This window comes from Plecotus auritus, assembly GCF_963455305.1.
Source record: "Plecotus auritus genome assembly, chromosome: 2".
NCBI classification, from domain to species: domain Eukaryota; kingdom Metazoa; phylum Chordata; class Mammalia; order Chiroptera; family Vespertilionidae; genus Plecotus; species Plecotus auritus.
The window spans coordinates 15,357,662-15,409,286 of record NC_137771.1 but is presented as its reverse complement, the minus strand read 5'-3'; the positions used below and the strand labels follow the sequence as shown (position 1 = coordinate 15,409,286).

The following is a 51,625-nucleotide window of genomic DNA, read 5'->3' as shown; positions in this document are numbered from 1 at the left end:
TGACAGAAGTACAGACTAGGTCTTCGACCCAACTTATCTCTACACAAGTCTGTTCTGCACTAAAACAATTTGCAAGCTCTAACCGTAGTAGAGTCACTTCCCACCCATCTAGATCTCCACTGGGTGTTCATTTCCTACAGGACTGGATTATGGGGACAAACGGGCTCTAGCACGAGCCTGTAAAGTCGGGGTCCTCAGGACCAACTACAGTGAGGTAATCTTCCCCACCCGCAGGTGACGGGCGCGGAGCCCGGGGAGAACCCCGCTAAGAGGAACCTTTTCCAGCGGACTTCCAGAGTAAAACAAACCCGGGAAGGGAGCGAGCGGGAAGATCCACCCCACGCCCTTGCTTCCCTCCACAAGCGCGCGCACTTTTTTGTTGTACCCTCCGGCCTCGAGAGTCTCCGATTCAAACATTCTAACGGCATATTATCTTTAGTTCCCCTCCCTGAAGGGATATCAAATTGGGCGGGGGCTCCCGCGAACTCTGACCCGGCGCTTTCGAGAAGGGTTAGGAACGGGGAGGGGGGGGTCGCTTTCTCCATTGAAGACGCTCAGCGCGGTTTCCTGTCCTCTCTAAACACGCTCTCTGGGGGCGATACCCCAAAACACTCCTCTCCAGGATCCTCCGCCGCCAGTCACCTCGGGGCTTCCCTCCGGCCTCCCCTTAGGAACTTCCTCCTCGCGGCTCCGCTAGGCCCCAGAACCCGGCGGCGCGCAAGGACTAGCCTGCAGGCCCCGCCAGGTAGACAGGCGGGCGGCGAGGTACCGGTCGGGCCAATTACCGCCGCCATTTTCCGGCGACCGTCGCGGCCGCGTAGGGGGGACGATCCCGAAGGAGGAGACTGCGCAGGGGCGCACCGGTCCCCGCCGCAAGGAAGGGGGTACCATCCGCTAGCACCGAGGATCTACAGAATCTTCGATGCCTCCCCTCGGTGGCCACCCCGCCCCAAATTTAGGCCTCTTGCCAGGCCTTCGCGATAAGGCCCTCAGCTCACCACAGATCCCCGCGCTTCTACTTACGCGGAAGAATCCCGCGTCCATCTTGCTGCCTCGCTCGGAGATCGCTCCCTATCCCAAGATGCACCGCGCCGCCGCGACGGAGGGCGGGACTGGCTGGGAGTGCGGAGCGCCGGGACGCAGAGCGCGCTGCTCCACTCACCCCTCCAGTGGACACGAGGCCGCGCTTGCTCAGTGCGGGGAGCTCCCGCCTAACGTGCGCACGCGCACAGGGGGCGAGCTGCTGCCTGGCTTCGCGGCTCCCCAGCATCCAATCGAGGATGAGAGCCTCGCGACCACAACCAATGGCAGCAAGAGAAAGTCGTCGGATCGCCCCGCCCTACAAATCCTTTTGTGGCGCGTGATCAGCCTTGTTCGCGCAGTGTGATTTGACTCCTCCTTCGACCCGTAGTGCGGGAGGCCTCCTGCCCCGGGGGTTCCAGGGAGTAATTGAAGAGAAAGGCTGTTACCTCAGAGTGACGCTAGGAAGAGGCGGCGCGTACGCAGAAGAGGAGCCTGCGGCCTCTGTCATTATAAAAGTTGTCATTGTACTGCTTTTACGAGTTAACCAGTTTTTAAGATCGGCTCTAAAAAACTAGTCGAGCTCTGTAGTACAATGAAACCTGCGTTCCAACCCAGTTTCATGGGCTTTCCCCTATCTCCACACAACTCTGGTTTTTTGGAAGAAGCTGGAAATGCCCTTTAGATGAGTTTCGGTTTTGATTGCCGGGGAACCAAGCTAACGGGCAGGAAGTTGATGAGAGCCTTGGCCCTCAGGCTGCGAGTTGGGCCGGGCATGCAGGTCGGCCAGCTTGCCCCGTTCGGCCTCCTCAGTGCCCCTCTCCGGCTGTGAGGGCCTGAAGCATTGGATGCATTTTGCCAGAATTCCAATAAGTGCTTTCTTTTTTTCTGGGGGAAAGCACGTGTCCCTTCTCTGGCCATCTTTTTTTCACGGATCACACCCCTCACCCTCCCACACAAACACTCGACTCCCTTTCCTGCCTTTTTCTCACCGCACTTAACACACCTGAAACTGTATTTGCTCACACTCGTGGCTTTAAAGACCAACCGTATGCTGACGACTTCCATTAATCTCCAGCTCTGACTTCTCTCCTGAACTTCAAATTCGTATAGGCAACTTCCTGCTTGGTATTTCCACTTGGAAAGATTATCACGAACATGCCAAAACCGGTTTGGCTCAGTGGATAGAACGTCAGCCTGCGGACTGAAAGGTCCCAGGTTCGATTCCGGTTGGGGGCACGTAGCTTGGTTGCAGGCACATCCCCAGTAGGAGGTGTGCAAGAGGCAGCTGATCGATGTTTCTCTCTCATCGATGTTTCTAACTCTCTATCCCTCTTCCTTTCCTTCTTCTCTGTAAAAAATCAATAAAATATATTAAAAAAAAAAGATTATCACGAACATGACCAGGAACTGAACCCCTGATTCCTCCGCCTCTCTCCCAACCCCGTCCCACCCCACCCCACCCCACCTGCTCCTCCCGAAGTCTTTCCTGCCTCAGAGGCAGCAGTCTCTTTCCTTTTCTTCTGGACACAGCCTTGGTGTTACTAGTATTCCTGCCTCCTCTGTCTCTTAGATCCCACTTCCAAACCATCAGAAAACCCACTCTGCTATTCAGGGCACTATCTTGTGCCTGCATTTCTGCACTGGCCTCTATCTGTTCTGTGTGGGTTTTTTGTTTGTTTTGTTTTGTTTTTAAATATGTTTTCATTGATTTTTAGAGAGAGGGGGGGGAAAGGAGAGGGAGAAACATCAGATGATAGAGAAATATCCATCAGCTGCCTCCTGCATGCCCCCTACTAGGAATCAAACCTGAAACCTGGGCATGGGCCCTGATCAGGAATCGAGCCCAAGATCTCTTGGTGCATGGGACCACACTTGCGAGGGCAACATCTATTTTTAATGCAGCAGTCAGAGTGATCCTATTAGAAAACCTTAGACATGTCATGCTTAAGCTCAAAACCTCCTAATAGCTCCTCATTTTCTCAGCTGAAGTCAAAATACGACCCGATACACCCCTTCTCACATGTCTTCTTTGATTTCATCTCTAGGTACCCTGACACTATTCACTGAACTTCCTACGCTTGCTTCTTCCTCAAAACCTTTGTGCTGGTCATAACTTCTACCTAGAATGCGCTACCCCTCGGTATCTGCTTGGCAAATTTCAAGTTTTTACTCAGATGTCACCTACTCAATGAGGCCTACCCTGGCTGCCCCATTGGGAAATGCTCACACACCCTCTCTATACCCCTGATGCCTCTCAATCTACTCTGTTTTTTTCCATAGCATTATCGCCTAATATTTGTTTACCTACTTTTGTTTGTTTGTTTACCTGTTTTTAATGTTTGTTTACTGTCTGTTCTCCACACTACAATGTAAGCTCCCTAAAGTCAGGGCTTTTTGTCTTTTTCGTTCTCTGATGTGTCCCTAGCACCTACAAGAGTGTCTGGTACATAGCACAGACCCAATAAAATGTGCTGACTGAATGAAAACTTTGTCAGCAGGTCAAAGCTGGGGAAGTGACTGGCTTCCACAGAACAAGCCACTTGACCAGATGGAATTATGAAATCACCCTTCCCCCTCATCTCTCTGTTCTCTGTGGTTCTGATCGATCATTTTGTGTCCTGCCTTCCCTCTCTATTCTTTTGCTGCCAGTGCTGTAGGTGCTGGTTTTCCTTGCTGGTTCTATAATTGACTCTTTTCTGTTTTCCCTTGACAAAGGTGATTTGCCTATTCTCTCTTGGTTTCACCTACTATTTCAACTCCCAAACCTGTATCTCTCAAGCATAGGTCTGCCCCAGAGCTATATTTTAACTTCCTGCTGACACTCACTTGGATGTCCTCCTGTAGGCACCTGAAACTCAACGTGTCCCAAAACCAGTGTAACTTTCTCCACTTGCCTCAACCCTGTTTCTCAATGAATGAGCCCACCTTTCTCCCTGTCGTTATTCTTTTCTCTTCCTCAAAATCTACAGCCACCAAATCTTGCCTTTTTGCCTCTCTTAATACTTGATACTTTGTAAATATGTCAACTTCCTTCTAGCCCTATTACCTCTAATCTAGACAAAATAGATTATTGTCTGAGTCAATGCATTTTCCCTGCTTTCTGGGTAGATGTCTCCACCCTATATCCAGAGTGATTATCTAAAATAATCCTGATCCTTTCACTTCCCAGTTTAAAATCCTTCAGTTTAAATTCCCCATTGTTATTCATAGGAAGCCCAAACCAGTGCAGCCATTATGGAAAACTATGAAGTTTTCTCAAAATAGAACTGCCATTTGACCCAGTGATCCCACTTCTAGGAAAATATCCTAAGAATCCCGAAACACCAATCAGAAAGAATATATGCATTCCTATGTTCCTAGCAGCGCTATTTACAATAGTTAAGGTCTAGAAACAGCCCAAGTGCCCATCAGTAGATGAGTGGATAAAAAAAAGATGTGGTGTGTTTACACAAGAGAATACTATGTAACTGTGAAAAAGAGGAAATATCTTACCCCTTTTAATTTTTTTACATATTTTTATTGACTTAGGATAGGAGAGGGAGAGAGAGAGAGAAACATTAATGAGAGAGAATCATCGATCGGCTGCCTCCTGCCCGCTCCACACCAGGGATCCGGCCCACAACCCCAGGCATGAGCCCTGACCAGGAATTGAACTGTGACCTCCTGGTTCATAGGTCAACCCTCAACCACTGAGCCATGCCAGCTAGGCTCTCTTACCCTTTGATACAGCATGGAGGGACTTGGAGAGTATTATGATAAGCAAAGTAAGCCAGTTAGAGAAAGACAAACATCACATTATCTCATTTGTATGTGGAATCTAATGAACAAAATAGATCCAGAGACACAGAAGCATGGAATAGACTGACAAATATTAGAGGAAAGGGGGGTGGGGCAGGGAGAGATGAACTAAATTTATATGCATATATGCATAACCCATGGACACAGACAATAGTGCAGTGAAGGCAGGGTGGGGGGATAGGGGAGGGGGGGCCTGGGGTGTGTGTGCAGGGCGAAGAGGATCAATGGGGAAAAAGAGGGACATATGTAATACTTGTCAACAATGAAGATTTAGCCCTAGCTGGTTTGGCTCAGTGGACAGATCATCAGCCTGCAGACCAAAGGGTCCTGGGTTCAATTCTGGTCAAGGGCACATGGCCAGGTTGTGGGCTTGATCCCCAGTAGGGGACATGCAGGAGGCAGCGGATCAATGATTCTCTGTCATCATTGATGTTTCTATATCTCTTTCCCTCTCCCTTTCTCTCTGAAACAAATAAAAATATATTTTAAAAAATAAAGATTAAAAAAAATTTGTTGAATAAATGTCTGAGTAAGAGTTTAGGCTCAGTCACCAAAGGCAATCCTACCAGTGAGTGAGTCTATTCTTTGAAGAGTTATAACCACTGATTCTATCAAGAAGAGTCCACATTGAAAAATCTGCCGAGGCAGCTACTTTCCCCTCCCCCGCTATACACACACAAATTCAAGTCTCTTCCCTGCCCCTCCTGAGGAGATGGAAGTCCGAGGAGGACCTGCAGCAAACAGTGCAAGCACCTCATCTGGGTCTTTATGACTTTAATGTAGTGAGAAAGTGAATCAGGAGATTCACTGCTTTTTAAGAGTCATTTCTAATGTTTCTTGTTCCCAAGTTGAGTAAAAGCCTACTACTTCTCCTATTTTTTTCTTGCCCTAATTGATTGATGGATTGATTTCACTCATTCAATTATTCACATTCGCACTTATGTGACAGTGATCATCTAAAATGTATTCATCGCCCTGACCGGTTTGGCTCAGTGGATGGATCATCGGCCTGCGGACTGAAGGGTCCCGGGTTCGATTCCGGTCAAGGGCATGTACCTGGGTTGCGGGCACATCCCCAGTAGGGGGCGTGCAGGAGGCGGCTGATCGATGTCTCTCATCGATGTTTCTAACTTTCTATCCCTCTCTCTTCCTCTCTGTAAAAAATCAATAAAAAATATATTTAAAAAAAATAATAAAATGTATTCATCATGCATTTATTGTAGTTTGATGCATAGCACCATGTCCTCTTCTGCTCCTAGCCCTCCCTTGACTTCTCATTTTACCCAGAGTAAAAACCCAAGGCCTGTCTGTAGCCAACTTCTGGTTCTACGTGATCTGTTCATCAATCCCCGACATCTCTGACCTCATCTCCAACTTTTCTCCCTGTCATTCACTCTACTCCAGCCACACTGGCCTTGCTGTCAGGAACTCTACTGCCTGCACCTCTCTTACCTCTGATACCCACCTGGCCCTCCCTCCCTTCCTTCAGTTCTTTTCTTTTTTAAAAAAATATATTTTTATTAATTTCAGAGAGGAAGGGAGAGGGAGATAGAAATATCAATGATGAGAGATCAATCATTGCTCAGCTGTCTCCTGCTTGCACTCCCCTGGGAATCAAGCTGGCAACCCAGGCATGTGCCCTTTGACCGGAATCAAACCCAGGACCCTTTCGTCTGTGGGCCGGCACGTTATCCACTGAACCAAACCAGCTAGGGCCCTTCCTTCAGTTCTTTATGCAAATGTGATTATCTCAGTGAAGTCTTTTCTGGCCACCCTATCTAAAATTGTAAGACCTGTATGCCCAACTTGTATTCCTGGCTTTATTTTTCTTCCTGAATCTTGCCACCAGCTAATATACTGTATTCGAAGTTTCTTATTTAGTCTATCTCCCCTCACTAGGACGTAACCTCAAAGAGGAAAGGAATTTTTGTCTGTTTGGTTCACTGTTGTGTTCTCAGAGTCTAGAACAGTGCCTGCTATAAAGGAATGCAGAACCATTTGCTGGATGAGTTAATAAATTAGTAATCACTCTAGGTGAGCATCAAGGACATCCATTCATCTTCCAGCTACCTTTCCCAGAGGCTTTGGGGTCTCTGTTTCATAGAGTAAGAGTTTAACTTTCAGAGAGCCATTATATAAAGACTAGTAGCCCTGCGCACGAATCTGTACACCAGTAGGTCGCTGCCACCCTCCTGTAGCTCTCTGCCGCCCACTTGTAGTTCACTGCCCCACACTCCTGCAGATCCTTGAGCTGGTCGTTTGGAGGTAGGTCATTACACCTCAGGGTGTAACGGATAATTAGCATATTTCTCTCTTATTATATAGGATTTGGGGACTCCTAGAGGCACCATTCCTCACTTTTTAAATATTTATTAATTAAATTGATTGGGGTGACATTGGTCAACATGAACATATAGATTTCAGGTGTGGGTTTCTATGTTACAACATCTGTAACCATGTGCTTACCACCCAAAGTCAAATCTCCTTGTCACCTTATATTAGGACCCCCTTTTCCCCATATCCCCTTCCCTCTGGCAATCACCACACGGCTGTTCGTGTTTGCGAGTTTCAGTTTTATATCCCACACATGAGTGAAATCAGACAGTTCTTAGCTTTTTCTGACTGACTTATTTCACAGCATAATGTTCTCAGGATCCATCCAAGTTGTTGCAAATGGTGCTATTTGATCCTTTCTTATGGCTGAGTAGTATTCCATTGTGTATACCAGTGGTCAGCAAACTCATTAGTCAACAGAGCCAAATATCAACAGTACAACGATTGAAATTTCTTTTGAGAGCCAAAAACTGACTTCTGCGCATGGGCCACGAAGTTTCAATCGCACTGTACATGCGCATCCGCACATGGTATTTTGTGGAAGAGCCACACTCAAGTGGCCAAAGAGCTGCATGTGGCTCGCAAGCCGCAGTTTGCCGACCACTGGTGTATACCATTCCCCTTAATAGAACATTTTTCAAGAAAATTGCCTTATCTGCAGAGAGACTATTAAGATCTCTTCAAAAAGAAAGTTAACAAACCAAATCTAGCTTTATCTACAGTCAACCCTTTCTTTGGTTAATGGGAATCTCTTTTAGCCATGGTTTATTTATTTATCATGCATTTATTATAGTTTGATGCAAAGCACTACTGAAATAAGTGTGTTTCCTAGTTTAAAAAGAAAAAGAAAAAGAAAAAGAAAAATCTGCCGCCAGGGCCGGTTTGGCTCAGTGGATAGAGCGTCGGCCTGCAGACTGAAGGGTCCCAGGTTCGATTCCGGTCAAGGGCATGTGGCTTGGTTGTGGGCACATCCCCAGTGGGAGGTGTGCAGGAGGCAGCTGATCGATGTTTCTCTCTCATCGATGTTTCTGACTATCCCTCTTCCTTCCTCTCTGTAAAAAAATCAATAAAATATATTAAAAAAAAAAAAAAATCTGCCAAGGCAGATAAGCCTGCTCCCTGCAGGTGCAGTGGGGAACGCCTTGGCTGTGAAGTGTGCCTGCAGACACCATGCCCTGCTTACTGTGATGCTGTGCAGATCAAAATAGGTCTTAAAGCCCGGAGCAATCCCCAGTGAGCTACTGGTGGCTCTTTGCTGGGTCTGATCTTTAAGTCCTCAAACTCTGAGCTTCTATGATAGGCACACAACCTTGGTGCTGAGCCTCTAGGCCACAGGTGAGGAACCTTTATTCCGCCAAGGGCCCTGTGGATATTTATAACATCATTTTGGGGTCATACAACATTATCAACTTAAAAATTAGCCTGCTATATTTGGTCAAACATTTAATTAACTCACCCCTAATGCTTGGCAGGACCAGAGCAAATGATTTTGAAGGCATCATATGACCCGCAGGCCGGATGTTCCCCAGCCCTGCAGTCTAGGCACAGACTCAAAGATTTCTTCATTTCGCCAACTATTTGTCCCCATTGCTTGTTGATTGCTGGTGATGGTATAAGTGTTTTACCTGTTGCCTGCTCCCTGTGTCCTTCAGAATCACCCTTACTGAAAATATAACATCCCATAGGCAGGTACAGTTTTTGTAATTTTCTCATCACTTTCAGGTTTTGCTGTCATCTCCACTTTTGATTCTATCATTTGCCTCATCCTTTTAGCTCTTCTTTTGTGCTTCCTAGATAAAATGGAATTAACAACCTTTGTAAAATACCTCAAAAACTAAAGCACAAATGTCCCAAACAAGCTATGGACTAAAATAGTCCGATACTTGAGAAAAAGCTGATTCATTTTACTCTGCAAGGTGTCTTTGAGCACATCAGAGAATATCTTCATTATCTATTGCTTAACAACAAATTACTTCTGCCTGGCTGGTATGGCTCAGTGTTTGAGCATAGACCCCTGACCAGGAGGTCACTGGTTCAATTCCTGGTTAGGGCACATGCCCAGGTTTCAGGCTCAATCCCCAGTGGGGGGCGTGCAGGAGGCAGCCGATTGATGTTTCTCTCTCATCAATGTTTCTATCTCTCTATCTTTCTCCCTTCCTCTCTCTCTCAAATCAATAAAAACATGTTAAAAAAAAAAAACTCCAAAAGTTAGCAACTTAAAATAATAAACATCTGTTATCTCATACCGCTTCTGTGCAGTAAGAATCTAGAGTGGCTTACTTGGGTGGTTCAGATTCAACGTCTCTCAAGAGGATGTAGTCAAGACGTTGGCCTAGACCCGTGGTCGACAAACTGCGGCTAGCGAGCCACATGCGGCTCTTTGGCCCCTTGAGAGTAGCTCTTCCACAAAATACCACGGCCTGGGTGAGTCTATTTTGTTTTTGTTTTTGTTTTTTTAAAATATATTTTATTGATATTTTACAGAGAGGAAGGGAGAGGGATAGAGAGTTAGAAACATCGATGAGAGAGAAACATCGATCAGCACCTCCTGCACACCTCCTACTGGGGATGTGCCCGCAACCAAGGTACATGCCCTTGACCGGAATCGAACCTGCTCTATCCATTGAGCCAAACCGTTTCCGGTCTATTTTGGAGAAGTGGCGTTAGAAGAAGTTTAAGTTTAAAAAATTTGGCTCTCAAAAGAAATTTCAATTGTTGTACTGTTGATATTTGGCTCTATTGACTAATGAGTTTGCCGACCACTGGCCTAGACTGCAGTCAACTGCAAATGGGAGATCTGTTTCTGAGAGGCTCACTCACATGGCTCTTGGCAAGAGGTCTCAGCTCCTTGTCAGGCTGACCTCTCCATAGGTTCTGCTTGGGTGTCATCATGACATGGCATCTGGCTTCCTCCAGACCCAACGATCTAAAAGAGAACAAGACAGAAGCCACAGTGTCTTTTATGACCTGACCTCAGAAGTCGGGCACCATCGTTTCCATACTATCCTGTTGGTTACACAGGTGAGCCCTATTCCGTGTTGGAGGGGACTACGCAATTGCTCGAACACAAAGAGCTGAGGGTCATTGGGGGCCATCGTGGAGGCTGGCTACCACAGTATTTGTAACTGAAAGCGTGTAGGTATAGGAGCTTGAATGCTTCCAGATTTAGCAGGGACTGTGTTCTTTCTCCACTGTTTCCTCCCTCCGAGCTCTTCCTTTGCCCATTCCACCTTGCCTCTCTACCCTTGACCCTTGAACTGGCCAGCGCTGATTCTTCCTTTAGGACTGAGTTTAGATGTGACCTCTTCCAGGAAACATTTCTGGTTAGTGGGACTCAGTATTGGCCATCTGATTATCTTTTAGGCAGTCATTGAGTCCCAAAAACCTGAGGCCCTGACCTCCCAAAACAGGAGCCCCATATTCCACTTATACTTTCATAGTGTGTTTTTCACTATATTGTAATCACAGATATAATCCTAATCCTGTCCCCCACAAGAAAAATTCTTCGAAGATAGGAATTATGTATTTCTCCTCTATTTATACTCAGTATCCAAACCAGAGTTTGGCAAATAGGTTCCAAGTGGATGTGCAGAAAATACACATTTTGGCCAAATTCACAATACTTCAGTGTTAAAAACAATATTCTGCCAAAGCTGAAGATTTCCGTCATAGAATAAACTTTTGGGATACAAGAATAAACTCTTATCAAGAACATATGAAATTTTAATAACAGGCATGCGTATAACTACAATTATATTATTTAAAGTTTTAGTAGTCGCCCTAGCAGGTTTGGCTCAGTGGATAGAGCATTGGCCTGTGGACTGAAGGGTCCCAGGTTTAATTCTGGTCAAGGGCACATGCCCAGGTTGTGGGCTCAATTCCCAGTAGGGGGCATGCAAGAGGTAGCCGACCAATGATTGTCATCATTGGTGTTTCTATTTCTCTCTCCCTCTCCCTTCCTCTCTAAAATCAATAAAAACATATTTTAAAAAAAGTTTTAGTAGTTAATTTAAGTCTGGCATTATAGTACAGGAATAATCGTTTCTCGGCATTAGGGAAGATTCCTAAAGCCAGAATCTTCTGCTTTAGATTCTGAAGATAGTTTGTGTTCCTTTACTGGTTTCCCCTGGTGAACCTCTCAGGGTTTTCACAGTCACCATTTTCTTCCACATTTTTAGTAATAAATAAATGCTTTATGACTCCTCAATTCCCCATAACTTTTTCTATACTTATTCCATTGTTGATTATAATTTCAGGACACTTTTATTTACTATCTTCCTATTCTATAAATAATCAGATTCACTATGAAATTAACTATATAAAGGCCAGAAATCTCTTGGCGATAAAGGAATATAATAGCTTAGTTGAATGTATCATTAATATACCAATCTGTCAAACTATAAGATTTCTAGTTGTTTTTGTATTTATAAATATCAAATATATAAGACAAGTGGCAATCTGGGATTTTCTGGATCTCAGACTTTCCTATTCTAATAATACATCACTAGATGGCGCTCTACCCTCTGCATACCTCTTTGGTCAGGACTTACTACTGTACTAGAAATAAGTAACCCATCACTAATTGCTTATAGCCAATCATATCTAGCAAAAGTGTCACACCACCCCTGGGGAAGCCATTGACAAAATGAGAGCCTCCCCTTTTTTAATACTACAGAGTATAAGAAGGCTGAGCTTTCTTCTTTAAAAAAAAATATATTTTTATTGATTTCAGAGAGGAAGGGAGAGGAAGAGAGAGATAGAAACATTAATGATGAGAGAACCATTGATTGGCTGCCTCCTGCAAGTCCCACACTGGGGATTGAGCCTGCAACCTGGGTATGTGCCCTGACTGGGAATCGAACTGTGACCTTCTGGTTCATAGGTCAACGCTCAAGCACTGAGCCACGCTGGCTGGACAGAAGGCTGAGCTTTCATAGCGCCATGACACCAGCTCCACAGCAGAGAGCCTGTCATTCCTCCACTCTCCGAAAACCCAGGCAGCATCTGGAAAAAGAGTGAAGAGCTTCCATACCTACAAGGCAACTAATGGGCCATCACAGGCATCCACTTAGAGGTTAAGATACTGTGGCCTTTAACCCTATCCCAAAAAAGTATGTGTAAAACAAGTATACATTAATAGGAGTGTTAGCCTAGAATTGGTAGATTAGGTATTTTATAGTGGATAGTCTTTTATTGGGTTAAATAATCTTATAATTAAAAATATAAATGTTTATATATATTTTAAAAAATGGAAAACACTAAAACTGATAGATAAAATAAAACAAGAACCAAAAAAATGTAAAAGAAAACAAAAAAACAAAGTAAAAAAATACATACATTTTTTTAAAGGCTACCTCAAGTCTGTTCCATTTCTTATGTTGAAGCCATCAAGTTGATGTGTATATCTTAGACACTCTGTAGCTTTGATACCCAGAAATTGTCAGTTTTCCCTAAAGGCTGACTTTTCATTTCCCCTGAATATTTAATATACTTTCAAATGTAGAACTTATGTCAAGCCCTTGCCCACAATCTCACACATATACCTGGGAGGTTCTTCCTGCTTCACCCTAAGTTCCTCAAGAAGGTGAGTCTGCAAGCCAGATTTTTAAAATGCAGACTCTTACCCCACCCTCCCGTCCCCCCCCCCTTCCAGAATTCTGATCTCTGTAGAATGCAGGAATCTGCAATTTTTTAAAAAATATATATTTTATTGATTTTTTACAGAGAGGAAGGGAGAGAGATAGAGATTAGAAACATCAATGAGAGGAATATTGATCAGCTGCCTCCTGCACGCCCCCTACTGGGGATGTGCCCGCAACCAAGGTACATGGCCTTGACTGGAATCGAACCTGGGACCCTTCAGTCCGCAGGCCAGCGCTCTATCCACTGAGCCAAACCGATTAGGGCAGGAATCTGCAATTTTAATAAGAAGCCTCAGGAAATTCTAATAGGGAACCTCACTCTTGGGAACTCTGTTTTGATTTTTCACTAAGACCTTGAGAAATGATTCCTAAGGCCAGAATCTTCTGCTTTAGCTTCTGAAGATAGTTTGTGTTCCTTTACTGGTTTCCCCTGGTAAACCTTTGCAGACCTCCACAATGAAAGGCCAATGTTTATCATGTCCTCCAGAGGCTCCTTCTCCATATAGTCCACCCCCCTCCGCCCCGCTTCCTCTTAGAGTTGACTGCCAAGCTGAGCCATCAGAGACCCCTCTCAAATCTTGGAGTTAAGAATGGGGGCCTTGCCCTATCTGGTTTGGCTCAGTGGATAGAGCGTCGACCTGTGGACTGAAGGGTCTTGGATTCGATTCCAGTCAAGGGCACGTGCCTGGGTTGTGGGCTCGATCTCCAGTGGGGGGCATGCAGGAGGCAGCTGATCAATGATTCTCTCTCATCATTGATGTTTCTCTCACTTCCTCTCCCTTCCTCTCTGAAATCAATAAAAATATATTAAAAAAAAAAGAATGGGGGCCTTGCCCTTGAGCCTGCAACCCGGCCATATACCCTGACCAGGAATCAAAGCAGCACCCCCTTGGTACATGGGATGATGCCCAACCAACTGAGCTACACAGGCCAGGGCTTCTTCTTTCTTTCTCTTTTAAAGATATCTCTGCGATGATTTAAAAATATATATATATATTTTTTATTGATTTCAGAGAGGAAGGGAGAGGAAAAGAGAGATGGAAACATCAATGATGAGAGAAATCATTGATCAGCTTCCTCCTGTACACCCCCTACTGGGGATCGAGCCCTCAACCTGAGCACGTGCCCTTGATTGGAATAGAACCCGGGACCCTTCAGTCCGAAGGCTGACGTTCTATCCACTGAACTAAAGTGGCTAGGGCTGGGATGATTTTTTAAAATTGATTTTTGAGAGAGAGGAAGGGCGGAAGAGAGAGAGAGAGAAACATAAACTTGTTGTTCCACTTATTTATGCATTCATTTGTTGATTCTTGTATGTGCCCTGTATCAAACCCAAAACCTTGGCATATTGGGACGATGCTCTACCCAGCCAGGACTCCTAAAATTTTCTGTGTCTTCAGCCATTATGTACATCTTCTTCTGTAGATCATAATGTAGGTGTTTAACATATTTATCCATGTTGTCTTTTTAAATTCTTTGCTAATCCCAATGTTTGGGTCATTTGCAGGTCTCTTTCTATCGACTGATCTTTCTCTTCATTACAGGTCACAGTTTCTTGTTTTGTTGAGGTCTAATAATTTTATTATACCTTGGATATTGTATATGATATGTCATAGAAACTGGATCCTGTTCTCTTCCTCTGAAGAATGTTGAGTTTTATTCTTCTTGTGCCCTCCATCCATTTCTATGAGCCCTTCCCACATTCCATTCTGTCTCCACCCACATTGTTCCCAAGCCTTCCAGCCAGCACTTTTAAAGAATTTTATTATGAAGAAAAGTAGAGAGGTAGGCAGTGCCTGAAGAGGGCTGTGTGGTCCATAAAAAGATTTTGTTTGTTTGTTTTTAATATGAGACAAATTACATAAATTAAATGGAGTATCTCTAGTGGAGAAGAAAATTAGGAGTGGGGAATCCAGGGTGAAGTGGAAAAAATCATTAAGCAAGAAGGGGTCCATATGGTCAAAGATGAAGTGTGCCATGAATTGAAGAGACGGAGAACTGCTGGGGGCAATAACCAAGACCCTCTTCTCCCCTTCCGTTCCTTATTATGCAGAGCAAATTGCCCCGTTCACAGGTTCTTCCATTTAAGGTTGTGGATACTCATACCTTAGTATTTTTTTCTCTCTTTTACTCCCAACTGCCTCCCAAGGCAAGAACTGGAAAGCTGGAAATAATGAATAAGTTGGTTGTTATGTTTCTCTGAGTCAACAAAGGCATTACAGCATTCTTTAAGAGCACCAGGGTCCCACGTACAATTTATTCAAGAGATTGAGTGTGAGCCGGGAAGGGACCCTCTCTGCTAATACCTGGCTGCAGTTGGACAGAGGGTTTCAAGTCACTAGAGACTTGAAGGTCAGTCTGTTTACTACCTGCTTCTCCAAAATGTGGGCAGACAGTCAGAGTCTGGGACAGTAGTATCTGCTGAACCACAGCAGTCTGCTTCTTTGCCAGGAAAGTTTTTGTGCAGGGCATGGGTGTCCTGGGACAAAGGGCTACAGAGCTGAGACAATGATCCTGCTGTGTGGCCCCAGCCAGTGGGCCCGAGACGATTCCTGGAGACATTTTTGTTGGGTTACTGCACACCCACAAATAGTTGCTTTAAAAGGGAAAAGAACAAAACTTGACAACTAGAGGGTTATTTAGAAAAGGCATTTTAAAACCAACAGATACACAGATGCGCCTGTTCCCTCTTGCAATAGACTCCAAATTGTTCTCCTAGGCTCCAGTCTCGCCCACACCAATCCATTCTGCATGTTGTAGCAGGATAGCTCTCCTTAAAGCACAGGTTTTATCTTGTTGTTTCAATGCTCAAGTACCTTCAATGGCTTCCTGTTGCCTTTAAAATAGCCAAGCAGCCCGGCCGGCGTGGCTCAGTAGTTGAGTGCTGACCTATGAACCAGAAGGTCAGGGTTTGGTTCCCAGTCAGGGCACATGTCCGGGGTGTGGGCTTGATCCCCAGTGTGGGGCATGCAAAAGGCAACCGATCAGTGATTCTCTCTCACTATTGATGTTTCTGTCTCTCCTCTCCCTTCCTCTTTGACATCAATAAAAATATATATTAAATAAAAATAAAAAAATAAAATAGCCAAGCATTGAAGATCCTTCATAGTGGAGCTTCTCTTCTCTTCCCACCCCATCTCCCACTGCTCCCTGGGACATCTGCTGCACTGACTCTCTCTCCAGCAGGGCTTCCTTCTTTATCTCTTCCTCTGCTCCCACTCGTCCCTGAATCACTTCTACTCAATTTTTATCACTCTTAGTTTAGAAGTTATTTCTTTTGGGGGCCTTCTTTCCTACCACCAACATCTGGGCTGCGCTTGGTGCGCCAGCAAGAGGCTTACATGATACCCTCCTATTACATGATTTTCCTATTTCAAAAATAATGGTTGTTCAATTGTTTCTCTTTCCTGCTACACAACAAATTCTGTAAGATCAGGAAGAAGACAAAGATGTCTGTTCCTACCACTTCTATTCAAAATAGTACTGGAAGTTCTAGCCAAAGTCATTAGGCAAATTTATTTATTTATTTATTTTATTTTTTTATTTCCAAATAATTTTTATTTTTTTTAATAAATCTTTATTCAGATTATTACAATTGTTTCTCCTTTTTCCCCCCATAGCTCCCCTCCACCCAGTTCCCACCCCACCTTCTGCCCTTACCTCCCCCCTACTGTCCTCATCCATAGGTGTATGATTTTTGTCCAGTCTCTTCATGAACCCCCCATACCCCTTTCCCCCTGAGAATTATCAGTCCACTCCCTTTCTATGCCCCTGATTCTATTATATTCACCAGTCCATTCTGTTCCTCAGGTTTTTAGTTCACTTGATTTTTAGGTTCACTTGTTGATAGATATGTATTTGTTGTTCATAATTTTTATCTTTACTTTTTTCTTCTTCCTCTTCTTTAAGAATACCTTTCAGCATTTCATATAATACTGGTTTGGTGGTGATGAACTCCTTTAGCTTTTTCTTATCTGTGAAGCTCTTTATCTGCCCTTCAATTCTGAATGATAGCTTTGCTGGGTAGAGTAATCTTGGTTGTAGGTTCTTGCTATTCATCACTTGGAAAATTTCTTGCCACTCCCGTCTGGCCTGCATAGTTTCTGTTGAGAAATCAGCTGACAGTCGTATGGGTGCTCCCTTGTAGGTAACTAACTGTTTTTCTCTTGCTGCTTTTAATATTCTCTCTTTGTCTTTTGCCCTTGGCATTTTAATTATGATGTGTCTTGGTGTGGTCCTCTTTGGATTCCTTTTGTTTGGGGTTCTCTGTGCTTCCTGGACTTGTAAGTCTATTTCTTTCACCAGGTGGGGGAAGTTTTCGGTCATTATTTCTTCAAATAGGTTTTCAGTATCTTTTTTTTTTTTTTTTTTTAAATATATTTTATTGATATTTCACAGAGAGGAAGGGAGAGGGATAGAGAGCTAGAAACATCGATGAGAGAGAAACATCGATCAGCTGCCTCCTGCACACCTCCCACTGGGGATGTGCCCGCAACCAAGGTACATGCCCTTGACCGGAATCGAACCTGGGACCTTTCAGTCCGCAGGCCGATGCTCTATCCACTGAGCCAAACCGGTTTCGGCGGTTTTCAGTATCTTGCTCTCTCTCTTCTTCTGGCACCCCCATAATTCTGATGTTGGTATGCTTGAAGTTGTCCCAGAGTCTTCTTACACTATCTTCAACTTTTTGGATTTTTTTTTTTTTCGCTTTTTCGGTTGAGTGTTTTTTGCTTCTTTGTATTTCAATTCTTTGACTTGATTTTTGTGTTCCTCTAGTCTGTTTTTGGGTCTCTGTATAATATTTTTAATTTCAGTCAGTGTATGTTTAATTTCTAGTTGGTCCTTTTTCATATCTTCGAGGGTCTCGTTATATTTATCGGCCTTTTCTAAGATATTCTTGAAAAGCCTTATAACCGTGGTTTTGAATTCTATATCCAGTCGTTTGTTTTCCTCCATTTCTTTCGTTTGTGATCTGATTCTTTGACACCGCATTTTCACTGCTTCCCTGAGTTGGTAAGGTAGATTTGTGTGCTAGGTTTCCAATATGGCCCAGTGGGTCTGCCTCCCCAGTTAACCTGAGGTGGACACTCTTGGTGCACCCCTTTGTGGACTGTGTGTACAGCCTTGTTGTAATTAAGTCTTGATTGTTGTTGGTATCACTGGGAAGAATTGACCTCCAGGCCAGTTGGCTGTAAGGATCAGCTGTGTCTATGCTGGGAGAAGTTCGGTGCTGGAGACAGCCTTATAGGATTAGACTTGCCAAATTGCAATAGCCTCTGTGCTCAGCTTGGATGGGGTGGAGTCTCAGTCTTGGCTTCCTGTCAGCCTTGCCCTTGCGTGCATGTGCGCGCCTTCAGACCTCTGCCTTCCCCTGCTCCCGAGTCTCCGCCCAAGAGTCCAGACTCCCCCCACAAGAGTGTGGGTCCCCAGGGGCTCGCCTGGAACCAGGGTTCAGTGCAGTCAGAACTGGGGCCCAGTGCAGTCAGGAGCCTCCGACTCCCTTCCACTAGGGAAAGCCTGTGGCAACCTCCGCAGCCTTTGTGCGCACTGGCACGCACGCGCCTTTAGTCCTCCGCCTTCCCCAGCTCCCGAGTCTCCGCCCGAGAGTCCAGATTCCCCCCACAAGAGCGTGGGTCCTCAGGGGCTCGCCTGGAACTGGGGTCCAGTGCAGTCAGAACTGGGGCTCAGTGCAGTCAGGAGCCTCCGACTCCCTTCCACTAGGGAAAGCCTGTGGCAACCTCCGCAGCCTTTGTGCGCACTGGCATGCGCGCGCCTTCAGACTTCTGCCTTCCCCAGCTCCCAAGTCTCCGCCCGAGAGTCCAGACTCCCCCCGTAAGAGCGTGGGTCCCCAGGGGCTCGCCCGGAACTGGGGTTCAGTGCAGTCAGAACTGGGGTTCAGTGCGGTCAGGGGCTTCCTTCCCCCTTCCGCCAGAGAAAGTCAGCCAGGCTCTAAGCTGCCCTTCCTCTCTGCACGCACAAAGACCCTTTGCCGTACCTCCAATTCTCTGTGAGCTTTTCTCTTTCCTTCTAGTTGTAGAATTTTCACTCAGCCAGCTTTCCTGTGGTTCTGGATGGTGTCCGTTCTGTCTTTTAGTTGTAGTTTTGAAATTGTTGTGCGAGGCAGCAGTTTAGGTGCTTACCTATGCCGCCATCTTGGTTTCTCTCCCATTAGGCAAATTTAAAGGAAAAACTAAAATGATCTCTATTTATAGATGGCACGCAAGAAGCAACCAATGAATGCATGAATCGGTGGAGCAACAGTTTGATGCTTCTCTCTCGCTCTAAAGTCAATGTATAAAATAAAATAAAAAAGACTTTACAGAAAAAAAAAGTAGAGATAATAAACAATTCAGCAAAGTTGTAGGTTGCAAAATCAATATGTAAAAATCACTAAGAAGAAATGAATAGAAAAAAATAAAACAAAAAAGTAAAACCACGAACTGAAACAGGTTACTGGGTGTCCAAAAAGAAGGCTCAAATCTGTCAGAGGGAAGTCAAATACCTAGGTTTCCAAATTATCCAAGGGACATGGGGCACTCGCAACTGGCGCCTTCAATGTGGGACCTCTGGAGGGGACGGTTTCGCCTAGAGCGAAGAAAGGAAGATTTCACCAAGTAGGTGAGGAAAATTCACCGCATGCAAAGCCCATGATCAGCTGCAGAAGTCTCAATCTCAGAATTTTAAGGAGGATCCAAGATGGCGGCATAGGTAAGCACCTAAACTGCTGCCTCGCACAACAATTTCAAAACTACAACTAAAAGACAAAACGTCTATCACCCAGAACCACAGGAAAGCTGGCTGAGTGGGAGTTCTACAACTAGAAGGAAAGAGAAAAGAGCAGTGAGACATGCACAAGTGCTGAAAAACTGAGGTACGGAGGCGCGCTTATCGGGCTGGCGGCGGGCGACTGGGAGTGCTGCTTTTTTCATCCCGATTACTCCGAACTCCAGTTTCTGGGGAGATGCGGGGGACCCAAACTCCTACGGGGAGAAGCTGGACTGTCTGCCATTGGGTCTGAAAGTGAGAGTGGCTTGCTTGCAGGGCTGTGCGCAGGATTAATTGTTCACTGTGCTGGGGCTCGGGATGCTGTCAGAGACACAGAGCCGGCTAACTGGCAGCCATCACTGTTTGCCACGCCCTAGCCTAGTGACGCCCTGAGACCCCACTCTGTACAATCTACAAACCCACCCAAGCTCCAAGCAGCGGCTTTAGCATATGAATGGCCTGCCCTATCGCAGCTTAACCTAGCAAACTTGCAGCCCTGGTCAGACAGCTCCAAAACCTCCAAACCCCAAGCAAAGAGGAGAAAACTGTAGTTCTCGCTGTAGCTCCTGCTGGGTGGCCTCAGACAGTAGCTGACCTGCACCCCATTGGAGATCCAGAAGCCAGTGTACCTCGTGGTCAGTGTGAGACACCAGATTTCAACTCCTCACATCCATAAGTGACACATTCAAGAGGCAGACTCAGTGAGCACCAAAGCCCCACTGAAACAAGTCCTGCACCATAAGCATGTCTCCAGCGCAGCAGTTTTTCCATTATAGACACAGCAGGTCCTCACAGCCAATTGGCCTGGAGGTCAATTCCTCCCAGTGTACCAACAGCAATCAAGGCTTAACTACACCAAGACTTTGCACTCAGCCCACAAGGGGGTGTACCAAGAGCGTCCTCCTCAGGTGATTGGGGAGGCTGAGCTACTGGCCCCTATAGGTCACCTACCACACAAAGCCACTCCATCAACACAGGGAAGCAGCCAAAATGAGGAGACAAAGAAACATGTCACGAATGAAAGAAATGGAGGAAAGCAAACTACTGGACGACATAGAGTTCAGAACCACATTATAAGGTTACTCAAGAATCTTCTAAAAACCGCTGAGGAACTTAGTGAGACCTTTAAGGATCTTAATGAGAATGCCAGAAAAATGGAAAAGGACCAGTCAGAAATTAAGCATACACTGTCTGAAATAAAGAATATACAGAAATTCAACTGTAGATCAAAGGACCCCAAGAATCAAACCAAAGATCTGAAATATGAGGAAACAAAAAACACCCAACCAGAAAAACAAAAAGAAAAAAGAATCCAAAAATATGAAGATAGTGTAAGGAGCCTCTGGGACAACTTTAAGCGTACCAACATCCGAATTTTTGGGGTACCAGAAGAAGAGAGAGAGCAAAATATTGAAAACCTATTAGAAGAAATAATGACAGAAAACTTTCCCTACCTGGTGAAAGAAATAGACTTACAAGTCCAGGAAGCGCACAGAACCCCATACAAGAGGAATGCAAAGAGGACCACACAAGACACATTATAATTAAAATGCCAAGGGCAAAAGACAAAGAGAGAATATTAAAAGCAGCAAGAGAAAAACGGTTAGTTACCTACAAGGGAGCACCCATACGACTGTCAGCTGATTTCTCGGCAGAAACTATGCAGGCCAGACGGGAGTGGCAAGAAATATTCAAAGTGATGAACAGCAAGAACCTACAACCAAGATTGCTCTACCCAGCAAAGCTATCATTCAGAGTTGAAGGTCAGATAAAGAGCTTCACAGACAAGAAAAAGCTAAAGGAGTTCATCAGCACCAAACCAGGATTACATGAAATGCTGAAGGGTATTCTTTAAGAAGAGGAGGAAGAAGAAAAAGGTAAAGATAAAAATTATGAACAACAAAATGACATCAAATACATACCTACCAACAAGTGAATCTAAAAATCAAGGTGAATAAAAAATCTGAAGAACAGAATGGACTGGTGAATATAATAGAATCAGGGACATAGAAAGGGAGTGGACTGACAATTCTCAGGGGGAAGGGGGTGTGAGGGGTGGGGGAAGAGATTGGACAAAAATCTTACACCTATGGATGAAGACAGTGGAGGGGGGAAAGGGCATGGGGTGGGGTGGGGAATCAGGTGGAGGGGAGCTATGGGGAAAAAAAAGAGGAACACCTGTAATAATCTGAACAATAAAGATTTATTTTTAAAAAAAGCCAAAAAAAAAATTTTTAAGACAGAATTTTAAAGACAAAAAAAAAAAAAAGTAAAACCACAACAAAAATCACTAGCAATGAACAACTTATAAGGAAATTAAAAAACAATTATATTTCTAATAGTTTCAAAATGAATAAAATATTAGGAATAAATTTAACAAAAAAAATGCAGGACTTATACAATGCAAACTACAAAATTTCATTGAAAAAAATTAAAGAAGAATGTGTTCATGGATCAGAAGACTGAATACTATTATGATGGCAATACTCCCAAAATGATCTATAGGTTCGATACAATCCCTATCAAAATCTCAGCTCCTTTTTTTGGTGAAAATTGACAAGCTAATCCTGAAATTCATGTGGCGATGTAAGGGACCCAGAATAGCTAAAATATTTTGCAAAAGAAAAATAAGAAAGATGGAGGACTGAATATAGTTGGAGGACTTACACTTCCAGATTTTAAAACTTACTACATATCAAGACAGTGTGGTATTAGCATAAGAACAGAAATATAGATTAATAAAATAGAATTCAGAGTCCAGAAATAAGTCCTTATATTTATAAGGATACCAAGAAAATTCAATTCAATTTAGCACTATTGACTAAGACTGAATTTACACATATGCCTGGCACAGTGTAGGCACTTAGTTAATGATAAATGTCATTATTGGTTATTTTGGTTCCATTCTAATGTCTCTTATACTTCCCTGGGTCCCCAAACTTTGGCATCTCGGCACCTCTGGTGGTTAACAGCAGGCCTTCAAATGGTATTGCTTTTGTCACGTTTAATCAAGTTAACATGTTTCCAAACTCCCAGAACCACCCTTTCCATCATTCTTTCACAGTGAGGATGAGGTGTTTGAAAAGGCTCGGCCTTCCCTCAGGACACTACTTACATTTTTCAGGAAAAGGAAGTTTTTAGAAAAGGTCTTTGCCAGCTCTAAAATTAATTGAAATCAACTCAACAAACATTTGATTTAAATTTTTTTTATTTTTAGACATTGTCCTTTAAGCATTTAATATCTTTTATTGATTCAGTGGCCAACTAAGGCAGCATCTGCTCAGTTAGGAAAGGCACCTGTCAGAAACAAAATGCACAAATGTACTGCAAGATCCCTGTCACAGGAGGCCCTGAGAGCAGGGACTGTGACTTCATGTATATAGTAGCACCTCAACTTGCACACAGGAGCCCTAACAGGACTTTTATCAGTTAAAACAAAACACTCAAACCCTTTTACTTCCTCCCCCTCACTTCTCTACTTCTCCTCTTTCCTCCATTTCCAAGCTTTCATTTAGCAAAAGAAACAGATACTAGAAGATAACTCCTCGAGTAATTCCAGGACCAGGCTACTGTGGGCAGAAGAGTCTGGTTTTAGAGCTGGAACTTTAAAAAAAAAAAATTGTTTTTAAAGCAGAATACATTTAGGTAACATATCTATTTGGAGCTTGAGTCCTTAAAGAAATGGCTTTGCCCTGGTTCCACACCTTGCTCCCTGGGCCTAAGTAGGGGGAGGGGGGAGGGGGGAGGGGGAGGGGGGGATGAAGCAGGAATCATTAGAGCTCTGGTGGGTTTAGAAAGGGCTCCTCTCGCTACAATCGGGGAAGCTCAAAGGAAGTTACCAACTGGCTTTGCCCTGGCTTTCCGGTTTGGAAGCCAGACCGCTGACCTCCACTCGGACTCATGGACAAGTCTGTCCTCTTGTTCAGTCCACAAAGGAATCCATGTTCTTTGAGCCAGGATGGTGAAGAGTGTGATACAACAAAAAGATGGACTTTGGAGTCAAAGAGACCTGGGTTTGAGTCTTTGCAACCTACTAGCTGTGTGACTTTGGACAAGTACTTTTTCTCTTTGAGTTTGAGATTCTCATCTGCAAATGGAAAAAGAATACGCCCTAGGTTACTGGGAAAAATAAATCCTATAAGATAACTCATATGAAAGCACCTTGCAACGTGCCTGGTACGTGGTGCATATTTAAACACAGTACAATAAAAGGTGTCTGGGGAGGAAGAATTTGCCAGGGTTTCTCCAGACACATTTAAGTGAGCATTTTTATAGTGGGATGGCATGAGCAGTGTGACCTAGGTGTCAGTCCTCTTACCTCCCTGACCCTCAATTTCTCCTCAAAAGGGATTCTAATCCCATGAGGGACAGATTCCTAGAATTGAAGTTAAATGTCAGAGTGTGTCACTTTCTGTAACAGAATAAGGCACCTTGTTTTCAAGATGCCTTCCATTCTAAGATGCACAATTGATTTTAAAAACAGCTGAGAGAGAGAGAGAGAGAGAGAGAGAGAGAGGGAGAGAACAACCACATTAAGGGACCCATCAATTTTAAGACACATGCTGAGTTCATAATCATTAAAATGTAAAAAAAAAAATGTTTTGCAATTGAAGAAATACCATAACAGCAGTGCCGGCTCCCATTCATTAAGCATTTGCTGGTGCCAGGCACTATCAGAGCTGCTTTACTGAGACCATGACTTGTTATTGGAACCCTGTGAGGCAGATGTTATCGTTCTCACTTCAAGGTCAAGAAACCAGATAAGGAGAGGTCAAGTCACTTTCCCAAGGCCACACAACCAGGAAGTAGGGCTCCGAAGGCAGGGTCTTCTTAACTCCAAAATGCTTTCCCCTCTTGATTGTAGTCCAGGATAAGAAGTCAAAGAGGCCAGCTCTCTACAGAGAAATAAGTTGTGAACGAGGTACTTTGAATGTGTCCTGAATTTCTGCAAGGTGACCAGGAAGGGCACAGGTAACATAAATAGAGCTGTAATCTAATCTGTCCAAACACTGGTTCTCGAGTGGACGTGTTAACCCAAGAGCGAGGATTGCTCAGAATGCACATCAAGGGGAGCCAAGAAATGAGACTGAGCCAGGGTTAATCCGCCGAGAGAGGAAGGAGGGGCTCTGACCAGCCACCAGGCTGTTCCAGGCCCATAGAAACAGCAGCAATCGGTAGTGTCCTAGAGGCCATTAATCCTCAAGGTCACCCTATGCCTTCCAATCTGATTCTTACTAATGATTAGAACCCTTCGGAGAAGAATTCCGTGTTCTCCTCAACCTTTCTTAAAGAGGGCAAGGTGTGCTGACCAATCAATCGTCCCGAGCTAGTTAGCGGCCATCTAGTACTGGAATAAGTTACAAATTAATGAGCTGGTTTTCTGGTTAGTTAGTCCAGTTAGTTCCCCTGATTATGGGATTGAATAGTTCGCCTTGCAAAGCTGTGGATATGGCCCTTACTCTGACATGACTCAGTTGTGACACTCTCAGGAGCATGCCCTGACCTCTGACCCCTGACCAGAAAACTGCTGGGCTGTCTGTCTGTCTAGCTATCGTTTTTGAGGGGAGAGAGCCAAACCCACATCATTGGATTCCCTTCATAGCTCTACCTCCTCAGATGACAAAAGGGTATTCCACAGCTTTTTGGTAAGGTGGCAACAGAGATACAGATACAGTGGGGGTGGTACGGGGTAGGGCAGAATGGGGTTGGGGGTTGCCTGAAGCTTCAGGGGTTGGATGAGATGCCCCTGTTGATCTGACTGGAAGGAATTCATATTGAAGCTGCCAAAGGAGAAACGTGCTTGTTGGTCTTGACTGGAGAAGGCTCTTCAGAGAGTAGCTGAGATAGCACCAGCGAGGGGGTCACCGAGTCTCCACGTGGACGTCAACAGGGCTGAAGGTCACAGTTGCAGGGTGTTGGCTGCTGCTGCTGTTTGGGCCTTGGGCATAAGGGGAGACCGGCTTGGGGCCCTTGGGCTCCAGCTCCCGCCTTGCCCTCATTTTCCTGCAATGAGATACGCACACTTGGTTGAGTCTCTCCCCTCCTGTGCCCCAGGGAGTGGGTTCTGTGACTATGGCTCCGGCGAAGAGATTAATGTAGATCATCATTAAATTATGTTGCTTAATTGCCAATTATCGACTTTCACAGCTGGACGGGACCTTAGACATTAGCTAGTCTAACCCTTTGATTTTTTGTTTAATGTAAATTAGATATTTTATTTAATTTTTTCTTATTAATGAATGAGTCAACTGTCAGATAGGTGGCTGTATTAAAGACAAGACAAAGATGTTCCATTTTTGATAGCATGAGTTAAATTTTGCAGCCTCTTTATGCTTGCTAATTTTATTGCTAGAAATATTTAGTAACTTTCTTTGAACATAATTGAGAAGAGAATATACTTAAAATGTATATCCTGTCTTTCATCTCATATGCCATAAAATTCAATAATTAACAACAGCCATTCATTCTAATGTCTATATATTTCATCTTGTTGACCTGTCATAATACTTTTTTAAAAATTTCAAATCCTCAGAAAAGTTGCACAAACAGTACAATTAATATCCGAATACCCTTCACCAAACAGTTCACTGGCTGTTAACAATTTGCCAAATTTGTTTTCTCTCTCTCTCTCTGTCTCTCTCTCTCTCCTTCCCTTCCTCCCCCTCCACCACTTACACACACACATACATACATACACACAGAATTGTGTGTGATTTCTTAAAATCACGAGCCATTTGTGAGTTAGTTGCAGACACCATGCCACTTTATCCCTCGGTGGTACTAAGAACAAGGGCATTCTCCAATGTAACCACAACATAATTATCACACTTGGAGACCCTTCCATTTGAAAGATGATAAAATCGGCGCTGAGCGGTTAAATGACTTGTCTGGTTTTGACAGACCAAACATCACTGTACACAGGGGTGAGTGGAGTCTTCATCCACCTTACCCGCTAGAAAAGGGGCTTAGAGTCCCATCAACGACAGAGAGAAATGAAGGGTAAACACAGGGGTTTGATGCCACTTCCTGGTTTGGGATAGACTCAAATTGTAACACCCCAGAAGTTTTGAAAAATAACTTATTACATATTATCATTATTATTACTTGCAGTGGTGTAGTATTTTCTTTGAGACGAGATGAACTGGGCTGAGTCCCAACTCTGGCAATTAGGGTTGCGTGACCTTGGACATGTTACTTAATCTTCCTGTGCCTGTTTTTTCATGTCTAAAAATTTGGGGACAACAGTAGTACCCACCTTGTGGGGTTGTTGTGAAGTGTAAATGACTTAATACATGTAAGAAGCTTAGGACCATGCATGGCACGTAGTAAGCGATGAGTATATGTCATCTACCAATATAAATAATATTATTTTATGATGAAAACAATGCATGCTTACTACTCCTCAAAGATAAGGATCCACAGACCCTTCCCCTACAAAAACCAACAACTAAGTTTTAACAACTAACTAACTAGCAACCCCATACAGCCCCTGCTTGTTAACACCTTGTTGTGTCTCATTTGAGCCCTCCTTGAATGTGAGTGTGTAATCCAGGTGTCTTATCATACTGTACATACTGTTTTTTAAACTTTGACAATTGATTTCTTCCTTGAAAAGAATGACCTTCTAGCAAAGTTGTGATTAGAGGTGATTAACACAAAATTTAGCCTTCATGCAATCAAGTTCTATTATTTTATTTTATCTTATTTGGTCCCAGAAAGTGGAGTCATGTGTACATGTATTTGTCACCCCAAATATTCATGTGGTTCACCCAGCAGAGGCCTACCCAGTAGAAGAGGATTGAAACATCCCTCTATTACCTGTATATATGTACAGGTGTTTGCCACCGTGCTCAAGGCCTATGTCATTGTCATGATCACTGTTGTATTTTAAAAATATATCTCCAAGTACAAAAATATTTGGTCACTGTGAAGTTTCTATAGGAGAGCAGATATCCAAAAAGGGCCCACAAAGGGCTAGAGGATGGGGATGGACTCATGGATGCTGCTGGGTACGTGACGGGCACCCACACGTGTTAGCTCCCATTCATTCTGGCGTCACTGAAGGGACCCATACCTGTTGTACACCTTCAGCAAGATCAGAACCACGGTGAAGATGATGATGACCACCACCACAATGGCAGCAACGATGGCTCCAGAACCTACAAGGAGGAGAGGGGAGATGACAAATGTGGGAACTGAAATGCGGAGGAGCATTCAGAGACTGGGAGGGGGCTCCTCCTGTGGCACCTGACATCGCCCCTGGGCCAAGGGGAAGACAAGAGAATGCTGCACCTCACTGCTGACCCCGGGATAGAGTCACATCTGAGCAGCAGTGCATCCCTATTCACAACGGGCCTTGGGAGCTATGTCCCCAGCACACCGCCTGCCAAAATTCTGCCTTGGGTCAAGTCCAGCGTTATACAGCTTCAAACCTCTTTTGTGAAACAGGCAAGCAAAACACCCTTCCCTCTTTTTTCTTTTTTTAAAACTATTCTTCACCGGAGGATATTTTTTCCATTGATTTTTAGAGAGAGTGAAAGGGAGAGAGGGAGGGGGAAAAAAGAGAGAGATTGGTTGCCTCCTGTACGCGCCGCATATAGGGCTGAGGATTGAACCTGCAACCCAGGTACGTGCCCTTGACCAGGAATTGAACCCGCGACCCATTGGTGCATGGGCTGACACTCTAACCACTGAGCCAGGCCGGCCAGGGCCCTTCCCTCTCTTTGATAATATGAAAGTAATATGTAATTTTTGTAGAAAATTTTGAAAATACAAACCAAAAAAGGGAGAGAGGGGATAAAAACCTTATTGCCCCAAGAAGCACTGATTTTCTACACATATATACACATTCACCTTAACCCAGCGCCCTGCCAGCACCCAGAGCCTGGACCTGTTCATTACTGGGGACATGCCACGTGCCAGGAGGCCTGCTTCATTTGCAGAAGTGAATACCAAGTCAACTGGAATGACTGAAACGGACCCAGCCTTCCCCCAATACAATCAACTGGTGTTCTGAAGAGTCACCCTCATATGTTTCCTCCTGGGGACCCCTTGTTCCTGCAGATGTCTCACCTGAGCTAACTCCTCCACCTACATTCATTTACTCCTTTGTGAACTGATGGGATGTGTTTGCCTCGCAAAAAAATGAAAGTAGTTACACTTCAAGGCGACCCATCTAAGGACATCTTACAAAAGATTCAAATTCCCATGGCCCTCTAGACCCCACAACTCCCTAATGAAAATAATAGTGGTAATAATACTACCCATTAGGTACTTAGTACACATCTAGCTGTTCTAAGCTCTTGACATGGATTATCTCTTTTAATCCTCACCTACCTTATGTGGTAACTTCATTAATATCCCATTAATAGATGAAGAAACAGGCACAGAGCAGTGAAGTCACATGCTCCAGGTCACCTAGTTGGCAAGCAGTAGAACTGAGACTGAGACCCAGGCAGTCTGTCTCCAGAGCCCAAGCTCTTGACCTCTAGACCAGGAGCTGACCTTGACACTTGCCCCGCCATCCCTCCCCCAGCTGCCACGCCAAGTTGATCTTACTCTTGTACAGAAAGTCATCTTCTCTGGTGGTCACGTTCAATGAGAAGAAGGTGGTACCCCCCAAAGGGGTGGCTGTGGTCATCTTGATCCTGGTGAGAATGAAGATGAAATTTTGTTTCAAATCAGAGTAAGCTTTATAACGCCGGTGTGATGCTTCCTTTGGTCTTTATCTGGATGATTGGAGAATATTCAAGCTGTCAGCAAGTCAATACAAACCTTTACTATATGCTGAATGGCCAGATTATTATGATCTCTGAAAGCATAATAATCTGGCCACTCAGTGTACTTCTCTTGAGTACCTCATTTATTTGATATCAAAGATACTATAAATCGTGCACCTGCTCAGTTTTCCCCTTTGCACTGGCTGATAGAAAGCTCAGGGCAAATAGGTGGTTGATCTCCAGCAAAAGTCTAGAATACTTTTGGTACCCATTTGAGATACAAATACACTGAATGGCCAGGTTATTATGCGTTCAGAGATCATAATAATCTGGCCACTCAGTGTATACTTTAGGGAATTAAAAATAATGTCTGATATTTGTAAAGAACTTCATTTTTCAAAGCAGTTTAAATCCATTCAACAACATTTATTAAACTCCTCCTGACCAGGTTCACACAGAATGTCTGAATTGCTCTTCAGGAAACTGTGTGAGGGAGGCTATTATTACTGCCATTTAACTGATGAAACTGAAGCCCCCAAACTACATGGAGCCCCAAGTTTACCCAGCAGAAGTTAACCCAGGACATCTGCCTCCCACACTAGTGGCCTTTTCACTACCTGCAACAGTGTCTGGAATGATATTCCTGCTTTTAAATGTTTTATAATCTAAGGAGGCAATGGGAAAAAAATTAACTATGGTTATGAAGTAGTCAGTGACATAAGCCATGGGAGGAGATCAATTCAAATGGGCTGGTGGGTGAGAGGAAGGAGAACAAAGGTCAGGTTGCACAAAGCCCTCCATGGGAAGAGAGTTAATGCATGTTGAGCATTTATTTATCATGCACCAGGCTCTGTCCCAGGTGCCTTCACGTACTACATAAGCTCATTTAATCCTCTCATTTTGCAGCTGAGCAAACAGGCTGAATCAAGTGAATGAACCAAAGTCACACAGCTAGGAAGATGTGGAGCCTGGACCGGGAATCGAACTGTGACCTCCTGGTTCAGAGGTCGACGCTCAACCAACTGAGCCACACTGGCCAGGGTATATATTATTCTTTTTTAAAAAAATACATTTTTATTGATTTCAGAGAGGAAGGAAGAGGGAGAGAGAGATAGAAATATCCATGATGAGAGAGAATCATTGATCGGCTGCCTCCCGCAAGCCCCCCACTGGGGATCGAGTCCACAACCCGGGCATGTGCCCTTGACCGGAATCGAACCTGGGACCTTTCAGTTCGCAGGCCGACGCTCTATCCACTGAACCAAACCGGCTAGGGCTATATTATTCTTTATAATTAAAAAAATATTTCTGCCCTGGCTGATGTGGCTCTGTTGGTTGAGTGTCATTCCTTGCACCAAGAGGTTGCTGGTTCAAATATGGTCAGGGCACATGCCCAGGTTGCATGTTGCAGGCTCCAGCTCCAGTAGGGGGCATGCGGGAGGCAGCAGATGTTTCTCTCTCCCTCTTGCTTCCTCTTTCCCTAAAAAAAAAAATCAATAAAAAAACATTTAAGAATAATAAAGCCCTGGCTGGTTTGGCTCAGTGGATAGAGCGTGGGCCTGTGGACTGAAGGGTCCCGGGTTCAGTTCTGGTCAAGAGCACATGCCTGGTTGTAGGCTTGATTTCCAGTAGGGGGAATGCAGGAGGCAGCCGATCAATGATTCTCTCTCATCATTGATGTTTCTCTCTCTCTCTTCCTGCCCCTTCTTCTCTGAAATCAGCTTGGATTGAACAAATGTTTACAATCATATTTTCTTCTGTTCTTTATTTAAAAAAACAATAGACTCAAATGAAATCCCTTTTCTATTCTATCTCAATCCTTCCCCCCTACCTTGGCTAATAGTGTATATTCTTTTCATCAAAGTTTGAAAAATGTTTACTACATATGTATATGTCCATAAACATAGTGTACACCCATAAACAGAGTATAGATCCATAACCCTTGTATATATTGTGAGTCAACATATTTAGTAAACCAATATGAATCGAGCACCTACTAAGTGATTGACCCTGTGCTAGGAGCTGGGAATACATTATGAAATAAAAGACAAACTCCTGCCTCCAGAAGCTCACATTCTATTTTATTTCATTTTGGGGCGGGGGGCGGCGGGGGGAGAGAAGCTCACATTTTAGTAGAGAAAGACTGTAGGTGTGACCACGGCATTCTTGGGCTCAAAAAACAATCATCTCCCCAGTGCCCACACTTCTAAATCTGGCAGCAAAAGCCCTTCATGGGCCATTTTCACCCTCTGTCTTCAAGCTTTCAGCTCCTCACACCAACCTCTGCCAAAAGCTGTGACAATGGACCTCTCCATCGTCCCCCGTCATTCCTGGTCTTTGCTGTCTCTGGGCTGGCTGCCCTGGGCTTTGTCCTCCCCAGGCCCCCACAGTGGGCGTCTCCTGAGAGCCCCCACCTCTGGGCTGCTTCTGTGCCAGACCCTCCCAACTCCTGATGGAAACACTCCTCCATTGGGGTCAGGGCATCCGCACCCAGGCTGGAGCTCCCGCCTCAGAAGGACTCTCTGTGGCCAGGCCCTGTTGATCCATAGGATGGACTCTGCCTTCACTTTCTCAGCTCTCCTCTAGGTCTCTGCCTAAAGCCTCCTGGCTCTTGTCTGCGCCTCCTCCCGAAGACCGAAGACCGGATCCTCAAGATGCCCCGCGAGGAGTCCCCTGTGGCTCTGCCTCCTGACCTCCCCACCTCAGCCAGCGTTTCTTCCCGGCTGGACTTCCTGTATCCTAATCGTCCTAAACAGGCCCAGGTCGGCCACACTCCACTGCCTGCTCCCAATCCAAAAAGATCACATCCTTCAAGACTCAGCCCAGCCACCCCAGGAAGAGTCCTACCCAGACAGAATTCGCCTTCCTGGCCTCTCCGCCCTCAGCAGCACTCGGAGAACACACCACAGCATGCGTCTCACTTGCTGTGGCTGGCAGTTCAGCTCCCAGGTTCACTGAGGGTAGAGCCCGTTTCTGGTTCTTTCTCAAACCTTCTACCTGCCCCAGACAGCGTGTCCGGATCCGCTCACCTTTGCCAGTGGAAGTACTTGGGGGAGTAACTGACCTTCTCCCAGCTTGGTTTGCTCATTTGTAAAATGAGATAGCTTTTCCCAAGGGAGCTGAGGGGTAGAGGTTAAGTATGAAAAGTGCTTTTTCGTGTTCTAGTGGATATTAGGAAATATTTGCTGAACTACATTACAGGCAGGTGGATCTGGAGCTCAAAACAACAAAACATTCTTTCTATAAAAATAAGTGTGGACCAATACGAGAATATGGCATGAAAGTCTCCCCCTCCCCCCTCAACCCCTCCCCCTACTCCTAAGGAGAGATACCTGCCCTGCCCCCCCACACTGTTCTCCATCCCAGCACATAATTTTAATATGCATCTGCCTATGTACCCTCTGCTTCTATCCCCACCAATATCGAGCTGAGAAGATTCACTAGTAATGCTTTCTCAAAATTCCTTTTAAAAACAGAAAAGAGAGGCATGTAGGTGGCCGCTGATCAAGAGTCACTTAGTGAGGGAGACGCAGAATAATCACTGGATAAGCTAAATCCTGCCCATGCACACGTCCGCCGTTAAACCAACAAGCACAAAAATGACAGAAGCCACTACCTGAGGGCCTGCTACATGGCAAAACCTGGTGGCAGGTATTTTTAAAAATCCATGCTTTGGTTTAATTTGTTAACTTACGTAAAACAGGGCTTCCTCTCCCCTTGTTTCAGGTGAGGCCCCCAAGACTTGGGGATAAAGCTAACTGTCCATGCTCACACAGCCTGGAAGCTGGCCCTGCAACTTCAAAGTGTGTATCCTTCCCACTGCACCAACCTGCCGTGGGACCCACTATGGGGTCCAGGACAAGTCGCCACAGAAACATGCGCGCACCACCCACCCACCCACCCACCCACACACACACACACTGACCAGTAATGCAGCCTCTAAGGCACCAGGACACGGCTCCTCTCAGGATGACCTCCCGGGCAACCTCCCCAGTTCCAGGTGCAGCTTGTTCTCGGGGGGGCCCAGCTACTCTCCGTTCTGAGAGAGCAGTGAGCAACCTCAGAGCGTCTCCTGCCTCATCTCGGGGCCGAGGGCTCTCAATTGCATCTCTGTTCCTGCCACATCAGAGAAGGCGGGAGGAGGGTGGGGGAACAGTGATGGCCAAGGTTGTGGGTGTTTTCATGTGTGGAGCCCCAGCCAGTCTTGTTAACCAAGTGAGGTCCAGTAGGGGGATTTCAGTATCAAATATGGCTATGACCAGGGTCTATGGCTATAGAAAAGGGGGTGTAGAGGAGTGTACGGGGTGGGTGATGCTGGTTTTCACTGACTGAGGTTAATTTAATAATAATAATAATAATCTATAATAATAATAAAAGCATAATAGGCTAATTAGACCGGAGCCAAAAGACCTTCCGGACAATCTTCCAGACGAAGCCGGGGCTGCGAGGGCCAAGCCCCTTTCACAGATTTCGTGTATCAGGCCTCTAGTAATAATAATAATAATAATAATAATAATAATAATACAACTATGTGCTAGGCACTGCACTCATTGCTTTGTGTGGAAGGTCTTATTGAATCCTCATACCTATCTGGCAAGGAAGGTGCAGTCACTGTGCCCATTCTACAGATGAGAAGACTGAAGCTCAGAGCAGAATGAAATCAATATAAGTTCACCAAGCTAATATTGTAGCTGTGCCAGCACTCAAGCTGGGTCTGTCGGATTCCATAACCCGTTCCCCCAGTGAATCCTCCCAGTGAACCCACAAAATACAAATGGCCCAGCATCCAGAGTTCAAATCAACATCAGGCTCCTACGGAAAGCCTACACAGGCGGGGGCGCGGCAGAGAGAGGCAGAGCCCTTGCTCCAGGCCCCTGACCCTGACTGGTCCTATCATACTGGTCCCTGCCCAGGCAACACTCTGGACCTCTCCAGCAGAGCCTTAATTACCTTTACAAAATCAGCACCGATTGTTGTCCCTGGGGTTGCTTACAAATGGCCTGTGTGGGAGGTCAGTTTGGGAAGTGATAGAGGGCCATGACCATTTACTCCTGAGCCACTCCTGCCTGTTCCTTGGTCAAGTGTCAGAGCCAAATCTGGAAGATAAATGTTGCCAGGCCCACCTGTCCAAAATATCTCCCCTGCTGCTCTGCCCCAGTGGTACCCTCCTTCCTCCTGGCTTGGCCTCCAAGTTCCCTGTTGGCTAAGAAAACAAAGACAGTACCAATCCTAGGTGACTCCTGCTCAAAAGGCCAACTGTAACTCAGAGTAAATAACCCAGGAATGACCTTGACCCACCAAAACACTGGGATTGATTTCCCCAATCACCTGAGAGATGGGAGGGTCAGCATGACTTGGCCTTTTCCACACACCAAAACCCCACTGATCCCAAGCAGCCCCTGGAGTTGTTGGGAAGTTTTAATTATCAGAAAATTAATCTTCATGTTGGAATCAAAATTTCCCTTCTTGTGACTTTCACCCATTGGTCCTAATTCTCAGCCCACAAAGGTAATCTGCTACCTCTTACACGTGACAAATGTCAGGTTGAAAGCACTTCTGTGGCCCTAGCCTGTTTGGCTTAGTGGTTAGGTCTTCATGTCGGCCCGAGAACTGAATTCAGGGTTGCAGGTCTGATTCCGTCAAGGGCTTGTACCTTATACCTCAGTTGCAGGCTCCATCTCTAGTCAGGGTGTGTGCGGGAGGCAACCAATTGATGTGTCTCTCTCACATTGATGTTTCTCTCTCTCTGTCTCTCCCCCTCCCTTCCACTCTCTCTAAAAATCAATGGGGAAAAAATATCCTCAGGTGGGGATTAAAAAAAACAAACACTTCTATGCATGAAAGGTTAAATTCAATCTCCCATTGGATGGAGCAGTTAAGTTAGCTGATATCAACACTTCAATTTTACCTCCCACCAATAGGTGGCAATAGCAGTTGGTTAGAGCAGTGGTTGGCAAACTCATTAGTCAACAGAGCCAAATATCAACAGTACGACGATTGAAATTTCTTTGGAGAGCCAAATTTTTTAAACTTAAACTATATAGGTAGGTACATTGTTATTAACTTAATTAGGGTACTCCTAAGCTGGCCTTTGCTAAAAACTCAAGGGGCCAAAGAGCCGCATGTGGCTCGTGGGCCGCAGTTTGCCGACCACTGGGTTAGAGTATGCCCCCCCCCCTTTTTTTTTTTTTTTACATTTTGAGGATGTAAGCTTTTATTTTTTTTAATATTTTTATTGTTTAAAGTATTACATATATTAGTACATATATCTCCCTTTTTTTCCCCATTGACCTTCCTCCAGCCTCCCCTACCCCGTGTCGCATGCCCTCATCCCACCCCCGCAAGTGTCTTGTGTTCATTGGTGTGCTTATATGCATGCATACAAGTCCTTTGGTTGATCTATTTCCCTCCCTCCCCAACGCTCCCCAGCCTTCCCGCTGTAATTTGACAGTCTGTTGGGTGCTTTACTGCCTCTGTATCTATCTTTTTATTCATCAGGTTATAATGTTCTTTATTTTCCATAAATGAGTGAGATCATGTGGTATTTTTCTTTCATTGCCTGGCTTATTTCACTTAACATAATGCTCTCCAGTTCCATCCATGCTGCTGCAAATGGTAAGGATTCCTTCTTGTTTATAGCAGCGTAGTATTCCATTGTGTAGATGTACCATAGTTTTCTAATCCACTCATCTGCTGATGGGCATTTAGGCTGTTTCCAAATCTTAGCTATGGTGAATTGTGCTGCTATGAACATAGGGGTGCATATATCCTTTCTGATTGGTGTTTCTAGTTTCTTGGGATATAGTCCCAGAAGTGGGATTACTGGGTCAAATGGGAGCTCCATTTTTAGTTTTTTGAGGAAACTCCATACTGTTCTCCACAGTGGCTGCACCGGTCTGCATTCCCACCAGCAGTGCACGAGGGTTCCTTTTTCTCCACATCCTCGCCAGCACTTGTCGTTTGTTGATTTGTTGATGATTGCCATTCTGACAGGTGTGAGATGGTATCGCATTGTCCTTTTGATTTGCATCTCTCGGATGATTAGTGACTTTGAGCATGTTTTCATGTGTCTCTTGGCCTTCCTTCTGTCTTCTTTTGAAAAGTGTCTATTTAGGTCCGTTGCCCATTTTTTTATTGGATCATTTATCTTCCTTTTATTAAGTTGTATAAGTTCCCTGTAGATGTTGGAGATTAAACCTTTATCAGTGATAACATTTGCAAATATGTTCTCCCATACAGTGGGCTTTCTTGTTGTTTTGTTGATGGTTTCTTTTGCTGTGCAAAAGCTTTTTATTTTGATGTAATCCCATTTGTTTATTTTCTCCTTAGCTTCTATTGCCCTAGGAGCAGTATCTGTGAAGAAATTGCTTCGGCATAAGTCTGAGATTTCTCTGCCTGTGGATTCCTCTAGTATTTTTATGGTTTCCCATCTTATGTTTAAGTCCTGTAACCATTTTGAGTTTATTTTTGTGTATGGTGTAAGTTGGTGGTCTAGTTTCATTTTTTTGCATGTATCTGTCCAATTTTCCCAACACCATTTATTGAAGAGACTGTCTTGACTCCATTGTATGTTCATGCCTCCTTTGTCAAATATTAATTGAGTTTAGTGGTTTGGGTCGATATCTGGATTCTCTATTCTATTCCATTGGTCTATATGTCTGTTCTTGTGCCAGTACCAGGCTGTTTTGAGAACAGTGGCTTTGTAATACAGCTTTAAATCTGGTATTGAGATCCCACCTACTTTGTTCTTCTTTCTCAGGATTGCTGTGGCTATTCGGCATCTTTTTTTATTCCAGGTGAATTTTTGGAGAGTTCTTTCTAGGTCTGTGAAATATGCCGTTGGTATTTTAATGGGGAGTGCATTGAATCTATAGATTGCTTTGGGTAGTATGGACATTTTAATGATGTTGATTCTACCAATCCATGAACATGGTATGTTCTTCCATCTATTTACGTCTTCCTCTATCTCTTTCAGTGTCGTGTAGTTTTCCGCGTATAGGTCTTTTACCTCCTTAGTTAAGTTTATTCCTAGGTATCTTAATTTTTTTCGGTGCGATGGTAAATGGGATTGCTTTTTTAGTCTCTCTTTCTGTAAGTTCACTATTGGTGTATAGAAATGCCATAGATTTCTTGGCGTTAATTTTGTATCCTGCTACATTGCCGAATTCATTTATTAAGTCTAATAGTTTTTTGATGGAGTCTTTCGGGTTTTTTATGTACAATATCATGTCATCTGCAAATAAGGACAGCTTTACTTCTTCGTTTCCAATTTGGGTGCCTTTTATTTCTTCTTCTTGTCTAATTGCAATGGCTAATACTTCCAGTACTATGTCGAACAGGAGTGGTGAGAGTGGACATCCCTGTCTTGTTCTTGTTCTTAGGGGAAATGGTTTTAGTTTTTGCCCATTGAGTATGATGTTAGCTGTGGGTTTATCATATATGGCTTTTATTATGTTGAGGTATGATCCTTCTATTCCCACCTTGTTGAGAGTTTTTATCAATAAAGGGTGTTGGATTTTGTCAAATGCTTTTTCTGCATCAATTGATATGACTATGTGATTTTTATCTCTCAATTTCTTTATGTGATGTATCACGTTTATTGATTTGCGGATATTGTACCATCCTTGCATTCCTGGGGTAAATCCTACTTGGTCATGGTGTATGATCTTTCTGATGTACTGCTGGATCCGATTTGCTAGAATTTTGTTGAGGATTTTGGCATCTATGTTCATGAGGGATATTGGCCTGTAATTCTCTTTCATTGTGTTGTCTTTATCTGGTTTTGGTATTAGAATGATGCTGGCTTCATAGAAGGAGCTTGGAAGTGTTCTTTCCTCTTGAATTTTTTGGAATAGTCTGAGGAGGATAGGTTTTAGTTCTTCCTTGAATGTTTGGTAAAACTCCCCTGTGAAGCCGTCTGGGCCTGGGCTTTTGTTTGCTGGAAGCTTTTTGATGACTGCTTCAATTTCTTCCATAGTTATTGGCCTATTGGAGATGTTTGGATTCTTCCTGTTGAGTTTTGGAAGGTTATATTTTTCTAGGAATATGTCCATTTCCTCCAGGTTGTCCAGTTTGTTGGAATAGAGTTGTTCATAGTATTTTTTAACAATCCTTTGTATTTCGGTGGGGTCTGTTGTTATTTCACCTCTTTCATTTCTGATTTTGTTTATTTGGGTCCTCTCTCTTTGCTTCTTGGTGAGCCTGGCTAGAGGTTCATCAATCTTGTTTATCCTTTCAGAGAACCAGCTCTTGGTTTTGTTGATCTTTTGTATTGTTTTTTTGGTCTCAATATCGTTTATCGCTGCTCTGATCTTTATTATTTCCTTCCTTCTGCTTACACTGGGCTTTTCTTGTTGCTCTTTTTCTAACTCTTTGAGTTGTAGGGTTAGGTAATTTATTACCATTGTTTCTTGTTTTTTGCAGTAGGCTTGTAGAGCTATGAACTTCCCTCTCAAGACTGCTTTCGCTATGTTCCATAGATTTTGGATTGTTGTGTTTTCATTGTTGTTTGTTGCCATGATGTTTTTTTATTTCTTCTTTGATCTCTCTGGTAACCCAGTCATTGTTTAATAGCATGCTGTTTAGTCTCCAGGTGTTTGGTTTTTTTGGATTGTTTTTATTGTAGTTGATTTCCAGTTTTATGCCACTGTGATCTGAGAAGATGCTTAATAAGATTTCTATCTTCTTGAATTTGAAGAGACTTTGCCTATGCCCAACATATGGTCTATCTTTGAAAATGACCCATGTGCACTTGAGAAGAATGTATATTCTGTGGCTTTGGGGTGAAATGTTCTGAAGATGTCAATTAATTCCATCTGGTCTAGTGAGTCATTTAGGACTGATGTTTCTTTGCTGATTTTTTGTTTAGAGGATTTGTCCAATGGTGATAGTGGGGTATTAAAGTCTCCTACTATGATTGTATTGCTGTCAATCTCTCCCTTGATATCCTCCAGGAGTTTTTTTTATGTATTTGGGTGCTCCTGTATAGGGTGTGTATATGTTTACCAGAGTTATTTCTTCTTGTTGGATTGCTCCCTTTAGTATTATGAAGTGGCCTTCCTTATCTCTTGTTATGTCCTTCACTTTGAGATCTAATTTATCAGATATAAGTATTGCTACCCCAGCTTTTTTTTCATTTCCATTTGCCTGAAAAACCTTTTTCCATCCCTTCACCCTCAGTCTGTGTGCGTCTTTTTTTCTGAGGTAGGTTTCTTGTAGACAGCAGATATATGGGTCGTGTTTTCTTATCCAATCCGTTACCCTATGTCTTTTTATTGGGGCATTTAATCCATTTACATTTAAAGTTATTATTGATAGGTACTTATTTGTCGCCATTTTTATTCTTTACCCCTGTGTTCCTTCTTCGCTTCCTTTTTTTTTTTTTTTTTCCAGCAGACCCTTTAGCATTTCTTGCATTGCTGGTTTGGTGGTAATAAATTCCCTTAGTCTTTTTTTGTCTGTGAAGCTCCTGATTTCACCTTCAATTTTGATTGATAGCCTTGCTGGGTACAGTATTCTTGGATTCAGACCCTTCCTTTGCATGACTTTGTATATTTCATTCCATTCCCTTCTGACCTGATGAGTTTCTGTTGAGAAATCAGTCACTAGTCTGATGGGGGTTCATTTGTAGGTAACTTTCTGTCTCTCTCTGGCCACTTTTAAGATTCTTACTTTGTCGTTGGTGTTTGCCAATTTAATTATAATGTGCCTTGGCGTCGGTCTTTTGGGGTTCATTTTGCTTGGGACTCTGTGAGCTTCTTGGATTTGTGTGGGGTTTTTCTTCCCTATATCAGGGAAGTTTTCTGTCATTATTTCTTCAAACAGGTTTTCTATTCCTTGCTCAGTTTCCTTTCCTTCTGGAACCCTTATTATGCGGATTTTGTTTTGTTTCATGTGGTCCCAAAGTTCCCTTAGGCTCTCCTCCTGCTTTTTAATTTTTTTTCTAGAAGCTGCTCTACTTGGGTATTCTTTCCTACCTTGTCTTCTAGCTCACTGATGTGGTCCTCTGCTTCTTTTAGTCTACTCTTGATGCTTTCTATTGAGTTCTTTACAGCAGCAATGTCATTTTTCATTTCTTCTTGGTTCTTCATTTCCTCTTGGTTCTTACTCATATTGTTGAATTTGTCTTCTATTCTTTTCAGCCACCTTATGACCATTTCTCTGAATTCTTTCTCTGACAGGTTGCTTGCCTCCATTTCGTTTACTTCCTTTTCTGGTGATGCCTGCTTTTCTTTCATATGCGGGCTGTTTCTTTGTCTCCCCATGGTCTCTCTTCTCTAGGTGTCTGGTTATGTAGTTCTCTCTCTCCTGCATTGATTTAAAGGCACAAAATACAACACAACCAGGTACAATGCACAAGGCACTGAACAGAAATGTATTCACAATATTAATAACCCCAAATAAAGGTGACCACCAGAGAAAGGCAAATTAGAGGGTAGGAGAGAAAGAAGAGAGAGAGAAAAAAAAAAGAGAAAGGAGCGCAAAAATGAAATTGGGAAAAGGAAAAAAAGTAAAAGAGAAAAGAAAGAGAATAAGAAAGAAGAGGGGAACAAACTATATATATGGGGAGAAAACTCCAATAAAACAGCCACTAATCCCAACAAATGCCAGCAACAAGTACCTGGAGATGAATACAAACTACAAACAACAACTAATATCAAGTGAGGCGAGGGGAAACAGAAGCAAAAAACAAAAAAAAAACAAACAAAAAAACAAACAAAAAAAAGAATAAGCAAAACAATCTCACAAAAAAGCATAAAGAATCGATATAATCAACATTCAAGCAAACAACAAAAGGACAGAAAGAAAAACAATTTTTTGGATAGTGAAGACAGAGAAGAGAGAGGTGTGTATAGACTTGGAGCAGGGGATTGGAAATTAGATATATAAGTAGGGTGAAATTTTAACAGGGGGTAAAAAGAAAGAATAGGAAAATCTAAAGCAGGAAAAGGGTAAGAGAAACAGGACAACAAAAGGGGAAAAGTAGGAAGAGAGTGATGGCATAAAGGTAAAGTTGAGATAGAGTAAAATGATGCTAAAGGAAAGATGAAAATAGAATGTAGAACACTAATCCCAAAGTAAAATAAAGAGAAAATAAAATGACACTTTTTTAAAAAAAGGTAAAATAGTAGTAGTAATAATACTGATTGAAAATAAAAATGTAATAATTTAAAAGGTAAAATCAAGTGAGGAAAAAAGAAAAAAATTAGTTTCTTAAGTAAAAGATGAAAAAAAAATGTACAGTAGTTAAGGACATTCACTTCCTCTACTGTTCTGTTTGGCACGCCTGTTTCCTAGTCAGGACAGTATTGCAGTTCCCTGCATTCCACTGCTCCTCAGTATTGTAAGCCAGTCCTGATTTTTAAGCAGGCAGTGTGTCTTAATTTCTTGTATTCCTTTATTTGTGATTACACAAGAGTCAATTTGTGATTCAACCCCTGGGTGGCAGTTTCTGGATTGACCTTCGGGTCTATAGGTCCTCTCTAGCCAGTGCTTAGATCCTGCTTTCCCTGTGGCACTCAATACTGGTTTGTGGGAGTGGGTTGCCCCAGAGCTGGTTTTCTGATGGCCATTTCCCGCTCTGATCCCCAGGCTCCAGAAAAACATCCTTCCCCTGCAGTCTCTTAGGGTGTCTCCAATTGGATGATCCTATGTATTGGGCCTAGTAATCAGAAGCAAGGATTCAAAGAGGAAAAAGAAAAAAGAAAACAACAACAACAACAACAAAAAGAGCCAGCGCAAGTGTGCAAACTCCGGGGCTGCGCACAAGTCTGTGCAGTCTTTTTTCCCCCTTGGGTCCAAGCAGCCGGCACACTTTTAACATTTTTAGGCTGTCTTTTTAGAGATCCCTTCTGTTAGCAGCTCTGAGGACCCCCTTCCACATTTACAAATCACACCAGCCCCAACAGCCACAGATTTTTCTAGGCGCAGACTTCCCCCAGTCCTCCAGCTCCCACAGTGCGCACGTTTCTCTCTCCTGGCGGGACCAGAGACCTCATCTTATCCCAGGCAAAATCTGACCTTTCCGTGGTGGAGTGTAGAGCTCTCCTGAATCCGCGTGTTTGCGCCAATTGGGGACCGGTGTTCTGGGGTTCGCAGCTGTTCGGTGGGTGCTGCAGTTGCAGTTTCAGGCTTCCGATAACATCCACTTTCCCCTTCAAGATGGCGCAATCTCCGCGTCCAATCTGATTGCTCAGGGAGGGAACCCAGCAGCAGTGGGGGCTGCCTGGTCAGGGGAGTCCCGTCCAACAGTCCCCCACTGTCTCCTGGAGAATAGCTGTCCCTCAACTCATCAAGGAACACTCCCCGTGTGACCCTCAGCTGTTCTTTCTATCTGCTCCAGGACAAGGCTCGGGACACGTCTGTCTATTCCACCGCCAGTGTGCCCCTTTGTACTTAACCTACAAATGACTGATAAATGTCCTGTGACCTCAACCTGTTTCTAAGTAAAGAAGTTTTCTGCCCTTGAAACAGCAATTGTATGTTCTCTGATTCATTGCTTCTCAGAGATAAATAGTCCCAGATCTTTTAAGTAAACTTTGGGGTTCCTCATTTTTCTGTGTCAATGTCTCCCTTAAATTCAGTACCACAAACTGAACACATGACTCCAGAGGGGTCCTGAAATGTCTGGAATGACATTTTTCTTGATACTTATCAGAATTCTATGTGACCTTGGTCAACTTTCTTCACCTCTTGGGTTTTCTGATCTATTATAAACTCCAGAGGGTTGTTGTGAGATTAAATGAAATAAGTCATGTAACATATTGAGAATAGTGGCTGTGCACAAAACCTATTGGTATTACACTGGATTAATGCAAACAAATAGCTCATTAGCTTTATAGGGGCCACAGTACACTGCTCATACACACCCTGTTGATACACCCCTAAAACTTTTTCAGACTTCTTCTTATACTTGTTTATGGTCAATCAGAGCCCTAAGATTGGTAAGTAAAAGGGCTTTCTAAACTGCAAAGTGCTGTGGAAATAAAAGGCAATAGCAGTTGCATTATTAATGGTAATGATATTAAGATGAGCTTCTGTCCAATAACTAGGTCTCCATTATGCTCTTGTGCAAATGTCTTTTTGAACTTAAGTGCAGGACTTTGCATTGATTCCTGTTAGCCTTGACTTTGTTGATTTGGGCCTTCAGGAAAGAAACTCCAGCTCCATGAAGTATGATGTCCCAAGGAGGGAACTGAGGAGGGATTCACCAGAACTACCCGAGGGTTCCAATTTTCTCCTCCATCTCCACTGAGGGCAGAGATAGAGGAAATAATGACACCTCCCCCAGGAAGGCAAAAGTCCTAATGCGACTGGTAGAGCATGGGGGCAGTTGGGTGGGCCAAGGAAGAACAAGTAACAGATTCTTGGGGTGAGAATCAGGAGAACAGGGTTGCCTTTCCCACTCGTTTTGCATGTGACTTTGGAAAGCTCTCCTCTCTCTGGACCTTAGTTTTCCCATCTGTAAAATGGTCCCACTTGAAGATGATCTCTAAGAACCTTTCCAATCTCTAGTTCTATTTTATGCAATAGCTATTCATAGCTTAACTTAAGAACCAGTATTTTCATTTTTCTTTGTAGATACTGACTCGGGGGTGTTAGGAGAGGGAAGTCAGCACATGCAGTTCACGCTGGAAGGCAGGAATGCTTCCTGGAAGGCATCTGAGACTGGACCAAACTGAGAAGTGCACACAGGGGTTGGAAGTGGCAGCAGCGGTCCTTATGGGGTGAACCTCCAAACAGTCTGTTGGGCACATAGTAACCCAATTCTGCCTGAATCCTAAAGGGCCACCTCCTACACTCTCCATTCCTATTGGGTTCCACATCATCTCCCCTGCTCCATCTGTCTGTCTGTGCGTGGCTCTTTCCCCTTGTGTATTACAGCTCCCAAAGATGGGATCCAAGTTAGCTTAATGTTCCCTTGAACTTGGGGCCATCCACAATTACAAACCAAATACATGTTCCTTGTGGTTGGTTTTCAGAAATTAGGAACACATTTCTGGTTTCAGTTATCCACCTATTCTTTCATCCTCCCATCCACTCCACACAATTTACCTTCCACGTGTTCTTCTGTCCATTTGCCCTGTCATTCATTCAACCAGCGCCTACCTCGTACATAGCACAGAGAGGATGCAAAGAAGTGCTGTGGGAATCACGTTCCTAGAGCTTAGACAGTGAGGACAAGAAGTGGAATTGTTTCCTTCAAGAATCCTTCAATCAATAATTATTTGGAATCATCTCCCTCATGTCTAGCCCAGCCTTGATCTCAGCGATGTCTGATCAATATCATATTGAAGTCCTATGGAAAAAGCAGTGGTTTGCAGATCTGGGTTCTAGGCCCACCACTTCTATGAAGTCTTATTTACCTACTCTGTCAAATCCTGCCTTGAACATTCTCTATTTCTGATTTTCGTGGCCCACATTGTAAAGAAAGCTGCCTCAAGGAGCTCCCAAGCCAAGACACACGAATCTAAGTTCCACCTGCTGAGATTTGTAAGTAGAAATCCCGATGAAAGAGGTCACGGGGCCGATTTTTGCCTGGTGCCAAAAGGGTGGCACAAACAGTGCCAGGAGTCAGTGGGAGGATGAGACCTGTGGGCGTTGTGGTTGAGTCTGACCAAGAGCTGGAATGTGACCTGTGGCTTCCATCTGTTCCTCAGTCTTTGGGCACAAGCCAAGGGCCCGGCTCCCAAGGCTCCTCAAACTACACCTCCCGCATAAATCTCCAGGTGTCCCACTGTCCCCCAGGAGAAAAAAAAAAGCCCAAGGTTAAAGAATGTATGCCCTTAAGTGAATACGTCAGAAGAAAAGAATTCCACCTTGACATTCTAGTCAGGAAGGGGAGGGAGCCAGCGTTTAAGGAGACACGAACACAGTGCTAGGCACTAGGCTCCCGCATGTTTTCTCATGTAATCACTTCAGCAAGGTGGGCCTTTTTATCTCCGTTTTGCTGATAGAACACGGAGGCTCAGAGAGGTTGAGTGACTTGCTCCAAGTCTTACAATGAGTGGAGGAGCTGAGACTCAAACTCCCATCTTCTACCTCCAAACTGTCCGTGGCTGCCAAGCCTCCCAGGAGGTAAGCCATTGTCCTGGGCCACTGCAAGGGTCAGCACCCTGAGATGGCAGGGCTCCTCACACCCGGCACTGTTGCCACGGGGGCCAGATAATTCTCCATTTCGGGGCCTGACCTGTGCACGGCAGGGTGTTTACAGCATCCCTGGCCTCCAGCCACTAGATGCCAGCAGCACCCCTCATGGTGGCTAAAATGTCTCCAGATGTTTCTCAGTCTGAGTCTGAGAGGCAAATGGCCTCTGGTGGAGAACTGGAGCAGAACAACACACCTGTCTCTTGGCAGTGCCCTACCCTTTCCACCTGAGAAAGTCTCGACAGGAAGGGAAATACCCATCCGTGGAGAGACAACCAGTAATAACAATGATGACGACAGCCACAAACACAGCCACCATTTACCAGGTGCTTGCTCTGCACTGGTTGCCATGCCAAGTACTTTGTATATATTTCCTCACGTCTATTATCTCTGTTTCCCAGATGGAGGAACTGAGGCTCAGTAACGCACCCAACGTTCCGGTGCTAACGTAGAGCACAGGTAGGAAGCATTCGTTCCCTTGGCTGTTGTAACTAATCACCACACACTCAGTGACTGAAAACAACACAAATGAATTTTCTCGTCGTTCTAGAGGTCAGCAGCCTAAAATCAGTGTCACCGGGCTAAAAGCGAGGAGTTGGCAGGGCTGTATTCCTTTTGGAGGCTCTGGGGGAGAATCTGTTGCCTTGTCTCTTCCGGCTTCTGCAGGCCATCGGACTCCTTGGCCCAAGGCCCCTCCTCCACCTACATCTTCAAGGTAACAGTGAGGCATCTCCCCATCTCTCTCTTCCTCTGACCTCTGCTTCCATCTCTCTCCTCTCCTCTCTCACTCTCCTGCCTCCCTCGTGTAAGGACCCTGGTGATTACATTGGCCTCACCCAGGTAATTCAGGGTAATCCCCTCACCTCTAGATCCTTATTCTCATCTACAAAGTCCCTTTTGTCATGTAAGGTAACACGGTCACAGGTTTGGGGATTAGGATGTGGATAACCTTGGTGGTGGGGGGGCGCATATATGAAGGCTTTAGTCTCTTATCTGTCTTACCCCAGGCTTTGCACTCCTATCTACTCTTGCCTCCCATGCCCTGCCTGAGCAGACAGTCCGCATAGGCCAGGAGCTGTGCAGGGCACTGAGGGGATCAGACAGGAGTGGTAGGCACTAGCACACATCAGGAGGGAGTACGCGAGAAGTCTATTGATGGGAGCAGAGAAAGAGTCCCAAAGACAGTGGACCAGTGCAGGGTTGTGGGGAGTGGGCTCAGGAGTCAACAGGGCAGGCCTGATTCCTTCCCTCCAGGCAAGTCTCAGCACCTACCTCCAACCTAACTTCAAATACATCTGTAGTTCATCTTGTCCTGAAGGACGACCCCACTCCAGCGCTCACCACCCAGGATCCTGTCCCATCTGTGAGGTTCATTTGCCCAGTTAACTGGTAACCATTCTCAATTTTTTCTTTCTACATCTCCTCTCTGCCAATGTAACCTAACTTAAAATATAGATATACAGCCTTGCAGGTAGCCTAGCATACACTAACCTTTATTTATAATTAATAACCTGTAGCCTGGCCAGCATGGCTCAGTGGTTGAACGTCGACCTATGAACCAGGAGGTCACAGTTCCACGGTCAGGGCACATGCCCCGATTGCTAGCTCGATCCTCAGTGTGAGGCATGCAAGGGGCAGCTGATCAATGATTTTCTCTCATCATTGATGTTTCTATCTCTTTCTCCCTTCCTCTCTGAAATCAAGAAAAATTATATATAAAAAAAGAAGTAATAACCTGTTAACCCACTTAGATCACCCTGGATACTAGAAGGCTTGTGTAACCATATCCTGTAATTTGCTAAAAGTTTAGCAGAAGGGCTGAGACTTAATTAGTTAAACTTTTTTCCATATCTGTGCCATCCCTGACATTGACAAGTACCAGAACTGTTTTTTTTTCCAGGGATAAGCCCAAGATGCTTTGCGGGACCTGGGGACTGATCCGGCTCAAATCACCCGAGGCTGGGAGAAGCGGCCTGGAGGACTATACCAACCGCTTCAGGAACTCGTCTCATTATATCCTCCTTATAATACTAAAACCTCCTCCCTTTCCTCCCACGGGTGGAGATTTCCCACCATTTTTTAACATGCGGCATAAGTATTGGCATGTTGTCTGAAGGCGCATGCGCAGTAATGCCCCCACCTGGCCATTCGACGATGAAGCTCACCTTGCTGTCTATGCATGATTTCCCTGAATGAAGACGAATCCGATCCTTTGCTGGGGACAGCTGCTTTGGGAAGTGACCTTCCTCGCCCCCCTCGCCCCCACGGGTGTCCTTGCTTGACAGCTCTCAATCATGTCCCTTCCTTCTCATAAAATCTTCTTTGAGTTGTCTTTTGCCTAGCAACTACTGAGTAATTGGACCCGCTTTCGTTGGAAGACTGAGGGCTTACAGGGGTCCTCAAACTACAGCCCGCGGGCCACATGCGGCCCGCTGAGGACATTTATCCGGCCCGCCGGGTGCTGCTGCCTGTCCTGCTTAGCAGCCGACTCATCCCGGGCCCGCAGTGCGCATAGGAATTTGTTCATAGTTTTTTTTTTTAAACTATAGTCTGGCCCTCCAACGGTCTGAGGGACAGTGAACTGGCCCCCTGTTTAAAAAGTTTGAGGACCCCTGGTCTTTAATCTTGTAAATGCACTCGCTGTCCCATTCTGGTGTGTAAGGATGCTCTTCAGCTGCAGGGCCCCTCCAGAAGCCCACTGATCCATCCCTTTACAGAAATGAGACACCACGCTGCCTGGGTTAGCCAGCCTGTCCCGCCCCAGCCCGCCAGCGGTCCTGGGCCTCACACCTCCTCCAGCAGTCCTGGGCTCCTCAGTGACTTAGGGATGACTCTCCTGACTCATACGAAAACAGAGGTAAAAAGGATAAATTCGGTTTTGCCTCATTCTGGGAGAAATAATGCTTAGGATCTATATTTTTCTTTTAAAAATTATATTTTTCTGGTTAAACATAGCTGATGGAACACAAGCATTCATCTCTGCTTCCTCCTGAGACGCCTCACAAATGATACTAAAGCAATCAAGACATGTAGATCCACAGGCCAAGGGAAAGGAGAGAAGACAACCATTGGAGAGAGGCCGATCCAGGTTTGAAAGCAGGAAGAGCTGATGGTTGAGTGGAAAAGGCCAAGGCCCAAACGGGCTGATGGGAAACCAATAAAAGCTGATCTCGCTGACGAAACCCCAGGAAGACTCAGGAATGGGTGGCAGCAGATGCCACCAAAGGCCAGGCTCCCACGTGGGGCTGAAAAGAGGAATTTGCAGCTCAGCTCCATTCCCTCCTCCTTGGGTCCCCCTGGCATAGGCTTCCTCTGCCCCGAGGAATGCGGTAAGTTCACCCTCTGCAGAGAGTGAGTCAGGAGGTAGACCTGCACAGCCCGGATGACAGCCACGTGCGGCCATTTACATTTAAATGACAATAAATTAAAATTAAATAAAATTAAAAGCTCAGTGTCGCCCTAGCTGGTTTGGCTCAGTGGGTAGAGCATCCTGGGTTGCAGGCTCGATCCCCAGTAGGGGGCGTGCAGGAGGCAGTGGATCAATGATTCTTTCTCATCATTGATGTTTCTATCTCTCTCTCCCTCTCCCTTCCTCTCTGAAGTCAATAAAAATATATTTTTTTTAAAAAAAGAAAGGGTGTTAAGAAGCTAAAAATTGACAAAAGAAATAAAAATTTCAAAAAAGGCTTGAAAGATTGACAAAATGTCTTATAAAGTGAAGCAAAACAGATTACTCCAGGAGGTCCAACAACCTAATAAGAATTCCAGAAGTGATTAAGCAGAGAAAATTGAGGGAAGGAAATTATCAAATAAAAAATAATACCTCAAAATTTCCCAGAAGTGAAGGATATGAATTTTCAGAATGAGAGGACCCTCTGAGTCCCCAGAATAATGAATGAAAAAGACCCACAATAGGGCTCATCCTTATGACCTTTAGAGCACAGGTGCTCTAAACATGTCCACACATGTCCATAGATTTTTTTTAAAAAACCTCTTTTTAAAAATTGATTTGAGAGAGAAACATTGATTTGTTGTTCCATTTATTTATTCGTTGGTTGCTTCTTGTATGTGCCCCGACTGGGGATCAAACCCACAACCTTGGGGTACCCTTGGGGTATCAGGATGATGATCTAACCAAATGAGCTCCTTGGCGAGGGCAGTTTTATTTTTAAGGTCAAATACAAAGGACCAACAATCAGATAAAACCAGAATGGCCCTGGGTTTGACAGCGGCAGCACCAGAAGCTCTAAGACAACCCTCCAAAATGCTGAGGGAAAATAATTTCCAGCCGAGACGTGGATAGCAAGCCAAGCTAAATACTGAATGAAAGGGCATAAGAACGATATTTTGGGGCATGCGAGGCTTTTTAAAAAATCCACTGCACCCCATGCACCTTTGCCCAGGAAGCTCCTAGCGGATAGGCCCCACTAAAGTGGAAGAGTAAGCCAAGGGGGAGCAGCGCATGGGATCGGGGGTTAGGGGGTGCCCAGGGCCATCACTCTGCAGCAACCTGGGGGTGACCAATCCCACTGCGGGCGAGGAGGGAGGTGCAGGGGATTCACCAGCCACGAAAAAATGAAACCGGGAGATTTTCAGACTGAAAGGAGATCTACTTTTCTGTTGGAGGGTTTGGGGATGAATTTATGATAGAAAAATAAGCTCTTCCAAAAGACTTAAGGAACCTAGCTTTCCCCCTCCCCACACACAATCTCTCCCCACTCCCCACACCCTCTGCGATGGTCCTAGGAGGCACCCCCTTGTGACCACAGGATTCTATGGAACCCTGTCTGAGAACTACTAAGCCCAATGCTCTTTCCTTACAATTGGGGAAACTGAGGGCCAGCAAGGCCCCCCCGCAGGGGCACACAGAGAGAGTGAGTTCACTTGGTGGGTTTTGGAGAACTCCTCTGATTCATTTAAGACAAGAGCAGTCACCATACTAAGAACTAAACCAAACCTGAAGGAACCCCGGCTGGTGAGTAAGGCCCCACCTGGCCCGTGTTATCCACCTTAGCTGCCGGTGCTTTTAATCCTAGGGGATTGTAACTGCAGGAAATTCCTAAAAAGAACAGACGTAGCTACTTCTAAGTTCCTGAGTTACGTCTAATTACCACCTATCAAAGCAAGAACACGTAGATGTAATTGAGTTCTGTACACCATGGACAAGCCAACTGTAAACCTCTGGAGAAAAATTGGGGTGGGAGTGCAGGGGACGAGGGGGGGGGGAGAGAAACCACATAAATGAGTACCAACCCTCTCCTTGGAACAGGTGCCCTGACCCCCACTGCTCTTGGGGAGATCCTTATTATTCTTTTTAAGAATCAAGGCCAATGTCCTCCTACGAACTCCAATAATCAGACTTGGTCCCCAATGCCGATGTTTCAGGGGTCTCACTTCTGATTCTCTGCCTCTCTGTCCACGTTTTCCAGGGGCTTGGCTAACCTCACCGTGTTTGCAGTTAATGAGTGAAGGATGTGAACTCCGGAGTATCTGAACTTGAATATGAAATTCCAAGAAACCTACGACTCTGTAACCCGTGACATCCTCTCTTTGCATCTCACTGTCCTGGTCTGTGAAGCTCACCTCCTTACCTGTTTAACGGGGTCACCACCAAAACCCCGACAGAGAGGCCTGCTGTACGGGGCAAGCACCTGGGCTGGACGTTAGGAGTCCTGGGTTCGAGTCTTACCTGTGCTGCCTACTTGCTGTGTGACCGTGGGCAAGCCACTTCTTCTGTCTGGACTTCAGTTTGCTCTCCTGCAAAACGCGCAGCTGGGGCCCTGGGGCCTCCTCCTCATGCTCCTTCCACCGTGTGACTCCCAGCCTCCCAGTTTGGTTCAGGACGTGGCCCCTCACCCTCCCCGAGGCTCGCCTGCCTCCCACACCCTCCATTCCAGAAGAAACACCCTTCCCCTTTCCTGCCCAAGCTCGGCCTGGCAAGCGCTGGGCTGCCGAGAGGACGGGAGGTGGGGAAACGGGCCCAGCAGTTCAAGCCTCCGTGGTGAGAGCTGGCCCGTGGCCAGTCACAACAGGCCTGGAGCTACAGAGGGCATTTGTCTGGGGGCCCAAGGTCTCATGTAAACCTTTGCTCTCGCGTTGGCCCGCTGCCTCCCTTCTCCCTGCCGCCAGGCGCAGCACCAGCACTGGCTTTGCTGTGAAGGGGGCTGTGGGTGCTGCACAGAAGGGGGTAGGGGGACC

General features: G+C 44.7%; 2 protein-coding genes across 15 annotated transcripts in view; both read right to left on the bottom strand.

Moving 5' to 3' along the window:
• SRRM1 (serine and arginine repetitive matrix 1) overlaps window positions 1–1,224 on the bottom strand; it is a 34,185-nt gene extending 32,961 nt beyond the window's left edge. For 7 of the 14 annotated variants that reach the window (XM_080657269.1, XM_080657279.1, XM_080657280.1 and 4 more), the window contains exon 1: window positions 1,024–1,218. In XM_080657269.1, coding sequence (XP_080513395.1) covers window positions 1,024–1,044 — 21 coding nt within the window. In that variant the 5' untranslated portion in view covers window positions 1,045–1,218. Of the gene's footprint in view, window positions 1–1,023 lie in introns of all 14 variants that reach the window. The other 7 variants (XM_080657283.1, XM_080657272.1, XM_080657270.1 and 4 more) reach the window with 2 other exon arrangements.
• A 24,199-nt stretch (window positions 1,225–25,423) lies between these two features.
• NCMAP (non-compact myelin associated protein) lies at window positions 25,424–51,184 on the bottom strand (the record flags this gene model as incomplete). Its single annotated transcript, XM_080656035.1, has 4 exons — window positions 51,117–51,184; window positions 29,121–29,209; window positions 27,637–27,721; window positions 25,424–25,565 (listed from the first exon to the last, which is right to left on the bottom strand). The coding sequence occupies exons 2-4, from the start codon at window positions 29,200–29,202 to the stop codon at window positions 25,424–25,426; spliced, it is 309 nt and encodes a 102-aa protein (XP_080512161.1). The 5' UTR covers window positions 29,203–29,209; window positions 51,117–51,184.
• Between the last annotated feature and the right edge of the window lie 441 nt (window positions 51,185–51,625).